The sequence below is a fragment of the Mustelus asterias genome, chromosome 18 (genome assembly GCF_964213995.1).
Source record: "Mustelus asterias chromosome 18, sMusAst1.hap1.1, whole genome shotgun sequence".
NCBI lineage: Eukaryota > Metazoa > Chordata > Chondrichthyes > Carcharhiniformes > Triakidae > Mustelus > Mustelus asterias.
The window spans coordinates 18,655,731-18,727,819 of NC_135818.1; positions in this window are offsets into that span (position 1 = coordinate 18,655,731).

The following is a 72,089-nucleotide window of genomic DNA, read 5'->3' on the forward strand; positions in this document are numbered from 1 at the left end:
CTAACCTTCATGCCAATCTTTACCCCTCTACCAATCCTCATGGCTCTTTGTAGCCCATATGCCAACTAATCCCAACCATAACCGTAACTTAGTGCCAACTTATGCCAACCCATGACCCCCCCATCCATCACTTTTCTTTTACACCCTCCATGCCAACTCATCCAGTATACACCATAGGCAGTCCTCAGCAGTCATGGTGAGATGAAATATAATAAATCTCTAAGTATCTATTACAGACTTCACTAAATTTAAAAAACACTCGCATTCAATACATTTAATTCTCTTCAAGTACTTAATCCCTTGTAAAACAAACATTTCCTTCAAATACTCAATCCCTTATAATTGCAAACATTTGCATTAATACACCAAAAGGGTTGCTTAGCTCTCCAAAGAACTCTGGTAGATTTACACCTTTTCTTGAAATGCCTAAAACCTATGAGCCATGTTTTGCAAATCCCAATAATAGAAATTACTTCTGATTAAAAGCTGCTGCCTTTTTAAGCATTCTGCTGGCTCTATGAACTATGGATATGTGAAATACATCTCACCCCCCTCAGCGCCTCCCCCAACCCTCCCAATGCGTAAATGGTGGGTACCAGTTCGGAGGATGAGACATCCAGATTCCAGACTCCTGTGCTCCTTTCTCTCAGGCAGTGAGTCCATCTTTGCCTGCAAAGATTCAGGCCAGTGTATTCTCTTGAGGTTTCTCATTGATTATAACTCCAAAAAGTTGATTTATACATGGAGTAAAATGACTGGACATTGGAAAAATATTTTTCTTTGATGGACAGTCAAGAATCATCCACTCAGTTAATTAAAATGTTGGAGTAGCTCCAAATTGGATATTCCTTTCCGCCTGATAGCCAGTATTTTCCCACGTTTTGCAGGCAGAAATTGATACTAACAAATCAGTGCTGTATAACTAGAGCTGATTAAAAAGAAAGGCATACTTTTACATAGCACCCTTCACAAATTCAGGATATCCCAAAATATTTTACAGTCAATGAATACATGTAGCATCGATGTTTAGTCATCATCTTAATGTTGGTAGCCTGGCAGTCAGTTTGTACACAGCAAACGATAGGGGAAAGGCACTAAATCACAATGGTCATCTGGCAAGCTGGTGCGGACACGATGGGCCAAATGGTCTCCTTCTGCACCATAACAATTCTGTGATTCTGGGTCTAGAAGAAACTTTCTAATAGGGTGGTGAAGGCAGGGTCAATTGAGGTGTTCAAAATGGAATTGGACTGCTATCTGAAAAAGAAATAATATGCAAGGTTACAGGGATAAGCAGGGAAGTGTCATTAGGTCAATTGCTCTTTCAGAGAGCCAGTACAGACTCGATGGACCAAATGGCCTCCTTCTGTACTTTAAAGATTCTGTGATATTGTGAAGGTCCCACTAATAGTAATATGATAATGACCAGATCATATGTTTTAGCGATGTTGGTTAATGGATAAATATTGGCCAGGACACCAAGAAAACTCTCCTTACTTTTCATCAGATAATACCAGATAAAACTTTTATGGCCAATTGAGAGGACAGAAGGGATCTCAATTTTACATCCCACCTGAAATAGGTCATTTTTGGGATTACCTGTATAGCATCCTCTTAGTGCTGGACCAGGGGCATCAATCTAGATTTGTCACCGGAGAAGAATCTGAACACACAACTGTTGATTCAAACATGAGGGTTCTACCCACTGTGATGTTAATGTACCTTTAAGAGTTATTTTAAAAATTCATGCTCACAGCATGATGTCATTTTTGGGAGGAGAAAAAAACTGTGGGCCAGTCAGGTGACAGGGATTTCAATTGCAGTTTGGAGCTGCAGGTTTGAGTTTTTAGTTTTAGAAGGGACAGCAAGTTAAATAAGTGGTTTCCCTCTCTCCCCTGTTGTTTTGAAAATTCTGTTGGTTAGCTGAAAACAAGATCTTGTTTTCCTGAAGGGTGAAAACCCACTGTTGTTGGAGGCTGGACCAGGTCTCTCTAGTGTTTTGGGAAGCTGTCTTGTCTTCAAATTGTTCTGAGTCTCAAGAGCATTTGACTGCAGAATTCAACTAACGCCCTCAATCCCACTGTCACATGAGCATTTGTCTCCGTGTTTAACTTATGAAAAGGGTCTTGTGTCTATGGGATTGGTTTGTTTGGGGCAGCTGATATATATTCATTAAGGGCTGTACATCATCATGATTATTTGTTTCTTGTTTGACCGTAATTGATAAATGGTCTTGCTAATTTTATTGCTGTACACGTTATCTATATTCTTAAATAAATTATATTTGATAAAAGCTCCCTAGTGGGTCACTTGAATCATACCTGAAGTGAAACATTTCATGCTTATCCTAGCCAAGTTCAAAATGCAAAACTAGGCTTCATAAAACACTTTAGAGTTTCTAACTTAACTCATAACATCACTGAGCCAAATTCTGTTTGATAATTGTATCTTCCTGTCGGGCATTTCATTATATTAAAAGTGCTGTAGGAATACAATTGTTATTGTTATCAGTGCAAGAAAACATCAACTCAATACATTAGGACAGACCTGACGCACACACAAGTCTTCCTGCCTGTGTAATGAGACTGCTTAAATCCAGAGTACCTACTGTTGTATTATCCATTAGCTGCTGTACCATTTACATGGTCTTTCTGTACTGCAGGCAATCATTAAGGTGACACATAAAAAAAGGTTTGCAGCGCACTAAAGCCTAGCGTGCATAGGGAGGTTGGTGAAGAAGTTAATTTATGGGGTGGGATGCAGGATACTGCCCAACCGCCCTTCCACGCTCGTCATTGGCTGCCGGTGGATATTACAGTGCTGCCTATTTCTACGCCATATAGCTTACCCATCCTGCCACAGGGGGTGTTTTCAGCAGGACCAATAAAATAGAAGTATTTGCTAATACATAAAGAAACATGGAGCAGATTCTCTAGCCTTCTCTTGATGGTGGGAGGCGCCCTATCATTGATCGGAGGCGGGATCCTCTGTTCCTGCCACTATCAATGGGATTTCCCACTAAAATCCACCCCACTGCCGGGAAACCCGCAGTGGATGTGTGCCATCACCGGGACTGGAAGATCCCACCGGTGTGAACAGCCAGAAGATCTCACCCATCATCAAGGGAATATGAACGACTATAAAACCAACCCCAAATAGCTACAGATTGAATTCTAAAAAATTGTTTTTGCAAAAATATGCTTTATTCATATAAAATCTGAAAGACACAGTTCAAGACATTTCAAATTGTTATAACAGGAAAGTGCGATGATATTTACATTTTCTCCAGCGATCAAGATGCACTTTGAGGTGCTTCAGATTAGTAATGAGAACATTACAAACATTACATACAATATTTTCATTACAGAGAGTAAAGTTCTTTACAAATTATATACATTGGTCATGTTGCACTCTGTATTGCTTTAATACAGTTACATACAGTTAAAATTAAACACACAGTCCATGGGGTTTTACCTGATTACTAGCCCCTCAGTGTACATTGACTAAAAGTACTTACGCAGTGACCTTTCCCCATTGTGCCTTGGCGCCGGCTGCCCCAAACTTGAGTACGTCCCTCAGCGCGTAGCCCTGGACTTTGGAATATGCCAGTCTGCAACACTCGGTCAGGGACAATTCTTTGCACTGGAAGATCCACAAGTTTCAGGCAGACCAAAGAACGACTTTCACCGAGTTGATGATCTTTCAGAAACAGTTGATGTTTGTCTCGGTGTGCGTCCCTGGGAACAGCCCATAGAACATGGTCTTGCGTCACAGAGCTGTTCAGGGTAAACCTCAATAAATACCATTGCATCTCTCTCCAGACCTTCTTTGCAAAGGCTCATTCCACAAGGAGGTGGACAACAGGTCTCTTCCCCATCATAGTCACCTCAAGGACAACGTGCGGTGGCCCAGAGACTTCGGGCATGCATGAAGGATTTGACAGGGTGGGCCTTTGTCACCACCAGCCAAGCTAAGCCATGACGCTTGTTTGAAAGTTCTGCTGATGAAGCATTCTGCCAAATGACTCTGACAGTCTGCTCAGGGAATCATCTGGCAGGATCCACCATCTCCTTTTGTCTCAAGGCCTCGAGGACGTTACGTGCGGACCAGTGCTTGATGGACTTGTGGTCAATGGTGTCTACTGAATAAAGTTTTCCATGAGGGATGGGGGATACGGCACAGTGCAACTACTTGGAGCGTTCCCCGGCAACGTGGCCAGGCCTATCCTTTAGATAGCTGCGCTTGCCCCAAGACCGGAAAGTCCCGCCCAAGGCCAACAGACTTTTATATGGCCTGTGTCCCACCTGCTACGATTCTCGTACCGAGGATCCACGTACAGCTTTATGCAGCCACACACAAAGGTGGCCATCATAAGGAGGGCGGCTCTGGGTACATTTTTTTTTCCAGAGATTTGTGCTGGTGCCCTATGGACACAATCCATCTTGGATCTCCAGATGAACTTGAATATGACTCGGGTGACTGCTGCGGTGGGGTATGGGCCAGAACTGCGCCACATACACCTACCCTGAGAGTACTTCACATCTGATAACCACAATGAGAGGGAGCATTGCTCCCACATGCTCAGTTTCTGCTTTACCTTGGCGATCTGCTCCTACCAGTTTTTGGCACACACCCCAGCCATTCTGACACATATCCCCACCACCTTCAGGTAATCTGATCTGATGGTGAAGGGGAGTAAAGATCAGCCATCCTATCTCCTAAATAACATGGTCTCGCTCTTGCCATGGTTTGAACTGGTCGCAGATGTCCAGAAGCCTGCGCACCGATATTGGATCTGAGTAGAATACAGTGACATTGTCTATGTACAGGGAGGCTTTCATCTGAGTGCCCACATTGCCTGGGATCATCACTCCTCTTATGCCTGGATTCTACCTAATGGACACAGCAAAAGGTTTCTAGACAACACACAAATAGACCAAAGGAGAAAGGGCAACCCATCCTGATGCCAGGTTTGGTCTGAAAGATTTCTGATTCCCATCCACTGATTGAAATTCTACTGATGTTTGTTAGAGCAGTTGGATCTAATTGTGGATTCCCTCCCCAGACTCCATTTTGGGGAGCACATCCATCACGTCGACGATATTCTGTCAAATGCCTTCTAATGGTCCTGACTGATGAAGCAGGTGTCCACCCTCCTGTTCTAGACATTGGCGATTGCATCCCTGAGTAGAGTGAAACTATCAAAAGTCATCCTGCTGAGTACAGTACAGGTCTGGTCAGGGTGGATCACTGACTCCAGAGCAGACTTGACCTGACTGGCGATGACCTTGGCTAGAATTTTACAATCCACGTTCAACAGTGAAATGGGTCGCCAATTTCTAATTCCTTCCCTTTCCCCTTCTGCTTGTAGATAAGGATGACGATGCCTTTCCTCATGGATTCTGACACACTCCTGACACTCTCTATACTTTAAACAGGTCTGGGCCAATCCAGTATCAGAGAGTCGAATACAACTCATTCGGTAAGCCATCACTTTGGGAGTTTTACTTGTCTCAAGGACTTGGCAGCCTTTGTCAACTCATCCAGAGTTAGCCGTTTGTCCAGGCTCTCCCACTGGCTGTAGTCTTAGACCTCCATGATAAATGACAGAAAGACTGGGAGGCCGGGTTATCTGTTGGCTTCAGGTCATACAGTCCAACATAGAAGGATTTGCTGATCCTCAGAATGTCAGACTGCAATGACTTTACCGAGCCACCTTTTTCCTTCAGGTTGTTGATCAAAGGGGTCTCGCTGTGCACCTTTTGGAAGAAGAAACACAAGCACCCGCTCTACGGAGCGGACTCCGGACTGGAAGATGACCTTGGAGGCAAAAAGTAAGGCTTGCTGGCCCTTCACCTCCAGAAGATCGTCCTTGACATCGACCCCCATCGAATACAGCCAGAACAGATTCGTCATGCTTTTTTGGGGTCTGGGCATTTTCCCCATTTCTCTCTATCTTCTGAACACCTTTAAGGATGAAGAACCTCTTGATGTATCCTTTGTTTGCTTCAAACCAGAACAATGGAGACTCAAAGAGTGATTACACGATTCTCCAACTTTTCTGATCCTTTTTGACTTCCTCAAAATTGTTTGGGGTCAACAGTTTTGCATTTAGCTTCCATTTGCCCCTGCCCAACAGTCGATTTTCCTGTAGGTGACAGTCAGCCAGTCGGAGGCACTGGTCAGAGAAGAACACCAGCTTGACGTCAGTGGATCTGACTATGAAAGCGAGGGACATAAATTAGAAGTCCATCCTGAAGCGGATTGACCTGTCTGGCCGTGACCAGGTATATCTAAGCTGCGCTCCATCTGCAGGGTTGCTGAAGATGTCTTGCAGTTGGCATCTTTTACCGTTTCCATCAGGAGTCTGGACATGGTGTCCAGTTTGCTGTCGAAGTCACTACCCAGAATCACCAGCCTGGAAATGTTTTTTTATTCATTCATGGGACATGGGTGTCGCTGACTGGCCAGCATTTATTGCCCATCCCTAGTTGCCCTTGAGAAGGTGGTGGTGAGCTGCCTTCTTGAAACATTGCAGTCCACATGCTATGAGTTGGCCCACAATGCCGTCAGGGAGGGAATTCCAGGATTTTGACTCAGCGACTGAGAAGGAATGGCGATACATTTCCAAGTCAGGATGGTGAGTGGCTTGGAGGGGAACTTGCAGTGGTGTATTCCCATGTATCTGCTGCCCTTGTCCTTCTAGATGGAAGTGGTCATGGGTTTGGAAGGTGCTATCTAAGGGTCAATGGTGAATTGCTGCAGTGCATCTTGTTGATAGTGCACATTGCTGCTACTGAGCATTGGCAATGAAGGGAGTGGATGTTTGTAGATGTGATGCCAATCAAGTGGCTGCTTCGTCCTGGATGGTGTCAAGTTTCTTGAGTGTTGTTGGAGCTGCACCCATCCTGGCAGGTGGGGAGTATTCCATCACACTCCTGACTTGTGCCTTGTAGATGGTGGACAGGTTTTGGAGAGTCAGGAGGTGAGTTACTAGCCACAGTATTCCTAGCCTCTGACCTGAAGGACAGCCAGATACCCACTCTTTAGCGCCAGGCGTAGACGTTAACCAAACTGAGGGGAGCATTTTATACATGAAATCTGCTACGAGGAAGCGTCCATCCATCACCTCCTTAACTTTGGTGATGGTGAAGTTGCCACCCCCACAGCAAATTACCAGGCCGGAGGAAAGGAAATCGTTTCCTCCTGACCAGATGGATGGCCCATGGGACCACCAGCTCGAGCAGCATCTCTAGCTGCTGAGGTGTGGTATTCCACATACCTGCAGACTTCAACATTGGCCAAGTAAGCATGGATGGCCACACACATGAAGTACCTTTAATGCTTCATATGTTGATAGAAGCAATTTTCAAACCCATTTTTAAAATATAGATTTATCAGTCTCAAAGTCCAGAGTCTATTCGGTTGCAGGTTCAAGTGCTGGATGTGTTCCTGCATACCTGTGGTGTTCATAAACTATTTCAGGGTTGCAAATCAAGAACCAAACTGGCATTTTGAGAGACCTATCAAGGTCAGACCTACAGACAAAGCCCTGGTTGATGACCCAAGCACTTCCAGAGCTGCTCTAGCCAAAGTGACCATCAATAAGTTCATCACTAGGATTAAGACACTTCAACATGTTTGTGCTGCTGCATTTGATTTGATTTATTATCTGTGTGCTTCAGAAAATTATGAAGCTGGTCCGTGAGCATCAAGCTCATGGCGCACTAGCTGGTGCCTGTGGATTGAGGGAGGCATTCTTTTCCTGTATTCTATCATGGGATGTGGGTGCCAATGGTAAGATCAGCATATGTTGCCCATCCCTGATTGCCCTTTTACCAAGGGCGGTTAAGAGTCAACCACATTGCTGTGGATCTGGAGTAACATGTAGGCCAGACCAGATAAGGATGGCAGATTTCCGTCCCTAGTGGAAACTAGTGAACCAGATGAGTTTTGACAACAATTGGTGATGATTATCATTACTTAGACTAGCTTCATATTCCAGATTTTTAAAATTGAATTCAAATTTCACTAGCTACCGTGATGGGATTTGAACCCCATGTCTCCAGAGCATAGGTCTCTGGATTACTAGTCCAGTGGCATTAACACCACACCACTGTCTGTCCATATGTGGTCCTATTTTGTAAGAACCGGGAAAAATTGGACATCATGAATTACAAGCCTGTCTATTTGACATCAGTTTGTAATAGTTACAGTAAACGTCATGTATTTTTAAAGAGGATGTACAGTAAGTATTTAGGGTTCTCAGCATGGCGTCAGGAATCAAATTAACTTGAATGAATTATTTCAGGATGTGGCCAGATGATGATAATGATAGTATTGCTAGTGTTGTGTACCTAGAATCCCAAAAGGTTTTTGGCAAAACACCACATGCAAGAATTAATGATTAAATCATATAAAACAAAAAAAGAATTGTAGTTATGTAATGCTTTTTACAGCCCCAGGATGTCCCAAAGCATTTTAGGTGCCAGTGAGGTGATTTTGAAGTTTAATCACTTTTATAATGTAGAAAACAGAACAGCTCATTTTCACACATCAATGTTTTACAATCATCTATTTTAGGTGTTGGTTGAGGGATAACTATTGGTCAGGACGTAGGGGAACATTCCATTTCTCTTGTTCAAATAGTGTCATGAGGTTTTTACATCCACACAAGATAGGAAACAAGGTTGAATATCTCATCCCAAAAGTCGGAACCGCTGATAGCACAGCACTCCCTCAATACTGCAGTGGGGGTGTCAGACTCTGATTATCTGATCAAGTCTTTGGAGTAGGGTTTATTTCCACAACCTTCCAATTCAGAGACGAGAATGCCACCATGGATGAATGGCTGATACCTTCAACAGCTATTAGATCTCAAAGACACACCTCATTGTAACTTCACCAAACTCTGCCTTGCCTCAACCCATCTGTGCTGAAATCCCCATCCATGCTTGTATTGCCTCTGTATGTGACTATTACAAAGCACTCCTGGCTTGCCTCCCATTTTTCATCTTCCATCAATTTGAGATGAACCAAAACTCTGCTGCCCATGTCCTATCTTGCATCACTCCTGCTTTTGCTGCCTACACTGGCTTCTGGTTAGGTAATGCCTCAATTTTAAAATTTTCCTCCATGGTTTTAACCCTCCTTGGCCTCACCCTTCCCTGTCTCTGTAAATCTTTTCAGCCCTATTATTTTCTATACTCCTTTACTGCTGGTCTCTTGATCTTTCCGATTTTAATCACTCCATCACTGGCATCCATTCCTTCACTGCCAAGGCCCTAAAACTCTGGATTTTTCTCCCTAAACTGTTCCACCTCTCTTTCCTCTCCCTCCACACTCTTTAAAAATGACCTCTTTGGCCAAGTTTTTAGAAATCTGCCCTAATATCTCCATTTATGGCTTAGTGTCAAATTCTGTTTGATAATCTTCCTGCGAAGCCCTGCTGGTTGTTTTATTATATTACAAGTGCTTTAGAAATACAATTAGTTGTTATTGTTATCAATCTAAGAAAAGATCAGCTCAATACATTGGGACAGACCTGATGCACTCACAAGCTTTCCTGCCTGTGTAACTAGACTACTTAAACACAGAGCATCTACTACTGTATTATCCATTAGTTGCCCTGCCATGTGTATGGTCTTTCTTTACTCCAGGCAATCATTAAGGTGAGATTTTAAGAGATTGACCTGAATTACATTTCCCTCCAATCCCAACCAGTAGGCAAAAAAAAACTAGCGAATAGGAAGATTATATGTTCTCCTGAAGTGTCAACTGTGGCTCAGTTGTAGTACCTTTGAGTGTTTTGGGAGACTGTTGTAGTGGCTTTTGGATGAGGTGTTAAACCGAGGCACCATCTGTCCCATCAGGTGAATGTAAAAGATCCCACACCACTTGTGAAGAAATGCAGAGGAATTCTAATATCCTGACCAATATTTAACCTTCAACTGTTGTAAAGTTGTTTGGTGTCTCACTAAAAGGTGTGGCTGTTTGTATGGTTGAACATAACCTGTTTACTAATAACCAACAACTATATACAGTCCTGCATGAGTGCTGTCTCCATGCTGACTCCTTCTGGACTCTACTCCAAACAGTCTATCATCATGTGGCTCCCTACGTCATTATGTGGATGGTACTGTTCCCTGTGCTTTGTCCAACACTCTAATATTACATCAAACCAACATCACCAGAACCAATGATCTGGCCAGTGCTGTTCATGAGACTTTGTTGCATGAAAATTCATAATTTCATATCCTATATTACAACAGTGGCTACAGTTCAAAAGTACCTCATTGGCTGCAAATATTTTTGGAATGTCTTGAGATCATGAAAGCTGCATTATAAATGTAACTTTTTTATTTATTTTTCTTCCTGTGCTTCATGGTTTGGAGACAGTTGAGAACAAATCTAGCCTGGGAAGATTGTGTATTTGTGAGGGAGCCCATCAATGGAGCCACACTTTTAAACAATTTGACAAGGAACATGATAGAGGCTGCCGATAACCACTTGGAACTGGGTTGATACTTGCCAGAGTTGTATCTATGGGGTACCTTTAGGGTTAAGATTTGAATGAGAAGTTTAGAGTGGTAAAAGTTGAATTCCTTATACTTCTTAAAGCACACCACCCTGCATCTAAACTATAATGTTATCCTGTCAAACTGTAGCCTTTCTGGATTGCCGCAGTACAGCCTTGGGATTGGAAGTTCCATTTTGCTCACATTGGAATAGTTTGTGTTGAATTTTACTCCCTGTAAATGCAGACTGTATAAGTAAGGTTCAAGAGTACTTCAATTAAACTTAGAAGCTAGCCCTGTTTTACACCTTGCTACTGATGAATAAGCTTCATTTTTACTTAACAAAGAAATCAAAATCATTTTTCACTAACCTGATGAATTTAATCTTAGAGGTGAAAGTGCTCAGTCTTAACCCACTGTGATACTCAGTCTCAATAATTCGTTTTTAGTAAACTAAGTAGAACTTTAGTACAACTAATTTCCAACTGAATTGATTTGGACTTGCATTCAATTCTTTCAGAGAATTTAGGGCCCTCTCTTGATGCCTGCACCAATTCTATCCCAGCTTTATTATCCTAATACATTTTAAATTGATTTTAAATTAAACCTTCCCAAGTTTTTAACCAGGTCTCTGTAAATTATTTCATTTCATACATGACCTTCAAATCAGCATCTATTTATTCTGATGTTCAATATATCAAGGTAAAACATTTACATTTAATGACCTTTGCTGACAGTTATTAGTTCTTTTTCTTTAAAACTCTGACCTTCTGACGTGTCCTGGCCACTATTCATCTTATAGAGGAATAATACAAACATATTAAGATGGCTGAAGTCAGCAATAAAATAAACAATAGTAATGAATTCAAGTCTGACTGCAGAGGAGAGTGGCTAAAGGTTATTCAGTGTTACTGGGCGAGTAGATAACTGAATCAAGATAGGGAGGGAAACTGAGGGGTGAGGAGGCAGCTGGGAGACAAGGTGAGAGGAGTGGGGAGAGATGAGGAAGCAGATGAGGCAGGCAGTGAGGAGAGTGAAATGGAGGAGGAAGTTAAGAGGCCAGATGGGGTGGGTGGAGAAGAATCAATAATGTGGGGGAGGGGGGGGGAATAGAGAGGCAGATTGGAGGAAATGGAAGAAGAGAACTAGGGAGAGAGGAGAGGGGGGGGGGGGGCAAAGGATAAAAGGAAGTAGAGGAGAGGAGAGAGGAGTTGTGCAGGGAGAGAGGAAGGGAGAGGATGAGGGCATGGGGAAGGGAGAGGAGCGAAGCTTTCATAAGGGGGTTACAGGTGTATAGGTAGATGCTGTTTTAGCAGAAGGATATAGGTGCAGTTTTACTGGTACATCTGATCTATGCTCCATCTCCAGTTAGTTGTGATAGATGGGTACTTGGTACTGTGGAAATGCTTTTGCGAGTTTGTCTCTGTAGGGTCCTAAATTACTGGGTGGTGTCATCCACAAATCTTTATTTATGAAAGTTCCTTCAATACTTCTAACCCCTCAACTGTAGAATCAAATCTTTAGTTCAGTCTTTGGTGTGTCAGCCATCAAGATAAATTGAGCTCTTTTCTTTTTATTCTTCATGAAATGTGAGCAATATTGGCAAGGCCAACATTTTTCCATCCCTAACTGTCCTCGAGGAAGTGATGGTGAGCCACTGCCTTCAACCGCTGCAGTCCATGTTGTGTAGGTATAGCACAGTGCAGTTAGGAAGGGAATTCAATGTTTTTGACACTGTGAAAATGAAGGAACAGTGATGTATTTTCAAGTCAGGATGGTGTGTGGCTTGGAGAGGAACTTGCAGGTGGTGGTGTTCCCATGCATTTGCTACCCTTGTCCTTGTAGATGATACAGGTCATGGATATGAAAGATGGTACTGAAGGAGCCTTGGTGAGTTGCTGTGGTGAATCTTGTAGATAGTACACACAGCTGCTACTGTGCATTGATGGTAGAAGGAGTGATGTGTAAGGTGGTGAGTGCGGTGCCAATCAAGCTGAGTCTTGTCAAGCTTTTTCAGTGTTGTTGGAGCTACACTCATTCAGGCAAGTAGAGAGTATTCCATCACACTCCTGATTTGTGACTTGTGGATAATGGGCCGGCTTTGAGGAGTCAGTCGGTGAGTTATTCACCGCAGGATTCCTAGCCTCTGTCTTCTCTTGTAACCACAATATTTATATGGTAGTCATAAACAGAACCAGCATTTATCCCCCATCCCGAGGGTATTTAAGATTCAACCATATTGCTGTGGATCTGGAGTCACATATTGGCCAGGACGACAGATTTCCTTCCCTAAAAGACATTAGTGCACCAGATGGAATTTTTAACCACAATGGTTTCATAGTCATCATTAGACTTCTAATTCCAGATTTTTTATTGGAATTAACTTTCACCATCTGCCATGGTGGGATTTGAACCTGGGTCTCCAGAGTATTACCTGGGTCTCTGGATTATTAGTCTGGCAACAACAACATTATGCTATATCACTGCCTTTCCCCCTCCTCTCATCTTGCCTCCCCCTCCCAGCTGCCTCCCCAACTTTGTAGTCCTGGGGCTGAGATGATTGGCCTCCAACTACAACCATCTTCCTCTATGCTAGTATGACTCCAGTAAGTGGAGAGATTTCAACTGATTCCCATTAACTCCAATTCCCGGAGCTCCTTGATGCCATGCTTAGTCAAATGCTGCCTTGATGTCAAGGCCAGTCACTCTCACCTCACTTGGACCAAGGCTGTAATGAGGTTGGGAGCCGAATGGTCCTGGTCTAACTCAAACTAGCGACAGTGGCAGTACTAGCACAGATACTGGGGAAAGACAGAGCTGTACAGTTGGGTAGACTTTGAATCCAGTAAAACTGAGGGAAGGAAGTTGTAGCTGCATAGCTGAAGTAAATTGCAACGTAACATGTTATTTAAAAACACACACCTTCTGTAAAAATGTCTGGAAATATCAGAGAATCTAATGCACAGTGGAATTAAAGAAAGTAGCATATCCAGACAACCAGCACCAAATTATTCACTGATTGTAGTAACTGCTCAGTTTTAATGAGCAGAATGTATTTGAGTGGGAAGACGTTGGGGTGAGCTGATGCTGTTGGGTTAAAGGAGAGACATGCAGGAAGGTAGTCTAATGATTTGTATTTAGATAATATATACAAAAGGCTGATCTAAGAGAGAATTGTACAGCCAAGCCCATCTGTTGCACATCAATACTTTAAAATATCTGGATGACTGTGTGAATAACAACAATATAGATGCTATCTTTCTCTTATTCCGGGAGAAGACCCCCTTAAGCACAAATTTGTTGGATTCATAGAATCCATTTAAAGTCTCAAACCTGCCAACTTCTACCTTAGGTCTTTGGCTCTGCCTGGTGTTGTGTTTTCATAATGATAAAAATCATAAGGTATTGTGTAAACATGTGTGTTCATTTATTAAGACAAAGCACATGGGAACATATTAACAAAGGTATAAGGGTGGAAGACGTCAGGAACAGAACTGACTGCTGTGTGCTCTGCTTAAAATCAAAAATGCAACTTAAACAGGATTGCTTTTTCGTGAATGGCATGCTGTTATCCATAAAAGGCATATTACAACATCCCCCTTTCTTTTTCAAGATTCCCCTCCTCTTCCAAAGAAGTACAACAATTTAATATACATGTTCATGTTTGGCTCCTATTGTGTATGGATCTGATGAGTTGCTAAAACATAGAGGTAATCTGCTGGTATGTCCAGATTTTATAATGGTAACCTTGTCTGGTAGTGTCTTTAACTGCTCACAGTGATCTGTGGGATTCCCATTCTTGGATGTTGCTCCTGGTTGCTTTTCGGATCTTTTCGGATCCTAGATGCAAAGGACTCCAAGACGGTTGAGGAACTAGAATGATCTGCTTTGTCCATGGTTACTCCACACTGTTGCATCTTTGTATGTAATGACTATAAGACCTTGGTTCCAAAAGAATCCTTCTCACCTTGACTAGTTGGGTACCATGTACCTTCCGTGGGATCCTGGATGCAAACTTTTTGTCCCAACTTTAAACATTGCAATTCTCTACCCCCATTTTTTTATTTTCACGTTGATCATCTTCTCTTGCAGTTTTAAAGGTTGCTCTCTAGTTACTGAGAGAGGAGAATGAGTAAAAGAGTAAGTAAATTGGTACGCACTGGTCATCCAAACATGAGCACTGCCGGTGATGGAAGAGTTGCAATTAAAGGTATCGCTCATAGATGTAACATTGCAATGTGTAAATCTTGCTTGGTCTGTCTACATTTGAGAATTAGGGATTTCACCGTATGAATCATTCATTTAGCTAGGCTGTTAGATCAAGGGTAATGAGGTTTAAGAGGGAGTGTGATTGATACCCTGTTTGCGCAAAATGTACAAATCAATTGACGGACTTGCATTCTCCTACAACTGTAAGATTGCAGCTCCTTTGAAACTGCCCAGAAATTCAGGATATTTCGATGTTACATTGTGAGCTAAGGTGATAGGTTTTGTTTCTGAGGTTTATCTGCTTTCTGAAGTGGGACTAATTCCATGAATGTCACTAGTGTGAGATCACGGCATGCCAGTAGGCTGCAATCACTGGGCCTTTAATCTCCATAATATAGAATCGCTGTGGCACTCAGGAGGGTTGATTGTTCATGCACTCCAGGACTGTGCAACCTACACATGGAATTAGTGAACCCATTGTAGATTGAGTTTCAGAGCAATAGGTTTTACCATGGCCCTCCATATCTGTGGATACATGTCTTTTAGAATGCTCAGGGTAAGTAGTATCTTGACAGTTGCTCCTGTGTCAATCTTAGCCAATAACAAGTAGCTATTAATTTGCTTAGGGCAGATAATTTGAATCTTTTGGATGGTGCGAAGGCATCTATGTTCTCCATGAGATTCGGTGAAGCATCTTGTAGATGGTACACACTGCTTCCACAGCACATCAATGATGGAAGGAGTGATGTTTAAAGTGATTGAAGGTGTGTCAATCAAGCAGGCTGATTTGTCCTGGATGATGCTGAGTTTCTTGAGTGCTGTTGGTGCTGCTCTCATCTAAGCAAGTGGAGAATATTCCATCACACTACTGCCTTGTGCCCTGTAAATGATGGACAGGCTTTAGGGAGTCAGGAGGTGAGTTACTCTCTGTAGAATTCTCAACCTCAGACCTGCTCTTGTAGCCACAGTATTTATATGGTTGGTCCAGTTCAATTTCTGGTCAATGGTAACTCCCAGAAACCATAGAAACTTTTCATCCTGCACGCATCAGGATTGCTCACAAGAAAAACCAACAATTTATACTGCATGAGGAAAGAGTGCTGATTGTTTGGCAAGGGACTCTGATTTCTCCATTAAAATGTTTATTGGTGGCACAGTGGTTAGCACTGCTGCCTCACAGCGCCAGGGACTCGCGTTCGATTCCCGGCTTGGGTCATCATCTGTGCGGAGTCTGCACATTCTCCCCATGTCTGCATGGGTTTTCTCCAGATGCTCTAGTTTCTTCCCACAGTACGAAAGACGTGCTGGTTAGGTGCATTGGCTATGCTAAATTCTCCCTCAGTGTACTCGAACAGGCGCCAGAGTGTAGCAACTAGGGGATTTTCACAGTAACTTCACTGCGGTATTAATGTAAGCCTAATTGTGACTAATAAATAAAGTTAACTTAAATAAACTTAAATCTCAGCCAATAGACAGTGTCTGACAATGCAATAATCCCTCAATTTTACACCAGAGAATGCCCGCATGGATCATATGCTGTGCTCAAGTCTCTGGAGTGGGGCCAATTATGGAAGTATGCAGCTTCCTTGTGGGAGTTAGTTGCATTGAGTTACTTTGGTATTCCTCCAAGTATCCGAGATGAGATGACGTCATTGTGTGAAACCACAGATTCATTCATATAACCAGGATGCAAGCAACAAGAACAATACATAATTTCTGTGGCAGGAGCTGTCACACCAACTTACAGCCGTAACACTGGATATGTTAGTTAGGTTTTCAAAAGGCAGTGCATTGGGCCGTGAGACCTTGCAGCATAACTGGCTTTTTAAAAGGTTCAGCAGAAGAGTTTCTGTGAGATTCCTCACTGATTTAAGAGTTTAGTGCTGAGGGATGTTTCCCCTTCTCTTGTACTTGTCTCCAGAACATTGTTGGTCTTCGGCTAGCCTCTCCTGATAAGACAGTCAATGTCCTCAGCATTGATCCCAGACCCATGAAGTTCCATGGCAACAGGCTAAACATGTGCTGATTGCTTACCACCCTCCTTCAAGTAATCAATCAGTACACCTCCATATTGGTCACCACTTTGGAAAAACACTGAGGGGGAATGTCATTGGCCAGTACCAAGAGTGGTTTGGTAGCAGCACTACTGACTGATCTAGCTGAGTGCGAAAGAACATATCTGCCAGAAATCATAGAAAGAAGTCTCACAACACCAGGTTAAAGTCCAACAGGTTTATTTGGTAGCACAAGCCACTAGCTTTCAGAGCGCTGCTCCTTCATCAGGTAAGTGGGAGTTCTGTTCACAAACAGGGCATATAAAGACACAAACTCAATTTACAAAATAATGGTTGGAATGCGAGTCTTTACAGGTAATCAAGTCTTAAAGGTACAGACAATGAGTGGAGAGAGGGTTAAGCACAGGTTAAAGAGATGTGTATTGTCTCCAGCCAGGACAAGAGATGTGTATTGTCTCCAGCCAGGACAGTTAGTGAGATTTTGCAAGCCCAGTCAAATTGTGGGGGTTACAGATAGTGTGACATGAACCCAAGATCCTGGTTGAGACCGTCCTCATGTGTGTGGAACTTAGCTATCAGTCTCTGCTCAGCGACTCTGCGTTGTCGTGTCGTGAAGGCTGCCTTGGAGAACGCTTCCCAAAGATCAGAGGCCGAATGCCTGTGACCGCTGAAGTGTTCCCCAACAGGAAGAGAACACTCTTGCCTGGTGATTGTCGAGCGGTGTTCATTCATCCGTTGTCATAGCGTCTGCATGGTCTCCCCAATGTATCATGCCTCGGGACATCCTTTCCTGCAGCGTATCAGGTAGACAACGTTGGCCGAGTTGTAAGTGTATGTACCGTGTACCTGGTGGATGGTGTTCTCACATGAGATGATGGCATCCGCATCGATGATCCGGCATGTCTTGCCAAGATAGAGTCCATATTCTCATCTTGCACTCAGGATGCAGACCAGCTGCGAAACTCTGCCAAGCAGACGAGACAAAGGAACTATGCCATCTACATGCACACCAAGAACAGGAAACTTGAGAAACTCGGCATCACCACCAGCAGCAAACAAGCCTCCCCCAGTACCACAGTAGAAAACAGTACCACTGCAGGGAAGTCCATTGTCAACTTGTCGGACTACACACTTCAACCAGATGAAATCGAAGTTCTCAGCCGAGGGCTCAATTTCTGCCCCACCACCAAAATAGACCCCATCAGTCTCGCAGCAGACACAGAGGAATTCATCAGGCGAATGAGTCTGCGGGAGTTCTTCCACAAACCCCAAGAGACCAACAGCGAACACAATGAGACAGCCAATGAACAGGAACAGCCGACAAAAAGATCCGCAGTGCAGCAACTGAAGAGGAAAAAGTCGAATTGGACTCCTCCGGAAGGCCGCTGCCCTCGACTTGACAGGTATGCCCAAGCTGTCAGGAGGTGCGATAACACTAATCAGCCGCACTCACAAGACAGCCCCAAACATCACCCAAGCACAACGCAACGCCATCCGCGCTCTCAAGACCAACCGCAACATTGTCATCAAACCAGCAGACAAAGGAGGGGCCATCGTCATACTGAACTGAATGGATTACTGCAAAGAAGTGTACGACAACTGAACAACAAGGAACACTACAGACAGTTACCCATAGATCAGACCAAAGAACACACCCGTCAACTCAACACTCTGATCAAGACCTTTGATCGGGACCTTCAGAGCACCCTCCGTGCTCTCATCCCACCTACTCCCCGCATTGGAGATCTCTACTGCCTCCCGAAGATACACAAGGCAAACACACTCGGCCGTCCCATCGTATCGGGCAATGAGACCCTGTGCGAGAACCTCTCCGGCTACGTCGAGGGCATCCTGAAACCCATTGTACAAAGAACCCCCAGCTTTTGTCACGACACTACGGACTTCCTACAGAAACTCAGCACACATGGAGCAGTTGAACCAGGAGCACTCCTCGTCACAATGGATGTCTCAGCACTCTACATCAGCATTCCCCACGACGATGGCATTGCTTCAACTGCCTCAGTACATAACGCCGACAACTGCCAATCTCCAGATACAATTTTACAACTCATCCACTTCATCCTGGACCACAATGTCTTCACCTTCAACAAACAGTTCTTCATCCAGACACACGGAACAGCCTTGGGGACCAAATTCGCACCTCAATATGCCAACATCTTCATGCACAGGTTTGAACAAGACCTCTTCACCACACAGGACCTTCAACCAATGCTATACACTAGATACATCGATGACATTTTCTTCCTTTGGACTCATGATGAATAATCACTGAACCAACTATATGATGACATCAACAAGTTCCATCCCACCATCAGACTCATCGTGGACTATTCTCCAGAATCGGTTGCATTCTTGGACACGCATCTCCATCAAGGACGGTCACCTCAGCACTTCACTGTATCGCAAGCTCACGCATAACCTCACGACGCTCCACTTCTCCAGCTTCTACCCAAAACACGTTAAAGAAGCCATCCCCTACGGACAAGCCCTCCGTCTACACAGGATCTGCTCAGATGAGGGGGATTGCAACAGACACCTCCAGATGCTGAAAGATGCCCTCATAAGAACAGGATATGGCGCTCGACTCATCGATCAATAGTTCCGACGCGCCACAGTAAAAAACCACACCGACCTCCTCAGAAGACAAACACGGGACATGGCAGACAGGGCACCCTTCGTCGTCCAGTACTTCCCTGAAGCGGAGAAGCTACGACATCTTCTCTGGAGCCTTCAACATGTCATTGATGAAGACGAACATCTCGCCAAGGCCATCCCCACACCCCCATTTCTTGCCTTCAAACAACCGCACAACCTCAAACAGACCATTGTCCGCAGCAAACTACCCAGCCTTCAGGAGAACAGTGACCACAACAGCACACAACCCTGTCACAGCAACCTCTGAAACACGTGCCGGATCATCGACACGGATGCCATCATCTCACGTGAGAACACCATTCACCAGGTACACGGTACATACACTTGCAACTCGGCCAACGTTGTCTACCTGATACACTGCAGGAAAGGATGTCCCGAGGCATGGTACATTGCTACGACAACGGATGAATGAACACCGCTCGACAATCACCAGGCAAGAGTGTTCTCTTCTTGTTGGGGAACACTTCAGCAGTCACGGGCATTCGGCCTCTGATCTTCAGGTAAGCGTTCTCCAAGGCGGCCTCTACGACACACGACAACGCAGAGTCGCTGAGCAGAGACTGATAGCCAAGTTCCGCACACATGAGGACGGCGTCAACAGGGATCTTGGGTTCATGTCACACTATCTGTAACCCCCACAACTTGTCTGGGCTTACAAAATCTCACTAACTGTCCTGGCTGGAGACAATACACATCTCTTTAACCTGTGCTTAACCCTTAAGACTTGATTACCTGTAAAGACTCGCATTCCAACCATTATTTTGTAAATTATATGCCCTGTTTGTGAACAGAACTCCCACTTACCTGATGAAGGAGCAGCGCTCCGAAAGCTAGTGGCTTGTGCTACCATATAAACTTGTTGGACTTTAACCTGGTGTTGTGAGACTTATTACTGTGTTTGCCCCAGTCCAATGCCGGCATCTCCACATCATAGAAATCATAGAATCATAGAATCCTACAGTGCAGAAGGAAGCTATTTGGCCCATTGAGTCTACACTCACAATCCCACCCATCCCCATAACCCCATACATTTACCTTAGCTAGTCCCCCTGACACTAACGGGGCAATTTAGTGTGGCCAATCCACCTGACCCGCACATTTTTGGACTGTGGAGGAAACCAGAGCACCCGGAGAAAACCCACGCAGTCATGGGGAGAATATGCAAACTCCACACAGTGACCCAAGCCAGGAATTGAACCCAGGTCCCTGGCACTGTGAGGCAGCAATGCTACCCACTGTGCCTTCGTGCCACTCGTATGGCCTGTAGCACATGTTGTCAAAACCTACACGAATGGCCTTGACCTTGTGTCCACCAATCTATCTGTCACAGATGTTTCTGCCCATGTCAGAATCAGTGGAAGAGATCACTGCACACTCCTTGTGAAGAGCAAGTCCCATCATCATACAAAGGGCACATTCCATTGTGATGTGTGACACTACCACTGTATGAAATGGAATAGGTTGAGAACAGTTCCAGCAGCTCAAAACTGGGCATCCAACTTCCTGCCCCGTTGCATCTTGCGCCATTGAACGCCTGCCTGCATAATTAATGAGGTGAGCAGCCCATTGTTCGGCGTGCTCGCCCTCCAGTGAGAGTCCCTCCGGACTCCCCATCCCGTCACACAAGTTAGGCTAGGAGAACAAAATTCCAGCCATAGTCTTTCATGGAATAATCTTTAACCTTTTATTTGGAAGAAGCAGCAAGTTCCTTTCTTTCAAAGAGACCATCTACTAAGACCCCGCATGGAGAGTGAAGTTGTGACTTGCCCGGCTCTTCGTGACATTAGGTCAGAGATGGATGATGGTACTGCAGAAGATGGTAACCATCCAGAAGAAGGTGATGAGGAAGAAGCTGTCACTGCATTAAGTGATCCGTGAATGATGACGTCCTGGAGGTTTATTTTCCTCCCCAGTTGATAGGCACACCATATGTTGTCTTTTTTGAGGAGTCAACTGTGTTTCTTGTGACTGAGCAGCATTCTGACCTTTGTTTACTGAACCTATTGCCTCATCTATCTCTCATTGTGCGTGAAGAAACTTCCAGAGAGAATGCCTTGCCTGAGTCTATGTTAGAGTCCATGGAGGATCATACTACCAAAGAGGGTTCCCTTCCAGGAGTAAAGGTCAAGGGACATCCGTACTTCAGTCTCAGCTGCAGGTCTTCTTCCCTTCAGAGCTGGATGTCAGCACAGAAGCTGTTGTAAAATCTTTAGCACTTCTGAAGCTGCAGAATCCTGGACAATAATTTGGTCCCCGAGATGATTGTCTCCCGAAAATTCGTCTCATTGCAGAAGATGGAGCTATCTTAGATTCACAGAATCAAAGTAAATCTACAGCACAGAAAGAGGACACTTGGCCCATCGTGTCTGCGCCAGCCTAAAACGAGCCACCAGCCTAATCCCATTTTCCAACTTTTTGTCCATAGGTTACAGAATTTGAGGTGCATATCCAGACACCTTTTAAATGAGTTAAGGATTTCTGCCTCTGCTACCCTTTCAGGCAGTGAGTTCCAGAATACCAGCTAGGAGAAAAAAGATTTCCCTCATTTCCCCTCTAATCATCCTACTAATCGCTTTAAATGTATACTCACTAGCTACTGACCTCTCTGCTGAAGTAAATAGGACCTTCCCATACATTTTGTGCGTCAGGCACAGCTGGGTCTGGATAGTCTGTTTTTAACTCTTATATGGTGGACAAAGAACTGTGAGTCGACTTATTGTTAGTTCAGTAATATTTATTCACACACACAATTGATATTAATCACCCACACAATCAATACTAAGTTATTTACAGAATACTAAAGTTCAAGTTCAGTATGAAGTCTCACAACACCAGGTTAAAGTCCAACGGGTTTATTTGGTATCACAAGCTTTCGGAGCACTGCTCCTTCATCAGGTGAGTCAATACCTGGTGTTGTGAGACTTCTTACTGTGCCCACCCCAGTCCAACTCTGGCATCTCAACATCAAGTTCAATCCTAGACCTTGACTTAACTTTTGCATGACTGGCAAGTACCCAGGCAGATATTGGCCTTTATCTGTGTGTTGGTCTCCATAGTCCTCGGTGTAGTCTGGTCCTTCGGTCTGGTCTGATTGTCTGGTCTTCCTTCCGTCATTGGTGTGCTGGCCCTCTTCATGGTGGTATTTGCTGGTGGTGGTCACCATTGTTGTCATTCGTGGGAGAGAGAGAGATCCTTCTGTTGTGCAGCATCTTTTTTTCCCTCGTTGGTTTCATGCCATTTTTTGATTATTACCAATCAATCGATCAGGGCTTGATCACCCTGATCAATAGGGTCCAAGCAGGAGCTGCCACACCGATCTCTGGGTATATGCCCAACGGCCATGCCTGTAAGTGCTGGAGGCACGTAGGTCACATACCTCCTTCCCTTTCAGGCTCCCTTTTTTCTGGTAAACAACTCTGACCAGAAAGTGTCCACTGTCTTAGAGATGGCCTATTTCCTGTGTATTCTGTAGTCTGGAGCAGCAGCCTCTGTCATATACAGCACAGAAAGAGGACACTTGGCCCATCGTGTCTGTGCCAGCCATAAAACGAGCCACCAGCCTAATCCCATTTTCCAACTTTTTGTCCATAGGTTACAGAATTTGAGGTGCATATCCAGACACCTTTTAAATGAGTTAAGGATTTCTGCCTCTGCTACCCTTTCAGGCAGTGAGTTCCAGAATACCGGGACATTAGGTCAGAGATGGATGATGGTACAGCAGAAGATGGTAACCATCCAGAAGAAGGTGATGAGGAAGAAGCTGTCACTGCATTATTGCTATATTTGATACCAAATATCTCTGTCATTTAAGGCTGCAGTCTGTCTGTTTCTGTACTTGGCCAGATATCTCAGCATGCTTTGTAACTCGCCATCTTAGGTGGCCCATTTGTCCACAGTACATCTCAATCAAATTTCCCCTCAGCCTCCTCTGTTCCAAGGAGAACAACCCCATCCTAACCAATCTTTCCTCATTGCTGCAGTTTTCCAGTCCTTGCAACCTCCTCGTAAATCTCCTGTCCCCTCTCCTCTAGTGTAATTACATTCTTCTGTAGTGAGGCGAACAGAACTGCACATAGTAGTCTTGTCTATATGCCCTCTGCAGATTCTTCCCATTGCCCAGAATGGAGAAACCTCACACAGAGTGAAGTGTAGCTCTCCAAACACTGACTACAGACACTCCTCCCAAAACATCACTGGGACATCATCTCTTCTTTGTCTGAAAGGCTTACAGAAATGTTTTTGGTTCTTCCTTCATAATTTAAGTTCATTGAAATCTCAGATCTTCAGTAGTTTTTCTGTCTTAAACACAACAGTGAATGATACGGTTGTGACAATCTTCTCTGGAGTTGAAGATCATTCCTCTTCTGAAAGTTTTTTCCTGTGTGCTACAAGGAAGCAACAAGTTCCTCACAAGAATCTTGAGTTTATCTAGTCTCAGAGGGTCCAAAGATTGATGTTCTGTAGTCTTCTCTCTTGGATCAGTGTTTTGTTGAAAAGTCACTGTGGTTGATGCAGTTCCGTCATCCTGAATCTTACACTCTGATTTCCAACATGCTGCTAAATTTCTGTCCCATTCTGATGACGACATCCTCCAAGATAAGGAAGACACCTGGCATGTCTCCAAGATGTCTTCCCTAAAGGCTAAGAATACTCTGGGAGATTGAATTCCTCAGGACTGTGACTTGGGGAGAGGAAGAGTCAGAGTTGGAGCTCAGTAGAAGCTGTAAAAAGGGAGTTACAGAAATATAATGTAAATAGTTAAAGATATAGGGAGGGATTTTCCAGACCCTGCCCGCGATATGTTTTCCAGCGGTGGAGGTAGCTCCCCATTGGCCTAATGTCTATGGCATTTTAGGTGGCTCAGCCATCTCGCTGATGGGGAACCCGACCTGTCACATGGGTTGCCTTCAGCTGGACTGGAAGATCCCACCAGCAAGAAGGGCTGGAAAATCCTGCCCATAGTTTCATTGGACAGTATACTGGGGGGAGGTGCAGTACAAAGAGTTAAACAATGGGATACGATAATGTATGATGGAGATGATGATGTATCATTGACATCAGTCAGTCATGTGCTAGACTCAAGAGAAAGCAAGAGAGAGATTGGAACACCATGCCTAGGAGTAACATTCCTACCCTGTAACCTATTTACATGTAGTACCATTTAGCAAATATTTGGCAGATACCAAGTATGACCACAGTCTGTCCAGTAATCAAGTAGCACTTACAGATCCCAAAGATAGAAGGACCAGCTCAGAACACTGTGATCATGAAAGGCTCTGTATAAATTCAAGTTCTTTCATCCAAATTTTATCATTTTCCCTCTCTCTTTTGCCTTTACTGTTCAGCCTTCTTACTATAATAACTTCCTATATAGGGCATTAAAACACGTGATCAGTCACACCCAGTCTTCAATTACTTCACCCACTCTCTCATTCTTTTGAACTTTGGTGGTGCCCAAGTGCGTGAAAGACACTTCATTCAATCTCCTCAAGGAGCAAAGAAGCAGAAAGATAAGCTTCAAGATATTGAAGTATTTTCCACGTGGGGTTCCTGACCGCTGCCATAAGTTATCAGTCTAGGTAGTGAATGTGGGCTAGCTGAAAATGTTCAAATAGAGAGCTGGGTGAGTTGTTGTGATTGGAAGACATCTCACCTTAGTTCAGTGGGTTAGCAGGGGCTTATGATTTCAATTCCATGGTCTCTTGGCACCAAAATGCTTGCTGCCTAAGTTGCAGAGGAGTTTCTCATAAGTTTATTATCCTCCTAAAATAACAGAACTTTTTATTTACTAATGCTTCATCCAAGAGATTGCATGGTCAGAAAAGTGGACGACAGGATGGATCGAATTGTATGAGCTGATATTATTGGGAGTGCATTGGGCCTGGGATCATTACTATATTCCTTTTACACCTACGACTGAGGGGCCAAATTCCGCTCCAACTCCATTTTCAGGTTTGCTGATGACACCACTGTAGTGGGTCGGATTTCAAACAATGACAAGACAGAGTACAGGAAAGGGATAGAGAATCTGGCAAAATGGCGCGACAACAATAACCTTTCCCTCAATGTCAGTAAAATGAAGGAGATAGTCAGAAACTTCAGAAAGCGTAGTGGAAAACATGCTCCTGTCTACATCAATGGTGGTGAAGTGGAAATAGTCAAGAACTTCAAGTTTACCAACAACCTGTCCTGGTCCTTCCATGCTGATGCTATAGTTAAGAAAGCTCACCAATGCCTCTACTTTCTCAAGAGGCTTAGGAAATTTGGCATGTCCGCTAAACTCTCATCAGTTTTTCAGATGCACCATAGAAAGCATCCTTTCCGGATGTATCACAGTTTGGTATGGCTCCTGCTCTGACCAAGACTACAAAGGGTTATGAACATAGCCCAGTCCATCAGGCAAAATTGCTTCCCGTTGCCTTGGAAAAGCAGCCAACATAATCAAAGGCCCCACACACCTCGGACATTCTCTCTTCCACCTCCTTCCATCGGGAAAAAGATACAAAAGTCTGAGATCACATACCAACCGATTCAAGAACAGTTTCTTCCCTGCTGCCATCAGACTTTTGAATGGACCTACCATATACTAAACTGATCTTTCTCTACACCCTAGCTGTAATTGTAACACTATATTCTGCGCCCTCTCCTTTCTTTCTTCCCTATGTACTCTCTGAACAGTATGTTTTGTTTGTACAGCACAGAAGAGACAATACTTTTCACTGTATCCCAATACATGTGACATTAATAAATCAAATCATTTTGAGTCCTATGATTATATGTGTGATAGGACCAGCCGAAGAGCTTCTTGTATCAAGGTGGAGCCACATGCATCTGGTTGCATTCGAGCTTTTTTTTTTAACCTAATGCCGGGGCAATTTGCATCCTACTCCCTCTGTACTGCTGTCTCTCTGTTATTCTAATAAAGAGCAATTAGCTCTAATCAATATAACTCAATATAGAAATGCCTTTTGGAGTTTTTCATTACCCTGCCCATTTAGCTAATGAATAGCACACGGACCTAATTATGACTCTGCTTGATGTTGATGTTTACCTCACAAAATCAGTCTGCTTATGCTCGTCAACCGAGTAAATCTCTGGCAACCAGCCAAAGCCATTGACAATTGTGCAAAGCAAGCCAGCTATAGTTAGATTCCATTGCTTGTGAGTGAGTGTGACCTTGGCGAATTTAGACAAGTGGAACAATTCGATGAACCTTCCAAGCAAATCACTGAGTCTCAAATCTAATCAACTGCAGTGTTACTTAAAAAGAAAATACCTTAGCATCTTCTATCGAAAATCTAATCTTACTGTTGTACAACCATGACCTTCACTCCAGAGGGGAGCATTACAATGCACGGCTATATCCATCTGTAAAGGTTGTAATTTCCGATTAAACCTGATTAGAAGTTAGACATTCCTAGCGAGTCTGACAACTTGACCTTTCAGAGGTACAAGACAGATTGATCATTTCATAATCCCCCACCCTCCCCCCCCACCCCTGCCCCACCCCCTTCCCCCCAACCCCCCCCACCCCCCCCCTTCCCCCCAACCCCCCCCCACCCCCCCCTTCCCCCCAACCCCCCCCACCCCCCCTTCCCCCCAACCCCCCCCTTCCCCCCAACCCCCCCCTTCCCCCCAATCCCCCCCTACCCCTTCCCCCCAACCCCCCCACCCCCCCCTTCCCCCCCACCCCCCCCTTCCCCCCAATCCCCCCCTTCCCCCCAACCCCCCCCCTTCCCCCCCACCCTCCCCCCCACCCCCTTCCCCCCAACCCCCCCCCACCCCCCCCAACCCACCCCCACCCCCACCCCCCCCACCCCCCCCCACCACCCCCCCCCCACCCCCACCACCCCCCCCCCACCCCCCCACCACCCCACCCCCCCCACCCCCCCCCCACCCCCCCCCCACCCCCACCCCCACCCCCCCCCCACCCCCACCCTAAAAAGAATTGATGCACAGTGCCCAGTTCTCCTCCATTCCATTCCAATTCTCTTCCCGTACCTATGGCAGATTTTCATCTGTTTCCATTGTTACTAATTCCCAGAACAAGTTGCTCGTCTGCTGCCAGAGGCTAATAGCTTGAGAAGCGCCACTCCGCATCAAGCATGGCTGACCAGGAGTCTCTCCCACTCCTACCATTAGACATTGGCGTGTTGGAAGGATTTTGCAGATTGACATTCTGTGATGTGTGAACTATGTTAGGAGTGTTGGTTTTTGCACAAATACAGAAGAAGAGGTTTGCACACATAGATTCAAACTAACACACAATAGGTTTTATTGAAAGAGATGTTCTCTGCACTGCAGAATACAAAAACTGAAAGTAAAACAGCAGGCTCTGCAACATTCTAATGACATCACCATCAAATTATGTGATCAGCTCTTAAAGTAACCTGCAACCCTTTTAAATATATAACACTCATCCCCCTTTACTTCTGTGGTCATGACAAATTATTATAATGCTATACACAGGATCAATAATACTCTGGACACAGTACTGTCAATAAGAAAGTCGATCAGGAGGACATCTATTCCTCTTTGGTTTGGGTTTGTATACAATGTTCTGGAATCTGGCTGTCCTTGGCCCTAGAAATATGATTTGGAACACCAGTAGACACTTCTTCTCTTGGAACTAATTCTACATCATTCTCACGTGGTATAGTAGCTAAGACACAATCAGCAGGCAATTTTGATTCAACTAAGTCTTCCATAGTAGTATTCACAAGACTAGAGACTAAAGAAGTTAGTACTTCTGGAGATGATTCTGAGGAATCATTTCAAGATGACAACAATTGGTCAGAATGGCATTGCCAAACTAGTCCATCTTCGCTTTGAACCATGTAAGAAATTGGATCTGTTTTTACTAAAACTATACGTTTCTCACTCGTGGCATAATTACATGCTAACATTCGGGCCAGGATTCTCCCATCCTGCTGTGCTAATTCTTTAGGGGGAGGCGGCGGGAGAGGGGGTGGTCGGGCTGGGCCCAGGAATGGTCAGGGGCCAGCGATCGGGCTGTGGGGAGGCAGAGAGCTGGCACTGTGGAGATCGCGGGGCAGACCAGTAATTGAGCTGGTCAGCAATCAGGAGGCCAGTGTGGGACCACTGCACATGCGCTGATCTCAGCACTGACAGATCAGCGCATGCGCAGTGGCCTGCTCACCGAGCTGATTTCAGCCTTTCCAGCGGGGATACGCCCTACCCCGTAGTTTTTCATGACATTCACGCTGGTGGCCTCTGAAGTGCACAGAGTGTGGGAGATTCTTCTTTGAACTTCCACACTGAAAAAACATGAATTATTCTAGTTTTCATGCGAATTCAGAACTTAGAATTCTTTGGGTAGAATTCCAGCCTCGATCTCCTTCAAATGAGTATTGTTTTGCCCTATCTTCTCATCTAGCAACTTGAGATTGTTGCTGATGCTCTACTATCTCTAAAGTTTCTGAAGGTAATAACAAATTAAACATAGTTCTCAACTTTCTCTTTAAGAATAGTAATGCAAGTGAACTTTAGGTTGTCACATGAGTCGTGTTTTTATAGCGTGCCAAAAAGCTACTCATGTGACATGATAACGAACCTTGCTCTTTTGAAGCTTTTAAAGAATGTTTCCAGGATTTTACGAATCTTTCAGCTAATCCATTGGTTGAAGGTTGATATGGTGTGGGTGTTATATGCTGAATACCATTTACTTTGAGATAATCCTCAAACTCTTGTGAAGGAAACTGTGAACCATTATCACTAACAATCTGTTCTGGTTTACCAAATCTTGCAAAAATATTGTCAAATTTTTCAATGGTTTTCAGTTGTAGTAGATCTCATGGTAACAACTTCTGGTCATTTTGAGTAAGTTCTCTTGGTTGTTAGTAACAGCAGACACATAGAAGTAGGAATAAATTGTTTAGCCCTCTGAATTTGTGCCACCATTCAATTATTTGACCTATAAGTCCATATCCTTATTTCCTCTTTCCCAACAAAGATCTACCCATCTCAGTTTTAAAATTTTTAATTGATGCACACCCCTCCTCAGCTTTGACAGTATTTTGGGGAGAGGAACATCAATGGGTGGCACAGTGGCGCAGTGGTTAGCACTGCTGTCTCCTAGCGCCAGGGACCCAGGTTCAATTCCAGCCTCGGGTTACTGTCTGTGTGGAGTTTGCACTTTCTCCCTGTGTCTGCGTGGGTTTCTTCCAGGTGTCCGGCTTCCTCCCACAGTCCAAAGATGTCCGGGTTAGGTTGATTGGCCAAACTAAATTAATCCTAGTGTCAGAGAGATTAGCAGGCTAAATGAAGGTTACGGGAATAGGGCCTGAGTGGGATTGTGGTTGGTACAGACTCAATGGGCTGAATGGCCTCCTTTTGTACTGTAGGGATTTTATGATTCTATGAATGTTGCAAGTAAGATTATGGATTTAAAGCAGAGTTGAGGAGAAACTACTTTTCCCAAAGGGTTGTGAATCTATGGAATTCGCTACCACAAAGTGCATTGGATGCTGAGACAGTGAGTAAAATTGAGGAGTTAGACAGATTTTTAATTGGTAATGGGCTGAAAGGTTATGGGGAGAAAGCAGGAAAATGGGGATGAGGAGCATCCTTGATCAACCTTGATCGAATGGCGGAGTGGACTCAATGGGCCGAAATGCCTAATTCTGCTCCTATATCTTATGAACCTCAAACCTATGGCTCAGTCCCAGTATCATAAGTGTATTCCCCTTGACACCAGTCTGAGAATCTCCATTTGCTCCACCAGCTAATCTGGGGCCTGGAGGCGATTAGAAATCTAACGTTGAAAAAGAAAAGAATAAAGCCGGATTTACAATTATATAGCACTTTCGTGATCCTAGGATATAAAAGATCAAAGAACAAAGAAAATTACAACACAGGAACAGGCCTTTCAGCCCTCCAAGCCTGCACCGGCCATGCTACCCGACTGAACTAAAACCCCCTAGCCTTCCGGGGACCATATCCCTCTATTCCCATCCTATTCATGTATTTGTCCAGACGCCTCTTAAAAGTTACTATCGTATCTGCTTCCACTACCTCCCCCGGCAGCGAGTTCCAGGCACCCACCACCCTCTGTGTAAAAAATCTTGCCTCGTACATCTCCTTTAAACCTTGTCCCTTGCACCTTCAACCTATGCCCCCTAGTAATTGCCTCTTCCACCCTGGGAAAAAGCTTCTGACTATCCACTTTGTCCATGCCTTGTCCATAATCTTGTCGCCCCTCAACCCCTGTCATTCCAGTGAGAACAAACCAAGTTTTTCCAACCTCTCCTCATAGTTTATGCCCTCCATACTAGGCAGCATCCTGGTAAATCTTTTCTGTACCCTCTCCAAAGCCTCCATATCCTTCTGGTAGTGTGACGACCAGATTTGAACACTATATTCCAAGTGCGGCCTAACTAAGGTTCTATAAAGCTGCAACATGACTTGCCAATGTTTAAACTCAATGCCCCGGCCAATGAAGGAAAACATGCCATATGCCTTCTTGACTACCTTCTCCATCTACATTGCCACTTTCAGTGACCTGTGTACCTGTACACCCAGATCCCTCTGCCTATCAATACTCTTAAGGGCTCTGCCATTTACTGTATATTTCCTATCTGTATTAGACCTTCCAAAATGCATTACCTCACATTTATCCAGATTAAACTCCATCTGCCATCTCTCCGCCCAAGTCTCCAACCGATCTACATCCTGCTGTGTCCTCAGATTTTGTGTTGTCCGCAAACTTACTAATCAAATCAGTTACATTATTCTCCAAATCATTTATATATATATTACGAACAGCAAAGGTCCCACCACTGATCCCCGAGGAACGCCACTCATCACTGCCCTCCATTCAGAAACGGACCCTTCCACTGCTACCCTCTGTCTTCTATGACCGAGCCAATTCTGTATCCATCTTGCCAGCTCACCTCTGATCCCATGGCGACTTCACCTTCTGCACCAATCTGCCTTGAGGGACCTTGTCAAGGGCCTTACCGAAGTCCATGTAGACAACATCCACTGCCCTACCCTCATCAATCATCTTTGTCACTTCCTCGAAAAATTCGATCAAGTTAGTGTGACACAACCTCCCCTTCACAAAATCATGTTGCTGCTTGCTAATGCGTCTACCTATTTCCAAGTAGAAGTAAATCCTGTCTCGAAGAATCCTTTCCAATAATTTCCCTACCATTGATGTAAGGCTCACCGACCTGTAATTACCTGGATTATTCTTGCTACCCTTCTAAACAAAGGAACAACATTGGCTATTCTCCAGTCCTCTGGGACCTCCCCTTTATGATGTGGAGATGCCGGCGTTGGACTGGGGTAAACACAGTAAGAAGTTTAACAACACCAGGTTAAGTCCAACAGGTTATTTGGTAGCAAAAGCCACAAGCTTTCGGAGCCTTAAGCTCCTTCTTCAGGTGAGTGGGAATTCTGTTCACAAACAGGGCATATAAAGACACTGTGAGGATACAAAGATTTCTCTCAAGGCCCCAGCAATTTCCTCCCTTGCCTCTCACAGTATTCTGGGGTATATCCCATCAGGCCCTGGGGACCTGTCTACCTTAATGTTTCTCAAGAACCCCAATACTTCCTCCTTTTTGATCTCAACATGACTCAAATTATCTACACACCCTTTCCCAGACTCATCATCCACCAAGTCCTTCTCTTTGGTGAATTCTGACGCAAAGTACTTATTTAATACCTCGCCTATTTCCTCTGGCTCCATGCATAGATTCCCTCCCTTGTCCTTGAGTAGGCCAACCCTCTCCCTGGCTACACTCTTCCTTAATCCTGCTGGCCAATACTTTTTCATGACCCCTTTTAGCCCTCCTTACTCCTTGCTTAAGTTTCTTTCTACTTTCCTTGTATTCCACACTTGCTTCAAATGTTCCCAGCCTCCTTGCTTTGACGAATGCTTCCTTTTTCTCTTTGACTAGGCTCACAATATCTCTCGTTATCCAAGGTTCCCGAAACTTACCATACTTATCCTTCATTCTTACTGGAATGTGCCGGTCCTGAATTCCTAGCAACTTACACTTGAAAGCCTCCCACATGCCAGATGTTGATTTGCCCTCAAACACCTGCCCCCAATCTACATTCTTCAGTCCCTGCCTAATATTGTTGTAATTAGCCTTCCCCCAATTTAGCACCTTAACTTGAGGATTACACTTATCTTTATCTATCAGTACCTTAAAGCTTACTGAATTGTGGTCACTGTTCCCGAACTGCTCCCCTACTGAAACGTCGACCAACTGGCCAGGCTCATTCCCCAATACCAGGTCCAGTATGGCCCCTTCCCTAGCTGGACTAGCTACATACTGTTTCAAGAAGCCCTCCTGGATGCTCCTTACAAACTCTGCCCCATCCATGCCCCTAGCACTAAGTGAATCCCAGTCAATATAGGGGAAGTTAAAATCTCCCACCACAACAAACCTGTTACTTTTACACCTTGCCAAAATCTGCCTACACATCTGTTCCTCTATCTCCACTGGCTGTTGGGAGGCCTACAGTAAACCCCCAACATTGTGACTACACCCTTCCTATTCCTGAGCTCTATCCATATTGCCTCGCTGTATGAGCCCTCTGAGGTGCTCTCCTGCAGTACAGCTGTGATATTCTCCTTAACCAGCAGTGCAATTCCCCCACCCCTTTTACATCCCTCTCCCCTGCCTGAAACATCTGTATCCTGGAACGTTAAGCTGCCAATCCTGTCCTTCCCTTAACCAAGTCTCTGTAATGGCAACAACATCATAGTTACAAGTACTAATCCAAGCTTTAAGTTCATCTGCCTTACCTATTACACTTCTCACTTTGAAACAAATGCACTTCAGTCCCCCCAGACACTCTCTGATTAGCAATCATAACCTGCCTGCTCTTCCTCTGAGTCTTACTTGCCCTACTCTCTAGTTCCCCTTCAGTTAATTCATCTTTGCTTTGGCTTCCAACCCCCTGCCAAACTAGTTTAAATCCTCTCATGTGACACTAGTAAACCTCCCAGCCAGAATATTTAGATGCAACCCATCCTTCTTGTACAGGTCCCACCTGCCCCGGAAGAGATCCCAATGATCCAGATATCCGAAACCCTCCCTATACCAGTTGTTTAGCTACTTGTTGAGCTGTACTATCTTTCTATTTCTCGCCAGACTGGCAAGTGTTGAAATCCTGAGATTACAACATTAGAGGTCCTGCTTTTTAACTTTCTACCTAACTCTCTAAACTGCTGCTGCAGGATCTCATCACTCTTCCTCCCTATGTCGTTAGTACTAATATGTACCACGACCTCTGGCTGTTCACCCTCTCTCTTCAGAATGCTTTCTGACCATTCAGAGACATTTTGGACCCTGGAACCAGGGAGGCAACATACCATCCTGGAGCCTCTTTCACGTCCACAGAAGCACCCATCTGCACCTCTAACCATAGAGTCTCCCATAACTATTGCTCTAGTACCCTTTGTCCCTCCCTGCTTAACAACAGAGCCAGCCATGGTGCCACTGTTCAGGCTGCTGCTGCTGCTATTATCCCCTGATAGGCCATTCCCCCCCAACAGTATCCAAAACGGTATACTTGTTATAGAGGGGGACTACCACAGGGGATTCCTGCACTGACTGCCTGCCCCTTCTAACGGTCATCCATCTATCTATCTGCACCTTGGGTGTGACCACGTCTCTAAAGCTTTCCGCCACCTCATGCTCCTAAGTATCCAACTGCTGCTCCAACCTATCCATGTGGTCTGTAAGGAGCTGCAATTGGGTGCACTTCCTGCAGATGTAGTCATGCAAGACACTGGAAATATCACAGATCTCCCACATCTCAAGTGCAGAACTTAACCCTACTTACTGACATTTCTAGCACCAATTAAATTATTTAAGAAAATTTATAAAACCCTTACCTTCACTTTTACCTTTGTGGCCTTTTTTTTGGTTAGAGGAGGAAGGGGGGGGGGGAGGGGACACTAATGTAGTGTTTCAGGTTTACCGCTTCTTGACACCAGATCTTCCGTTTCCCACTTCTTAGAAGATGTTGCTGGGCCGACTTCTCCCAGAATGCACCAGTGAAGTCCCTCAGCCGCCTCTACTGGATGCTCTAACTCCTGTTTATCAGATCAATCTATACAGCAAATTATGCACTTTTTGAAACGCAGTTACTTTTTTTTTTATACTTTTCCAATTCAATCGAATCAAATCCAATTCAGAGTCTCAACAAGTTGAGACATTTCAGATCCAGGCTGACAAGACAGGGCGAGCGACCAAACCACCCTGTCCTGGGCCTGATCTAATGAGCCAAGCTGATTGGAGAAGGGGGAGGTTCCTCCTCCAAGACTTGAGCTCATTTGCATCTTAGCCAAAAGGCCGAGATGCTGCTTTTAAAAATTGCTTCATATGAAACATATGAAGCCTCAGCTTAACCTAATGACCTCGACCAGTTACTGCTGTAGGAAACACAACAGCTGAGCTGCGCTCAGTGAGGTCTCACAAACAGCAATGTGATAAACAATTTAGATAATCTGTTTTAGTGATGCTGGTTAAAGGGTAAATATCGAACAGGACATCAGGGATTATACCTCTGGTCCCTGGTCCTCCCTAACTTATTTAGTTGAAACAAACTATCTGTACAGACACAATCTTCCCCTTTCATCCTCTTGTTCGCCTCGATCAAATCAAGCCAAGATATAAACTGCTCCAAAGCAAACAGATTCAGCTGTTTGATCCTCTCTCAGTAACCAAAATGCTTTAAACTGAGAGTTAATCTTTAGAGTCTCCTCTGGGCCCCTTTCAAAAGCTCCTGAATACATGATGGACATTTTTATCTCAAATTGCATGTTGGGAAGCTGTCCATTGGGAGTAACACTGCTTTTCCACACCACTAATTCACTGTCTATTGATGTCAATGGTGAGCAAAATTCAAGGGAGTCAGGGTAAAATTGGCCCCTTGGATTCTGGCCTCCAATCCTATTTATATTTCTTAATCACTAGTTTGTTTCTTTGGTGGATAATTCCTAAATCAGATCTGTTGGTACCAGTTCTTGGAATAAATGTAGATTAATGGAAACATGGATTTAAACTTGAGAGGTCAAATAATGAAGACCAACAGTCTTCAAGACCACAAACCTGGATATCCCTATCACTGATGACTAGCCCATTCCCAACCAAGGCCTTATCTGTCAGTTGTTGAAGACATCACAACATGATTCATTGTGTAGGGTATCTGGGTCATAATTCTGACTTTAACCAACACCACTGAAACAGGTTCACTATCTGGTTATCTTATTATTGTTCATAAAATCTTGTTTTTTACAAAATGATGCCTGCATTTATCCACAGAAGTTACTTCATTTCAGATGTTCCCAAAGTACCTCCTGGTATTATCGAGACATGGTAAAGTGGGACATAAACTCAAGCCTATCTTTACTTCAGCAGACATCTGACTTCAATTCCAACTGTTTACAAAAAGCTGAGGAACTCCATTGGCAGCATTCTCATTTCCAACTCAAAAGGTTGTAGATTCAAGTACCACTTCAGGGATTTGAATACAGAATCCAGGCTGACATTCTAATACAGCACTGAAGCAGTGCCGCAATGTCATCTTTTGGATCAGATGCTGAACCAAGGCCCCATTTACCTTTTCAGGTGGATGTATAGGATTCTATGAAGAAGTGGAATTCTCCTGGGTGGCACGGTGGCAAGTACTGCTACCTCACAGCGCCAGGAACCCTAGTTCAATTCCAGCCTCGGGTCACCGTCTGTGTGAAGTTTGCATGTTCTCCCCGTGTCTCCTCCGGGTACTCCGGTTTCCTTCCACAGTCCAAAGATGTGCTGGTTAGGTTGATTGGCCATGCTAAATTGACCCTGGTGTCAGGGAATTAGTAGGGTAAATGCGTAGGATTGTGGGAATAGGGCTTGGGTGGGATTGTGGTTGGTACAAATTAGATGGGCTGAATAGCCTCCTTCTGTACTGTAGGGATTCTATGATCCTGACTGCACTAGTCAATATTTACCCCTCAGCTAACACCACCTAACAAAATAAAAAATTATCTGATTATTAACAGTGCTATTTGTGGGTTCTTGCTGTGTGCAAATTAACTGTTGCCTTTCATTCATTACAACAGTGATTACGCTTCAGAAGTAGTTAATTGGTTGTGAACTGTTTTGGGATGTCTTGAGATTATGAACAGTGATGTACAAGTCTCTATAAGTTCTTCCCTTTTTGGTGATACCATACACACAAAGAGCAAAGCAATTCTACTTGTCAGAGCACCACAGTACAGATGGACAGCTGAGTTAAGGGTGGAGGTAAACTATCGAACGGAAAAGTGAGGGTGCAGTGGACTCAAACTGAGTGGTGCCTTAATGAACAAATCAATCTACAATTGTGCAGACTAACAGAAAATATTGTCAGCGGGAATTGGGGAACGAAAATGTGGTTGCAGTCATTGAAAGCAGGCACTGTAATAAACAAGTGCTAATGTGAAATTAACAGGGGGCATGGCCATAATGAAGAGTAATTAAACCAATGGTAATGACAAGTGAGGTTTTAATGCATTTATCTGCTGACAGAACATTGCTGAAGGGCTTGTATATAGCTTAACGTGAGATGAGGGGGAAATTAAGGCTTGTAGAATTTATTAACCCTTTAAGATCTGTTAGCACAGTTACATTTGTGCCAATGATTTGCTTAGAATCTTTTGTGGGAGAAACTGAACTCTGTAGTGTCTGCTTTTGAAGTGCTAATTGGTCTCCTATAGGTTAATATCAGGTGCTAGGATCCTGGAAGCAAAAGCCAAAATACTGGAAAATCTCAGCAGGTCTGGCAGCATCTGTAAGGAGGGAAAAGAGCTGACGTGACCCTTTGTCAAAGCTAAAAGGCATAGAAAGTGGGAGATATTTATACTGCAGGGTGAGGAAATGAAAGATGAGTTGACAGATGAAGATGTTGGGGACGGGGGGGGGGGCGGAGGAAATGGATGGGATAGAGATTTAGAAAAGGGGAAGCAAAGGGGGAGAAAAGGTAAGGGAAGGGGGAATAAGTAGGGGGAAAGAGTGGGGAGTGGGGGGGGAAGAAAAATGAAGAAAGACAATAAAGAAATAAAAGGCAGAGAACAGTTAAAAATTAAATAAAATAGAATGAAAACAAAGGGGTCGAGGTGGGATAGAGCTAATCATCTGAAGTTGTTGAATTCGATGTTGAACCCGGAAGGCTGTAAAGTGCCGAGCCGGAAGATGAGATGCTGTTCTTCCGGTTTGCGTTGAGCTTCACTGGAACATTGCAGCAGGCCAAGGACAGACATGTGGGCATGGGAGCAGGATCGTGTGTTAAAATGGCAAGCAACCAGAAGGTCAGGGTGCTGATTGTGCACAGACCAAAGGTGCTCAGCAAAGCGATCACCCAGTCTACGCTTGGTCTCTCCGATATAGAGGAGACCACATTGGGAGCAGCGAATGCAATGGACCAAATTTAAAGAGGTGCAAGTCAAATGCTGCTTAACCTGGAATTAGTGTTTTGGACCTTTGGTGATAAGCATAGAAGAGGTAAAGGGGCAGGTGTTACACCTTCTGCGATTGCACGGGAAGGTGCTATCGGTGACGGGAGAGGTGTTGGGTATTATGAAGGAGTCGACTAGGTTATCCCGGAGGGAACAGTCTCTGCAGAATGCTGACAGAGCGAGTGAAGGGAAGATGCGTTTGGTGGTGGCATCATGCTGGAGTTGGCGAAAATGGCAGAGGATTATGCTTTGCATGCAGAGGCTGGCGGGGTGAAATGTGAATCCTGCTAGGATCCAATCCAATTCTGTTCCAAGTAAGCAACTGTCTTCCTATAAACTTAAATACCACTTTAAATACAGTTAGCAAACCCAGACATATTTGCTTTAAATTAGTGTGGAATGTGCTGAAGCTACGGAGAGAGATGGCTTCTTCTTTAAACAGCTCCAGTCAGAAACTCACTTTAAAAAATAAAGAGAAGCAGATTCTCTGCTACAAGCCTAGCTCCTCCCATTTACCTGGTATCACATGACTCTGTATACCTAGTCTGAAATCCCAGGAGAGCCTCTTGTACAAACACCAGCCCATTAACTCTACAAAGTAATACATTCCTAGCTAAAATTAATTATCCTGCTTTTTCAGTATCAGAGCTGCATTCCCCTCCCCCCCCCCCCAGACAAACCTATTCTCTGTAGAAAAAACTGAATCTTAGATCATTCTACAGAAACAAATCTCAATAGCATAATGTCATCTCACTAGATATATCTGATGAGAAGTGCAACATATCCCAGGCTTGGTATAGTAGTAGGAGTGTATACAGTTAATGACAACCAGCAAAAGGCAGGACAGGTAGATAAGCATGTTAATAAATGTGCAACATAGATTTGATGCTAGTTCTGCCATTTTAGAATGCAACACTCTTGCCAATACCTTCTCTTAAACCCCCATGTTCAGCCATGTTTCATTCCAAAAGAAAGGCTTAAACAGGCCATCCACACCTGGAAGCAATCTATTTCAGCACCAGCCAGTCCTCTCCCTGTTAATTACTAAAAGTTTACACAAGTATAGAAAAGCTCCAAAAATACATAGAATAATGCCAACAGTTGGAGAAATAATGCAACAGCTAACCTGTAAGTAGATATCGATCCCATTAAGTAGTGCTGCTGTGGGGCTCTTTCATATTGTTGGACACATATTGTGCTGCAGGAGAGGCCGCACAGAGCAGGACAAGTTAGCAGAAGAGGGAGGAGGGATAGTTGTGCTCTCAGCAGGAGGCCATATCTGCCCTATGTTTTTAGAGAACAATTCTCTTGCTTCAACTTCAGCAAAGAACAGTGCATTAGTTGACTTTGTTGAAACCATCCAACTGCTACAGCTACAACTGCAACCTCGAATCACAGAATCACAGAATTGTTACAGTGCAGAAGGAGGCCATTGTGTCTGCATTGCCTCTCCAAACAAGTATTATGACTTAGTGCCATTCCCCTGCCTGTTCCCTGCACCCATGCATGTTGTTTCTATTCCAGTAATCATCTAATGCCCTCTTGAATGCCTTGATTGAACCTGCCTCCATCACTCTCCTCAGCAGTGCATATACTGCACACAAGTTGTGTGAAAAAGTTTTTTTCTCACATCACATTTGCTTCTTTTGCAAATCATTTAAAATCTGTAATAACAGAAAATGCTGAGTAAACTCAGCAAATCTGGCAGCATCTGTGGAGTTAACATTTCAAATCCACATGACTTCTTTAGAACAGGAGAGGGGTAGGACTGTAATGGATTATATAGTTTGGGGAGTGGTGGAAGAGGTGGGCAGAATAGAAGGTCAGGGATAGTTTGGAGCTAAGGTGAGATAGACAAAGATGTCATGGATACAAGACAAAATGAGTGTTAATAGTGGCATTAAGAACTGAAGAAGTGCTAATAGTGACTTAAAGTTAACTCTGTTTCCCTTTCCACAGATGCTGTTGGACCTGCTCCATTTATCCAGCATTTTTTGTTTTTATTTCAAATTTCCAGCATCCATAACATTTTGCTTTTAACTTTAAATCTGTGCCCTCTCAGTCTTGATCCTCTTATGGGTGGGAACAGTTTCTCCCTATCTACTCTGTCCAGCTCCCTCATGAACATCTCTATCAAATCTCCTTTCAGCCTTCTCTCCAAGGAGAACTGTCCCAACATCTCCAATCTATCCTCACAACTGAAGTTTCTCATCCCTGGAACCATTCTTGTAAACCTCTTCTGCAATCTCTCCAATATGTTCACATCCTCCCTATCGTGTAGCACCCAGAATTATACACAATATTCCAGCTGGTGTCTAACTAGTATCTTGTATAAGTTCAGCATAACCTCTTTGCTCATAACCAGAGAAAGGACCACACTGTCCTCGCTGTCAATGTGACTGTGGCTCTCATTTCCACAGCTCAGGATACCCCAAAGTACTTTACAACAAAAAGTTGTTTGGTAGTACTGAACTTTAGTATAACTGAAAAAAGAGACAGCTATTGAAGTTTTCTCCCGTATTTCATCAGAGCACTTTGTAAGAATACAAATAGTGTATGAGGCTGATGGAGCAGTAATTGGCTGGGTTGGATTTGTCTTCTTTCTTATATACAGGACATACCTGGGCAATTTTCCACATTGCTGGGTAGATTCCTGTGTTGTAGCTGTACTGGAACATCTTGGCTAATGTCATGGCAAGATCTGAAGTTCAAATCTTAAGGACTATTGGTGGAATACTGTTAGGGCTCATAGCCTTTGCAGTATCCAGAGCCTTCACCCATTTCTTGATATCACCTGGAGAAAATCGAATTGGCTGGAGACTGACATCAGTCTAGCCAATTTGATTCATACTGCATGAGAAGAGAGTGCTGATTGGTTGGAAAATAGACTCTGTTTGGTAGATGTGTTGCCGTGGTGAAGTGCACCTTTTTCAACCAAACAAAAGTTTGTGGCACAGCCATTCCCTGGTTCATTCCCCATGGCAATGCCTTGGCCAATTAGAGTCAACCTGCCTGGTTTAAGTTTGAGCAAAAGCTTGGCATTTAACTGTCTCCTGGTGCATTCTCGAGGGTAACACCTGTACCAATCATTGCACATACACTACAGATGCAAAGATGTCAACTTAAAATTAGGTAATGAGAGCTTAGGTGTAAAGTAAAGGTATTTAACAGGGAGGCAGGAGAGCCATTGAAAGGAACAGCAGCCTAATGGGGAAGAAGTAAGGAAACACTGTTTCATCCTGCACATCCAGCCGTGAATGGTGGTTGACAATTAATCAACTCACTGGAGGAGGCGGCTCCACAAATATCCCCAACCTCAATGATGGAGGAGCCCAGTACATCTGTACAAAAGATAAGGCTGAAGAATTTGCAATAATCTTCAGCCAGTAGTCCCAAAGGGATGATCAATCTCAGTCTCCTCTGCAGGTCCCCAGCATCACTGATGTCCGTCTCCAGCCAATTCGATTTTCTCCAGGTGATATCAAGAAATGGGTGAAGGCACTGGATACTGCAAAGGCTATGAGCCCTAACGGTATTCTACCAATAGTCCTTAAGATTTGAACTTCAGATCTTGCCGCGACATTAGCCAAGATGTTCCAGTACAGCTACAACACAGGAATCTACCTAGCAATGTGGAAAATTGCCCAGGTATGTCCTGTACATAAGAAACAGGACAAATCCAACTCAGCCAATTACTGCCCCATCAGTCTACTCGATTATCAGCAAAGCGATGGAAGGGGTCATCAACAGTGCTGTCAAGCGGCACTTACTCAGCAATAATCTGCTCAGAGATGCTCAGTTTGGGTTCCACCAGGGTCATTCAGCTCCTGACCACATTACAACTTTGGTTTAAACATGGACAAAAGAGCTGAATGCCAGAGCTGAGCTGAGAATGCCCTTGACATCAAGGCAGCATTTGACCGAGTGTGACATCAAGGAACCCAAGCAAACCTGGAGTCATTGAGAATCAGGGTGAAAACTCTTCACTGTTTGGAGTCATACCTGGCACAAAGAAAGATGGTTGTGGTGATTGGAGGTCAATCATCTCAGCTCCTGGACATCACTGCAGGAGTTCCTCAGGGTAGGGTCCTAGACCCAATCAACTTCAGCTGCTTCATCCAAGATCTTCCTTCCATCATAAGGTCAGAAGTGGAGTTATTCGCTGATGATTGCACAATATTCAGCACCATTTGCAACTCCCCAGATCCTGAAACTGTTCATGTTCAAATGTAGCAAGACTTGGACAATATCCAGGCTTGGGCTGACAAGTAGCAAGTAACATTCACACCACTCAAGTGCCAGGCAATGGCCACCTCCAACAAAAGATGATTCAACCATCACCCCTTGACATTCAATGGCATTATCATCACCAAGTCCCCACTATCAACATCCTGGAGGTTACCATCGACCAGAAACTAAACCGGACTAACCAAATAAATAGTGTAGCTACTAGAGCAGGTCAAAGGCTAAGAATCCTGCGGCAAGTAAGTCACTTGTTAACCACCCCCCCCCCAACCTCCAAGGCCTGACCAACATATACAAAATATAAGTCAGGAGCGTAATGGAATACTCTCCACTTGCCTGGGTGAGTGCAACCCCACAAAACTCAACACCATCCAGGTCAAAGCAACCCACTTGATTGCTACACCTTCCACAAACATTCAATCCCTCCACCACTGGTGAATAGTGGCAGCCATGAGTGCCATCTACAAAATACAATGCAGGACCTCACCATGGTTCCTTAGGCAGCACCTTTCAAAATCACAACCACTGCTATCTAGAAGGACAAGAGCAGCAGATACCTGGAACCACCACCACCTGTAGATTCCCCTCCAAGTTGCTCACCATCATGAGCTGGAAATATATTGTGCCATTCCTTCACTGTTACTAGGTCAAAATCCTAGAATTCCCTCCCTAACACTGTGGGTGTTCCCAAACTTCAGGGGCTGCAGTGGTTTAAGCAGGTAGCTCATCACCACCTTCTGATGGGTAACTAGAGATGGGCAATTAGTGCTGACCTAGCCAGCGATGCCCATATCCTTTAAATGAATGTTAAAAAAGCTGACACTAAATTTGGCATTTTAAAAGTCAGGAGACTATGGGAGAGTGGGAGGTCCAGGACGTTAAGGATTGTCGCATCTCTCTGGCCTTGGAAAAAAGTGAGTTAGAGCAGGAAATTGTGTGAAGAGATTTGATTTCAACTCAGTAAGGATAGAGGGGGAAGGGAAAGTATTTATTCTAAAGGCTAGGACGAACAAGAATGAATTCCAAGGAGCAAATTAGTAACAAGTTCGGAAGAGAAACAACTGAAGCTGTGTTGATGGGGACAGGGGTGATGAGAGAGAAAAAAGAAACATGTATAGAGAGGTATTCAGCTCCAAGTCAGAGGGGATGACAGAGACAGACAGAGAGAGAGATAAAAATGGGGTGAGCAAGAGGATGTGAGAGAATGAATGATTAATGTGTGGGAGGGGTGATAGAAAGAGACTGTGGAGCTACAGATGAGAGGATGAGAAACATGGAGGTGAGGGAAGGGCAGGAGAAATGAGATAGAGAAGGGGATGATAAAAGACAAAGGTGTTAGAGAGTGACAAAGAGAGGGCTGAGAGAGGAGTAAGAGTGAGAAAGAGAAGGGCAAGAAAGAAGGGTGAGAGATAGAGTTGAGAGAGAGTAGGGAAGGGTGAGGGAGTTGAGAGATGGAGGAGAAAGAGGAGGAGAGAATAGGAAGGGTAATGAGAAAGTGTTGAGAGAAGAGTGATAGAAGAGGGGAGAGAAAAGGGAGAGGGAAGGAAAAGAGAGGAGTAAGGAGAAGGGAAAATGGGAGGTCCAAGATTGGAGAGAGGGGCTAGAGTGATTGGTGTGAGAGGTGTCAGAGAAGAAGGAAATGAGATGGGATGAGATAGAGGTGAAGGGCAGGGTGAAAAACAAGGGGTGAAACAGAGGAGGGATGGGGAGAGATAAGAGAGGATGAATGGGGTTAAAGGGGTAAAAGACAGAGACTAAGGAGAGTGCATGCAAGCGGCAAGAAATAAATGAATATAGAAAATGATGGAGAGAAGAATGCAAGGAGGTGAGGGGAGAGAAACAAACAAGGGACAAGAGGAAAGAAAGAGGAGAGGAGTGAGAGAGAATAAGAGAGGCAGGAGGCAGATAAAGGAGAAAGTCACGAAACAGACAGTGGGGATGAGAGACAGAAGGAAGCAAGGAAGTAAGAGAGAGAGAGGAACAAGAGAGAGCCAGGAGGAGAGAAAGAGGAGAGGGGTGAGAGTAATGAGAGGAGAGAAGAAAATGTGGTGAGAGCGGAATGGTGAGAGGGAAGAAAGAGAGCTGTGAAGGAGAAAACTGAGAGGGGGGAATGTGGAGAGATGTGGAAGGGATTGTTATAATTCAGGTCAGAAACTCCAAAGTGTTTTATGAAGTCTGCCTTAATCATAGGTTTTGTAATTTAAATTTATTTTTGACTAGGGTGAGCATGAGATGCTTCACTTCAAGTACGAGTCAACTGACCCACTAAGGAGCTTTTATCGAGCAAAGTTTGTTTAAGAATCCAGTTAACATGCATAGTAAGAAAATAAGCAATAACTTTTACCAATTACAAACAAAAAGAATCAATCATGATATTGTATAACCCTTAACAAGCATACAAAATGTTCCAATCAAACAAACTTTCCTACACAAAAGAAAATATGAATGCTCACGTGATGCTAGAACTTAGACTTTTGGGTGGAGGATTGAAACTTTGACTTCCTAGTCTTGTAACTTCTAGCAGCCCTCTTGATATACACACTGACTAGCTTGAAGTCGGAACAGCTTCCCAAAACACCGGGGAGAGAGAGAGAGATTCTAGGAAGCCAATCACCAACAGCAGATTTTCTTTCACTCCAGGAAAGCAAAAAGCCTTGCTTCCAGCAGAATTTCTAATACCAAGGAGAGAGAGAAAAACACTGCTTTTCAGTCTGATGTTCACCCCCTTCTAAACTAAAACCGAAAATGAACCCTTTGATTTTTCTGGGGAGAAACCACCTGACTTTGACTTGTCAATCAATCTTCCCTCTCACAATGCAGGGTCATAAAAGATCCCAGGAAGTACCTGAGGCCCAGAGTAAAAATAAACAAACCCAATTTAAGTCATTGAAGCAGCAATAAAATGACTTCTAACCAGCCTGGCAACAATAAAAAAAACCCCAAAGCTGTTTAACTGCAGAGAACATGATTTTAAAAAATACATTTCTTAAAGGTACACTAACATCACAGGCTTGAGAGGGTAAAAGAATCAAGAACAAGAGAGCATAGATTTGAAGTCGCCACACTACCAGAAGGACGTGGAGGCTTTAGAGAGAGTGCAGAGGAGGTTTACCAGGATGTTGCCTGGTATGGAAGGGCTTAGTTATGAGGAGAGATTGGGTAAACTGGAGGCTGAGACCAGCTAACTCAGCTTCGGCCTAGATTCCAGTATAGCTCAGTACTTGTGTACTTAACCCCACTGAACCACAGGTGACTGGAAAGACGGAGGATGAGGGGTGACCTAATGGAGGCGTATAAAATTATGAAAGGCATAGATAGGGTGAATGGTGGGAAGGTTTTTCCCAGGTCGATGGTGATGTTCACGAGGGGTCATAGGTTCAAGGTGAGGGGGGGGAGGTTTAACACAGATATCAGAAGGACGTATTTTACACAGAGGGTGGTGGGGGCCTGGAATGCGCTGCCGGGCAAGGTGGTGGAGGCGGACACACTGGGAACGTTTAAAACTTATCTAGACAGCCACATGAACGGAGTGGAAATGGAGGGATACAAAAGAATGGTCTAGTTTGGACCAGGGAGCGGCGTGGGCTTGGAGGACCGAAGAGCCTGTTCCTGTGCTGTATTGTTCTTTGTTCTTTGAAGAGATTTGCAGAAGGAACAAAAGTGATCAAAATAAAATATTTTTCACACGAGTGGTTGGGGTCTGAAATGCATGAGGTGTGGTGGGGGCAGGTTGAATTGAGGCATTCAAGAGGGCATTAGATGATTACTTAAATACAATGTGTAGGGATATGGAGATAAGGCTGGAGATTGGCACTAAGTCATTATGCTCAATTGGAGAGTCAGTGCAAACACAATGGGCCAAATGGTCTCCTTCTGCACCATAACAACAATATTGTAAATATTGTAAAGAGGAAGGGGATGAGGGAGTATAAACAAAGAGAGGCTGAGACCAGCTAAGTCAGCTTCGGCCTAGATTCCAGTATAGCTCAGTACTTGTGTACTTAACCCCACTGAACCACAGGTGACCAGCATCAGTATCTGAGTGCACCAGACAATTGCGCACAATGTAAACCATTGCAGAAACAGAGCTATCCTCAAACAAGTCAATGTGGCAATAAATGAGAGAAGCCAAACTTTTCTGTGGCTCCTGCTTTGCGTGAGTTCTATGGTTTGTGGACATTTAATGAGTTCACGTGTACAGTGGCAATCAATAACCCACTTGAGAAAATGGTTTTCCTTGTTCAAATTGATTGGCATGATGCCAAAGTAAATATGCATACAGTGTTTCAAAATGTAGCAGAGAGAATAATTATTTACTCAAATAAATTGCCTTTGCCACAGCGCATAGAAATAAATCACCTCTCCCTGCTCCCATTCTCATCTGTTTGCTCAGGATATCGAAAATCTAATGCAATTTAGGTCTGCAAAAGTTCAGTCTGCATACTGGAAACATCCCACTGAGTATTGCCTGCTGTGGACATTGCAATTAAAAAGCATCCGATAAAACTTTCCTTCCTGAGAACTGTACACGTTTTGGTGCTTGAGGACAGAATAATTCAGACATCTGAACCATTTACTTTACCCATGCTCTTCACTGACACCCAATCCACCAATGTCTCGATGTCAAAATTCTTATTCTTCCTTTCAAATCCCTTCATGGTCTTGTCCCTCCCTATCACTGTTATCTCTCCAGCCCTACAATTGAGATCTTGGTACTCCTCTAATTCTGACATTTTCAGCATCCCCAATTTTAATCTCTCTACTATTGGCAGCCATGCCTCGGCCCTGAACTGTGGAATTTCACTCCTTAAACCTCTCCAATTCTCTTTTCCTCCTTTAAGATGCTCCTTAAAACCCATCTCTATGATCATTCTTTTCATCTTCTATGTCCTTATGTGACTCAGTATCCATTAAGCAACTTGGGATGTGTGGGGCACGAAATAAATGCAAATTATTGTTCTTGTCTTCTGCTTATCTTTCACTACCGCTGTTTGACTAACTGCTATTTTCCACTCGGGATGCTCAGCTACATTATTAAAGCTCCCAAATCTGATTCTCGGTCAATGCTGAGCTGGTTGGTTTCAGCCTGAAAGTGAACTGGCTCCCAATCCTCATGCATCTTGTGCACGGTACACACCACGACCAGGCTGACTCCTTTCGCATCTGGAACAGGATTAAACAAGGTTGTGTGACCATCCCTACCTTGTTCACCATTTACCTGGCTGTCATCATCCACCTCATCCGAGATTATCTACCACCGGATGTCAGCATCCAATATCATCTGGACAGGAAGCTTTACAACTGTGGTTGCTTCCAGGCAAAAATAAAACTGACCACCATGGACATCTACGACTTTCGTGGCTCACTCTGTACAGAAGATGCAAAGGATGCTTGACCTCTTAGACACCTCCTAAAAGGGGCTTTGCCTATTTTTAACATTGCCTTTCCAAGGATCTTTGCCTCAGTGAAGAGCTTTGCATGTTCCTATGAACCCGAGAGCAATGCCATCCAGAGATCACGTTCCGGGTAGGGCCTCCCATGGTGGTACGGTCGAGAGAGAGGTTCCAGACAGAAAATGATCCAAAAAGTCCTCAATGGCAGAGGGGGCACAGGAGGGCTGTATCCCCAATGGTTGCGAAGGCAGAAGAGACTGCAACGGCGAAGTGGCCCCAGTTGTTGTGGTCTGCCATGCCATGGAATCTGGCCATTAACCGCCAAGACTTTGTGGAACCTGGCTGCGCACCAGAGCCCCCACACTAAACAACATTATGCACAGGCCTCTCAGGGAAAAGCATGGGCTCCTCAGTAACCTGAAGACTCACCAAGCCTGATGGTCATCCAGACAAATCGGACTCGATTTGGAGGGACCACTGAGGACCCACTGTGACCACTGTGCACTAGTGGTAGAGGAATGAAGTTTTAAAGTGGTGTATTGGATACTGATCAAATGGGCTGCATTGTCCTGGATGATGTTCCTTTTCGTGAATCTTGCTGGAGCTGCACTCGTGTGGAGAGTTTTCTACCAAACTCAAGACTTGTGGCATGTACATGTTGGAAAGACTTTGGGTATTCACAAAGTGAGTTGCTCACCACAGGATTCCCAGCCTCTGATCTGTTTTTCTAACCATAGTATTTATGCCAATTTAAATGTCATTGACCTGAAACTTCAATTCTGTTTCTCTCACGACAGATGATGTCTGACCTGCTGAGTGTTTCCAGTATTTTGTGTTTTTATTTGTGTGACTGGTCCAGTTAGATTTCTGCTCCAGAAAGCCAGTTGATGAAAGAGAGAATGGGAACCAATATTTACAGTTTGTATTTATTTACAGAGTTGCATATTGCAAGCATTGCCCTCCTAACCCAATGACCATAGTTTTATTTTATTTCTAATTAAAGGGGGCTCAAGTGAATGCCCAGCTAATGTTCACTACCTGCATGCAATTAAACACAGTTAATGATCTCTTTGTCAATGAGACCAAACATGAAGGATTGACAAACAGTACATATCTCTGTTAATAGTGACTGACTGCAACAGGACACAGACAGGCTGGCAGAATGGGCAGACAAGTGACAGATGGAATGTAATAAAGAGAAATATGAGGTGATGCCTTATGGCAGGAATGATAGTGAGAGGCAATATAGACTTAATGACATAGTTCTGTGCCATTCACAGGTTCTGTTTGAACCCAACAGGACCTGAGTGAAAAGTTACTGGTGAATAGTTGCTGCTGGAAGGCACAGTCCCTGACTACTTCCACCATTTTGCTGGAGTCGACACTGGCAATCAGAGGAGAATTGGATGGATCGGATTTGTCCTGCTTTTCTGAGGACAGGGCATACCTGGACCATTTTCCACATTGTTGGACAGATGCCAGTGTTGTAGTTATACTGGAACAACAAGGCAAGGGGCATACCAGTTCTGGAACACAAATCATAAGCACTACAATCCATAAGACCATAAGACATAGGAGCGGAAGTAAGGCCATTCGGCCCATCGAGTCCACTCCACCATTCAATCATGGTAGATTTCAACTCCATTTACCCGCGCTCTCCCCATAGCCCTTAATTCCTCGAGAAATCAAGAATTTATCAATTTCTGTCTTGAAGACGCTCAACGTCTCGGCCTCCACAGCCCTCTGTGGCAATGAATTCCACAGACCTACCACTCTCTGGCTGAAGAAATTTCTCCTCATCTCTGTTCTAAAGTGACTCCCTTTTATTCTAAGGCTGTGCCCCCGCGTCCTAGTCTCCCCTGCTAATGGAAACAACTTCCCTACGTCCATCCTATCTAAGCCGTTCATTATCTTGTAAGTTTCTATTAGATCTCCCCTCAACCTCCTAAACTCCAATGAATATAATCCCACGATCCTCAGACGTTCATCGTATGTCAGGCCTACCATTCCTGGGATCATCCGTGTGAATCTCCGCTGGACCCGCTCCAGTGCCAGTATGTCCTTCCTGAGGTGTGGGGCCCAAAATTGCTCACAGTACTCCAAATGGGGCTTAACCAGTGCTTTATAAAGCCTCAGAAGTACATCCCTGCTTTTGTATTCCAAGCCTCTTGAGATAAATGACAACATTACATTTGCTTTCTTAATTACGGACTCAACCTGCAAGTTTACCTTTAGAGAATCCTGGACTAGGACTCCCAAGTCCCTTTGCACTTTAGCATTATGAATTTTGTCACCGTTTAGAAAATAGTCCATGCCTCTATTCTTTTTTCCAAAGTGCAAGACCTCGCACTTGCCCACGTTGAATTTCATCAGCCACTTCTTGGACCACTCTCCTAAACTGTCTAAATCTTTCTGCAGCCTCCCCACCTCCTCAATACTACCTGCCCCTCCACCTATCTTTGTATCATCGGCAAACTTGGCCAGAATGCCCCCAGTCCCGTCATCTAGATCGTTAATATATAAAGAGAACAGCTGTGGCCCCAACACTGAACCCTGCGGGACACCACTTGTCACCGGTTGCCATTCTGAGAAAGAACCTTTTATCCCAACTCTCTGCCTTCTGTCTGACAGCCAATCGTCAATCCATGTTAGTACCTTGCCTCGAATACCATGGGCCCTTATTTTACTCAGCAGTCTCCCGTGAGGCACCTTCTCAAAGGCCTTTTGGAAGTCAAGATAGATAACATCCATTGGCTCTCCTTGGTCTAACCTATTTGTTATCTCTTCAAAGAACTCTAACAGGTTTGTCAGGCACGACCTCCCCTTACTAAATCCATGCTGACTTGTCCTAATCCGACCCTGCACTTCCAAGAATTTAGAAATCTCATCTTTAACGATGGATTCTAGAATTTTGCCAACAACTGAGGTTAGGCTAATTGGCCTATAATTTTCCATCTTTTTTCTTGTTCCCTTCTTGAACAGTGGGGTTACAACAGCGATTTTCCAATCCTCTGGGACTTTCCCTGACTCCAGTGACTTTTGAAAGATCATAACTAACGCCTCCACTATTTCTTCAGCTATCTCCTTTAGAACTCTAGGATGTAGCCCATCTGGGCCCGGAGATTTATCAATTTTCAGACCTTTTAGTTTCTCTAGCACTTTCTCCTTTGTGATGGCAACCATATTCAACTCTGCCCCCTGACTTTCCTGAATTGTTGGGATATTACTCATGTCTTCTACTGTGAAGACTGACGCAAAGTACTTATTAAGTTCCTCAGCTATTTCCTTGTCTCCCATCACTAGATTACCAGCGTCATTTTGGAGCGGCCCAATGTCTACTTTTGCCTCCCGTTTGTTTTTAATGTATTTAAAGAAACTTTTACTATCATTCCTAATGTTACTGGCTAGCCTACCTTCATATTTGATCCTCTCCTTCCTTATTTCTCTCTTTGTTATCCTCTGTTTGTTTTTATAGCCTTCCCAATCTTCTGACTTCCCACTACTCTTTGCCACATTATAGGCTCTCTCTTTTGCCTTGATGCATTCCCTGACTTCCTTTGTCAGCCATGGCTGCCTAATCCCCCCTCTGATAACCTTTCTTTTGTTTGGGATGAACCTCTGCACTGTGTCCTCAATTACTCCCAGAAACTCCTGCCATTGCTGTTCTACTGTCTTTCCCACTAGGCTCTGCTTCCAGTCGATTTTTGTCAGTTCCTCCCTCATGCGCCTGTAATTACCTTTATTTAACTGTAGAACCTTCACATCTGATTCTGCCTTCCTTCTTTCAAATTGCAGACTGAATTCTACCATATTATGATCACTGCTTCCTAAGTGTTCCCTTACTTTAAGATCTTTTATCATGTCTGGCTCATTACATAACACTAAGTCCAGAATAGCCTGTTCCCTCGTGGGCTCCATCACAAGCTGTTCCAAAAAGCCATCCTGTAAACATTCAATGAATTCCCTTTCTTTGGGTCCACTGGCAACGTTATTTACCCAGTCCACCTGCATGTTGAAATCCCCCATGATCACTGTGACCTTGCCTTTCTGACATGCCCTTTCTATTTCGTGGTGCATTTTGTGCCCCTGGTCCTGACCACTGTCAGGAGGCCTGTACATAACTCCCATTATGGTTTTTTTGCCTTTGTGGTTCCTCAACTCTACCCACACAGACTCCACATCGTCTGACCCTATGTCGTTTAGTGCTATTGATTTAATTTCATTTCTAATTAACAAGGCAACCCCGCCCCCTCTACCCACCTCTCTGTCTTTTCGATAGGTTGTGAATCCCTGGATGTTTAACTGCCAGTCCTGAACCCCCTGCAACCACGTCTCTGTGATGCCTACCACATCATACCTGCCAGTCACAATCTGGGCCACAAGCTCATCTACCTTGTTCCGGACACTGCGGGCATTTAAATATAGCACCTTTAATTCCCTATTGACCGTCCCTTTTTGTTTTCGTAGTGTGGTGGACCTTGGTTTACTGAGCCTTTCCAGACACTGTGTCATATTTTGTGAGATGGGGACTATCGTAACCTCTCCTGAGCGCTGTCTTTTCGTGATTTTTTGTAATCCTAAGCAGCTACGCTTCCCACTGATTCCTTCACCTCTTGGTTCCCTGACTTTCCCTTCCCCCCCAATCTCTAGTTTAAAGTCCTATTGACCACCCTATTTACTCTCTTTGCCAGAACACTGATCCCAGCTCGGTCCAGGTGGAGACCATCACAACGGTATAGGTCCCCCCTGCCCCAAAACTGATGCCAGTGTCCCATGAAAAAGAACCCCTCTTTCCCACACCACTCTTTCAGCCACGTGTTAACTTCCCTTATTCTTGCCTCCCTATGCCAATTTGCACGTGGCTCGGGCAGTAATCCGGAGATTATGACCCTTGAGGACCTGTTTTTTAATTTGAATCCTAGCTCTTTATAATCTCTAAACAGGTCCTCTTTCCTAGACTTGTCTATGTTGTTGGTACCAACATGGACCACAACAACTGGATCCTCCCCCTCCCTCTCCAGTATCCTTTCAAGCCGGTCAGAGATGTCCCGCACCCTAGCACCGGGCAGGCAACATACCATGCGGGACACTCTATCCTACTCACAAAGGATACTATCTATCCCCCTGATAATAGAATCCCCTACAACTACAACTTGCCTATTTACTTCCTCCCCTTGAATGGCCTGCTGAACCATGGTGCCTTGGTCAGCTGACTCATCCTTCCTGCAGCCCTGTTTGCCATCCACACAGGGAGCAAGTGCCTCGTACCTGTTGGACAGGGTCAAGGGCTGAGGCTCCTGAGTTTCTGACTGCTGGTTCCCTTTACCTGCCTGACTTGCAGTCACACCCTGCTGTCCCTGGCCACTGGCAGGATTTAAACTATTTACTCTGTCAGGTGTGACTGCCTCCAGAAACACAGTGTCCAGGTAAGTCACCCCCTCCCGGATGTGCCTCAGTGTTTGAAGCTCAGACTCCAGCTCATCAACTCTGAGCCGGAATTTTTCAAGCAGCCAACACTTACTGCAGATGTGGTCGCTGTAGCTCGTAATGGGATCTGCCAGCTCCCACATCAAGCAGCTCAAGCACATCACCTGACCAGCCATCTCTAATTAATTAATTAGTTTAATTTAAGTTTACGAGTTTAGCTGTGTTTTTTTTAAATTTGGGGCAGATTTGCTATCAACCAATCAGATCACAGCTTCCCTCTGACGTCACTTTTGAAGAAAGAAAAAGTGGAAAACAGGAAGTTACCGTTAGGTTTTTATACTCACCCAGAGACTGCTCCTCCTCCTCCGAAAAGCTCCCGAAACTAGGCCTCGATCCCCGGGTTAACGTGAGTTTTTATACTCACCCAGAGACTGCTCCTCCTCCTCCGAACAGCTCCCGAAACTAGGCCTCGATCCCCGGGTTAACGTGAGTTTTTATACTCACCCAGAGACTGCTCCTCCTCCTCCGAACAGCTCCCGAAACTAGGCCTCGATCCCCGGGTTAACGTGAGTTTTTATACTCACCCAGAGACTGCTCCTCCTCCTCTGAACAGCTCCCGAAACTAGGCCTCGATCCCCGGGTTAACGTGAGTTTTTATACTCACCCAGAGACTGCTCCTCCTCCTCCGAACAGCTCCCGAAACTAGGCCTCGATCCCCGGGTTAACGTGAGTTTTTATACTCACCCAGAGACTGCTCCTCCTCCTCCGAACAGCTCCCGAAACTAGGCCTCGATCCCCGGGTTAACGTGAGTTTTTATACTCACCCAGAGACTGCTCCTCCTCCTCCGAAAAGCTCCCGAAACTAGGCCTCGATCCCCGGGTTACCGTTAGGTTTTTATACTCACCCAGAGACTGCTCCTCCTCCTCTGAACAGCTCCCGAAACTAGGCCTCGATCCCCGGGTTAACGTGAGTTTTTATACTCACCCAGAGACTGCTCCTCCTCCTCCGAACGGCTCCCAAAACTAGGCCTCGATCCCCGGGTTAACGTGAGTTTTTATACTCACCCAGAGACTGCTCCTCCTCCTCCGAACAGCTCCCGAAACTAGGCCTCGATCCCCGGGTTACCGTTAGGTTTTTATACTCACCCAGAGACTGCTCCTCCTCCTCCGAACAGCTCCCGAAACTAGGCCTCGATCCCCGGGTTAACGTGAGTTTTTATACTCACCCAGAGACTGCTCCTCCTTCTCCGAACAGCTCCCGAAACTAGGCCTCGATCCCCGGGTTACCGTTAGGTTTTTATACTCACCCAGAGACTGCTCCTCCTCCTCCGAACAGCTCCCGAAACTAGGCCTCGATCCCCGGGTTAACGTGAGTTTTTATACTCACCCAGAGACTGCTCCTCCTCCTCTGAACAGCTCCCGAAACTAGGCCTCGATCCCCAGGTTAACATGAGTTTTTATACTCACCCAGAGACTGCTCCTCCTCCTCCGAACAGCTCCCGGAACTAGGCCTCGATCCCCGGGTTACCGTTAGGTTTTTATACTCACCCAGAGACTGCTCCTCCTCCTCCGAACAGCCCCCAAAACTAGGCCTCGATCCCCGGGTTACCGTTAGGTTTTTATACTCACCCAGAGACTGCTCCTCCTCCTCCGAACAGCTCCCGAAACTAGGCCTCGATCCCCGGGTTAACGTGAGTTTTTATACTCACCCAGAGACTGCTCCTCCTCCTCCGAACAGCTCCCGAAACTAGGCCTCGATCCCCGGGTTAACGTGAGTTTTTATACTCACCCAGAGACTGCTCCTCCTCCTCCGAACAGCTCCCGAAACTAGGCCTCGATCCCCGGGTTAACGTGAGTTTTTATACTCACCCAGAGACTGCTCCTCCTCCTCTGAACAGCTCCCGAAACTAGGCCTCGATCCCTAGTGATTGCAAATGCATCAGCCTCATTTTTTGTATTCTCTATGTTTACTGGGAGTCTCTATCAAGACTAGCAGTGAATAATAGGTGTGATCGAGATGCATCTGTGAAAGGGTTCACTGGTGTAGAGTCAAACCATAATGAATGAGAGGAGATAACACATTTGAGAAGGTGCAGCTATCATTCCTTCTACTGCCTCAGATGTAAGCTTCATATTAACTGCACAATGAGTCCTTGTCATATTGTACAATATTATGAGAGCTGAATAACAAAAGACAACATTGAAGGGTTAAAGATGACGCAGTGTCCATTCGTTTTAATTTGGTTATCCATTGAACAGGAAAGGCACTCAATAAATCTAAATTATATTCAGCAAGGAAACAACTGATTAAACACTGGCTGTAATTGCTTCTGAATAATCTGATATATGTCGAATTTTAAAGAGAGTCTGGCTCCATGTAATTAGACAGGACCAACTCATGAGGCAGTAAAGAGTAGTTATCAAAAAATTAGTCTCGCTCCTTTGAGGCAACAACACAGTTCAGTTACTGGGATAGCTCAAAGAGTTTGGGTCAACTGCACAGATGTGCTCAAGAGAGTTTTCTTGTGATCAAACAGAAAAGATAATTAAAGACTCTCAACTCAGACTTAGACTCATTTAGACTTAGACTTAGTATTTCCCACGTCTGTTGGTGCATGAGGTAGACAAAGCACTCCATGCTCCCCCTTGACCACAGCCAGTCTTCCCGTGTCACTCTGGTGTGCAGTGACCAGCTGGAGATCTCTACTGACAGTCTGGCACCATTTCATCTTGGGTCATCCTCTTCTTCTGTGTCCACTGCATGACTTGAAGGGCAGGCCACAATGATGGAAGTCAGGCCACATGGCCAAGTCATTTGAACCAATGGATGAAACTGGAGACTGCTCTGAACATTTTCTTCCCTCCTCTGCCTCGAATCCTTAAAGACCAGACACCTCAGATAAATATATCTCAACTCAGCCACAAGAAAGAAAAAAGTATGACCAGAATTTTCCCGTTCCACCCGCCATGGGAATCATAGCAGGCAGGGGGCGGACCATGGATAGGTCCATTGACCTTGGGCAAGATTTTCCGGTTTTAGGGCGAGCACAGTGGGAAAATTCTGCCCCATGCCTCTAATTAAACAGTACTGACCTGAGAAGCGTGAAGATCTGATGTGTGATACAAGGAAAATAATGTAGGTGCTGGAAATCTGAGCTAAATAGAAAATACTAAAGACATACATTAGATCAGATTGCATTAGGTAGCTGGGAGCGGCGCAGGGATCAAAAGCACACAAGAACAGAAAAATTGACATTTCAGGTGTGGACCTTTCATTACAACAACAATTCCTTACAATTATACAGTAGTTTAAGATAGTAAAACATCCCAAGGTATATCCCAGCTGTGTGACAGTTTGACAACAAGTCACCCAAAGAGAAATAAGGAGTGAACGGCCAGAAAATTCCAGCCTCTGTTTCCTGTTAGTTAGCAGTCCTCTATCCATGTTAATAGATCACCCCCAAAACCATGAGCTCCTATTTTGTGTAGGAACCTTTTATGTGGCACCTTATCGAATGTCTTTTAGGAATCCAAGAACTGGTTCCCCATTATTGACCCTGCTCTTTACATCCTCAAAGAATTCAAATAAATTTCCCATAGTTTCTCTTTCATTAAATCATGTTGTCTCTGCTTGGTTGTACTATGATTGTCCAAGTATTTTGCGACTACTTTCAACATTTCACAATGTTAGACTAATCAGCCTATAGTTTCCTGCTTTCTTTATCCCTCTTGAATAAAGCTGGTTTGTGGTTTTCCAATTTGTTAGGACCTTTCCAATGTGTAGGGAAATTTAGAACATTACAACTAATACAGCCACTATCTCTGCAGCCATTTCTTTTTAAACCATAGGACACAGGTCATTAGTTTCAGGGACTTTTCAGCCTTTAGTCCCATTTGTTTTCCTGCTGCTTTTTCTCAGTGCTAGTGATTGTTTTAAGTTTCTCCTTCCCTTTAGTCCTTTCATTTTTTACTATTATTGGGATGCTTTTATTTTCTTCTACCGTGAAGACGGATACAAAGTATTTGGTCAAAGTCTCTGCTATTTCCTTGTTTCCTGTGTTGTTAATTCACCAGTTTCATCCTCTAAGGGAGCAGTGTTTACTTTAACTCTCTTCCTTTTTAAATTGTTACGGAAGCAATCTGTTTTTATATTTTGTGCCAGTTACTCTTGTATCTACATTCTCCCTCTTTATTACATTTTAGCCACCCTTAGGTAGTTTATAAAATTTTCCAAACTTCTTGGCCACAGCTCATCTTCACAGCATTGTATGCATTTTCTTCCAATTTGATACCATCCTTTACTTCCTTAGTTAGCCACTGACAGTGCATACTTCTCAGAGTTTTTCTTTCTCAATTGAATATATCTTTTTTGAGAATTATGAAATATCTCCTTAAATCTCTGCCACTGCTCATCTACTGTCTTTTAACCGATTTTCCCAGTCCACTTTAGCCAATTACGTCTTCCTTCGTAATTTAATTATAGTATTTAAGTAAAAGACACGAGTTTCAGACCCAAGTTTGGCACCCTCAAACTGAATATGAAATTCTGACACATGCCTACAGGATAGACAGAATAATCAGAAATAAATTTAGCTCTTGCCAGGCATATGTGAGCCTGATTGTGGTTTTATACAAGATCTCTGAATGTCACAAGACACAGATGGTCACCACACCAAACATTAGCTTGGACCAAAACTAGTGACCATAAATCTAAGATAGTCACCAGTAAACCTTATTTGGAATTTAGCAGAAACTACTACAAGAAAGGTTGAACTGAGACTCTTTTTTTAACCGGAAAAGAGAAGTGACTGTGATCTAACAGGGAACTTTAAAATTATGAACAGTTTTGATAGAATGAATGTTGAGAAGTTGTTTCCATTTGTGGGGGAGACCAGAACTGTAAGAATGAATCCAAAGGGAGTTCAGGATGAACTTCTTAACCTAAGGTGGTTAGAGTGTGGAACTTGCTATCATTAGTAGTTGAAGAGAATAGCATAAAAATAGTTAAGGGGAAGATAGATAACTGCATGAATGAGGACTAGAAGGAAATACTGATAGAGTGAGATGAGGTTGAGTGAAAGGCAGCTTGTCTTGCACACACCAGTTGGGTCAAATGGCTCGTTTCTGTGTTATAATTTCAATGAAATTGACTTTAACAATTTTCTGCAAAGTTTCATGATCTAGTCATGGCCTCAGGCAAAAGCTTGAATGTGTTAAGTGCGCATGGTGAAAATTTAGCCTTTACTCAGGCTGTCTGGTCCAGTTGTAAGACAGGTGAATGGGTAGAAAAGAGATTCATAGAATCATGGAATCATAGAAATCATTTTCCAGCTATTATTCCATAGCCTGATAGGTTATGGCATTTCAAGTGTTTTTAACTGCGGTGAGGATTTCTGCTTCTAGCATCTTTACAGGCAATCACCATCCTCTGCCTGAAAGGTTCTTATTAACCACCTTGCAATATTTACTTTAAAACTATGCCCCATGATACTAACTACTTTCCAAAGGAAAATAGATCCTACCCATTGAATTCTGTCTGGGCCCATCTTAATTTTGCACACCTCAGTTAACTCTCTCCTCGGCAATCCTTCTGAAGAAAATAACCCCAGCCAATACAATCATGGCTAAAAATTGCTAACCCTGGCAATCTTCTCATAATCTTCTCATTGTACTGCCTCTATTCATAACATTCAGGGATATGGGACAAGTGTTGGAGATTGACTTTAGTGGCAGTTATAGTGATAGTTATTGTCGAGTGCAGACTTGATGGGCTGAAGGGCCTTTTCTGCATTGTATGATTCTAGTACAATCACATCCTTCCTGTATTTTGGTGACCAGAGCTATATACCTTCTCTGGCTGTATCATAACTAGTGCTTTATTTACTTCCAGTAGAAGCACCCTGCCCTTATATTCCTGGCTTTGGCTAATAAAGAAAATTATCCCAGATGACTTCTTCGCTCTTTTATCTCCCTATCCTACTTTAGGGGTCTGTAGACATGCACTCAAGGTCCCTCTGATCTTCTACACCTCTTAGTATCATAGAAACATAAAAGATAGGAGCAGGAGGAGGCCATTTGGCCCTTCAAGACTGCTCTGCCATTCATAACGAGCATGGCTGATCATCCAACCCAATAGCCTAATCCTGCTTTCTACCCTAACCTTTGATCTCATTCACCCCAAGTGCTATATCTAGTCGCCTCTTGAATACATTCAATGTTTTGGAATTAACTACTTCCTGTAGCTCAACACAGGCTCACCACTCTTTGGGTGAAGAAATGTCTCCTCATCTCCGTGCTAAATGGTCTACCCTGAATCCTCAGACTGTGACCCCTGGTTCTGAACTCCCCCACCATCAGGAACATCCTCCTTGCATCTTCCCCGGCCAGTCCTGTTAGAATTTTATAAGTCTCTTTGAGATCCCCCCTCATTTGTCTGATCTCCAACGAAAACAATCCTAACCTAGTCAATCTCTCCTCATACATCAGTCCCGCCATCCCTGCAATGAAGGCCAACATACCATTTGCCTTCTTTACCGCTTGCTGCACCTGCATGCTTACCTTCAGTGACTGGTGCACAAGGACACCCAGGTCGCGCTGCACACTCCCCTCTCCCAATTTACAGCCATTCAGGTAATAATCTGCCTTCTTGTTTTTGTTTTGAAAGTGAATAACCTCACATTTATCCAAATTATACTGTTTCTGCCATTGATTAGCCCACTCACCCAACCTGTCCAGATCATTCTGAAGGATCTCTGCATCCTTGTCACAGTTTGCACTCCCACCCAACTTGATATCATCTGCAAACTTTGAGATATTACATTTTGTTCCTTCATCCAAATCATTAATGTATATTGTGAATAGCTGGGGTCCCAGCACCGATCCCTGTGGCACCCCACTAGTTACTGCCTGCCAATTTGAAAAGCACCCATTAATTCCTACTCCTCATTTCCTCTCTCTGCCAACCAGTTTTCTATCCATCTCAATACACTTCCCCCAATCCCATGCGCTTTAATCTTGCACGATAGTCTCTTATGCGGTTCTTTGGCAAACGCTTTCTGAAAGTCCAAATATACCATATCGCCTGTCTCCCCCTTATCAACTCTACTAGTCACATCTTCAAAGAATTCCAACAGATTTGTCAAACATGATTTTCCCTTCATAAATCCATGCTGACTCTGCCACTGCTTTCTAAATGCTGTGCTATAAAGTCCTTGATGATGGATTCGAGAATTTTCCCCACTACCGATGTTAAGTTTACTGGTCTATAATTCCCTGTTTTCTCTCTACCTTCCTTTTTGAATATTGGAGTGACATTAGCTACTCTCCAATCTGCAGGGACTGCTCCAGAGTCTCTAGAATCCTGGAAGATGACCACCAATGCATCCACTATTTCTAGAGCCACTTCCTTAAGTACTCTGGGATGTAGATTATCAGGCCCTGGAGATTTATCCGCCTTCAATCCCATCAATTTTCCCAGCACCATTTCTCTACTAATATGGATCTCCCTCAGTTCTTCCCTCTCACTAAATCTTGCATTCTCCAACATTTCTGGCATCTGATTTGTGTCCTCTTTTGTGAAGGCAGAACCAAAGCATGTATTCATTGCTCAGCCATTTCTTTGTCCCCCTATTATACATTCCCCTGTTTCTGTCTGTAGCATATCTATAGGAACTCTATGTTCCCTGCAAGCTTACTTTCGTACTGTATTTTCCCCTTCTTAATCAATCCTTTGGTCCTTCTTTGCTGAATTCTAAACTACTCCCAATCCTCAGACCTATTATTTTTCTTGGCCAATCTGTATGTTTCTTCCTTGGATCGGATACTCTCTAAGTTCCTTTGTAAGCCATGGATTGGCCCTCTTACCCATTTTGCTTTTGCGCCAGACAGGAATAAACAGTTGCTGCAGTTCCCCCCATGCGTTCCTTGAATGTTTGCCATTGCCTATCCACTGTCATCCCTTTAAATAACTCTCCCCAATCTATCAAGGCCAACTCACGATTCATTTCTTCATAGTTTCCTTTATTAAGATTCAGCACCCTAGTCTCCGAATCAACTACTTCATTCTCTACCTTGACAAAAAATTCTATTATGTTGTGGTCGCTCATCCCCAAGGGGTCTCGTACAGCTAGATTGGCAATAATTCTCTTCTCATTACACAGTACCCAGTCTAAGATGGCCTGCTCTCTAGTTGGTTCCTCCACATATTGTCAAGAAAACCATCCCGTATACACTCCAAGAATTCCTCCTCTACGGCATTGTGGCTAATTTGATTTGTCCAATCTATGTGCAAATTAAAATCACCCATGATCACTGATATTCCCTGATCACATGCATCTCGAATTTCATGTTTAATGCCATTCCCAACATCACCACTGCAGTTTGAGGGTCTACATATGGACACCCAGTAATGTTTTTTGCCCCTTGGTATTTCTCAACTCTACCCATACAGACTCTATTGTTCTGAGCTAATATTCTTTCTCACTATTTTGTTAATTTCCTTTTTAGCCAGCAGAGCCACTCTACCACTTTTTCCATTGTGCCCATCCTTCCTAAATATTGAATACCTTGGGACATTCAATTCCCATCCCTGGGCATCCTGCAGCCATGTCTCCGTAATCCCAATTATATCGTACCTGTTTACATCTACCTGTGCGATTAGTTCCTCGACTTTATTGCAAATGCTCTGCGCATTAATGAACAAAACCTTTAAGCTTGTCTTTTTAACCTTGTTTGTCTCGCTCCCAATACTTTTCTCTGTAGCCCTGTTTGAATTTTGTCCTTGGTTTCTCTGCCTATCACTTTTCTGCCTTTTGTTTTTGTCCTTGCTCCCTCTTTCTCTGACTCCTTTTATAGGTTCCCATCCCCCCAGCATATTAGTTTAAACCCTCCCAAAATGCTCCAGCAAACAATCCCCCTAGGACATCAGTCCCAGTCCTGCCCAGTTGTAACCCGTCCAATTTGTACAGGTCTCACTTCCCCCAGAATCGGTCCCAATACCCCAGGAATTTGAAACCCTCCTCCTGATACCACTTCTTCAGCCACCTGTTTATCCGATATATCCTATCATTTCTACTCTGACAAGCACGTGGCACCAGTAGTAATCCTGAGATCACTACCTTTGAGAACAAAGAATAAAGAACAAAGAACAATACAGCACAGGAACAGGCCCTTCGGCCCTCCAAGCCTGCGCCGCTCATGTGCCCACTCGACCATTCTTTTGTATCCCTCTATTCCCAGTCTGTTCATGTGGCTATCTAGATAAGTCTTAAACGATCCGAGCGTGTCCGCCTCAATCACCTTGCTTGGCAGTGCATTCCAGGCCCCCACCACCCTCTGTGTAAAATACATCCCCCTGACATCTGTGTTGAACCTTGCCCCCCTCACCTTGAACCCGTGACCCCTTCTGTTCGTCACCTCCGACCTGGGAAAAAGCTTCCCACTGTTCACCCTATCTATGCCCTTCATAATTTTATACACCTCTATTAGGTCGCCCCTCATCCTCCGTCTTTCCAGGGAGAACAACCCCAGTTTACCCTCATAACTAAGACCTCCATACCAGGCAACATCCTGGTAAACCTTCTCTGTACTGTCTCCAAAGCCTCCACGTCCTTCTGCTAGTATGGCAACCAGAACTGGACGCAGTATTCCAAATGTGGCCTAACCATCGTTCTATACAGCTGCAACATCATATGCCAACTTTTATATTCTATGCCCCGTCCAATAAAGGCAAGCATGCCATATGCCTTCTTCACAACCCACTCCACCTGTGCTGCCACACCTTTAAGGATCTGTGAACTTGTACACCCAGGTCCCTCTGTGTGTCTATACTCCTGATGATTCTGCCATTTATTGAATAGCTCCCCCTTACATTAGATCTACCGAAATGCATCACTTCGCATTTATCTGGATTAAATTCCATCTACCATTTCTCCGCCCAATGTTCCAGCCTATCTATATCCTGCTGTATTCTCTGACAAAGGTTCGATTTCTTAACTTTCTTCTGAGCTCCCTGTATTCTGCTTTTAGGACCTCTTCCTTTTTTTATCTATGTCGCTTGTACCAATGTGTACCACGACCACTGGCTGTTTACCCTCCCCCTCCAGAATGTCCCGTACCCACTCCGAGACATCCTTGACTCTAGCATCACGTGGGCAACATACCATCCTGGAGTCTCGTTTGCGGCCACAGAAACGCCTGTCTATTCCCCTCATAATTGAATCCTCTATAACCATTGCAATGGCACACTTCGTAACCTCTCCCCTCTGCAGCAGAACCAACCATGTGCAATGAGTTTGGCTGCTGCTGCTTTTCCCGGAGAGGTCACTCCCCTCAACAGTATCCAAAACAGTATATCTGTTTTGCAGGGGATTGGCCACAGGAGATTCCTGCACTACCTGCCTATCTCTCTTGCTCTGTCTGGTGGTCCCTTCCTGCCTGCGGAATCTGAGCCTGCGGTGTGACCACCTCTCTATATGTGCTAATCCACGATACTCTCTGACTCGCGGATGCTCCACAGTGTCTCCAGTTGCCGCTCCAGCTCTAAACCTCAAGCTTCCAGGAGCTGTAGCTGGAGACACTTCCTGCACACATGCTGACCCAGGGGACTGGAACTGTCCCCAGCCTGCCACATGGAGCAAGAGGAGCAAACCACAGCTTGGAGCTCTCCTGTCATGTATTACCCCTTTAAATTAAACATTTGAAAGATGTTTTGTTACAGATTATATCCAATTTTCTCGGGCCCTTCTTTCCTGCTCCTCGTTACTACCGAATATAACCTTTACAAACTATAACCTACAGAAATTACACAGAAACACTATTGTAGTGTACAACAACAACAACAAAAACTACAATGCCAAGAGAAAAAAAGAAAAGAAAAAACTACTTACCAGTCACCAGCCAATCACTTACCTGCCGGCTGTGATGGCACTGTTTGATTTCCTTCTACCTCGCACTTGTCCTCAAGTCTCCCTCACAGGTCGTCCTCTCCACTCCTCCCGAAGATGAACACCTCTTTCCCCACACCACTGAATTCCCACTCAGCTCCAAATTCCCCATACCCTCACTCTGGCTGAAATTCACTCCAGCTGCAGTCTCTCTCCCACCGGCGTGCGCTTGCTAAAACCACTATCTTTGTTTGTCCTTGCCCAAATGCATAACCCCACACTTCTCTGGATTGAATTCTATCTGATATCCTCCTGCATTCAACATGCTTTCTTCCTCACTATCAACCTCATTACCACTCTGATCAATTTTTCATCATGCCCTCTACATTTAAGTCTAAATCATTGAAATATATCATGAAAAGCAAGGGACTTAGTACTGCACCCTGTGAAAACCCACTGGAAAAAGCCTATCAATTGCAAAAACACCCATTGAAGAAAACCCATTGCTTCCTGTCACTGAGCCAATTTTAGATTCATTTGTCACTTCACCCGGACACCAGCAGCTTCTTATTTTCTGACAAATCATATGGAACCTTGTCAAAAGCCATTCTAAAATACATTGAATGCACCGCCCTCATCAGCCCTCCTTGTTATCTCTACAAAAATCTCAAAACAAATAAGTCAGATATAACCATCCCTTAACAATCCACGCTGACTGTCCTTGATTAATCTGTGCCTTTCTAAATTGTGATTTAGACTGTCCCTTTGATTTGTTTTCCAATAATCTACCCATCACTGAGGTTAGGGTGACTGGATTACTTGGACCATCGCTTTCTCCCTTTTGAAACAATGGTTTAAAATTAGCAGTCCCCAGCATCATGCTTGTAGCCAGAGAGGATTGGAAAATGATGGTCAAAGCCTGTGCTATTTCCCCCTTTGTTTCACTGAATAACATTCATTAAACTATCTCTTAAAAAGACAAAGTTGCCCACTATCAGACATCAAGTTTGGTGTCTTCATCATGAGGTGCAAGTTGCCATCATCCGTTCCAACCATTCTGCAGAAAATGTTGAGTTGTAGCAAACTCACCTGAAGGATTAATAGTCTACCTCCAAAGGCTGCCAACTTCAGCCTGGACATAGTTCACTGTGACCTTATTCAGAAAAGCACTTTGGTCTTATTCACAGGCCCAATCCAGGTTAGGCACATTGTGTATGACATGTTTAAATTGTTTTCCTTTAAAGGTCAGACCTGCTGGGCATGTAAAGGAATTTGTCAAGCTCGTGAATGTAAATTTGGAACTGTGGGCTGGCTTTCTGGTAAAAATAGGTTGCACCAGGGAGGGCCCATTTGAACTACCCCGTCATCAGGAGCTCTGGAGGAAGAAAAGGAATCAGATTCATGGTCTCCTGCAAATTCTTAAATTTTCTTTTTCCCCAATCATTGATAGTTGTGGCATCAACCGCCTAGATCCTAGCCATGGAATTCCCTCCATAAATCTCTCTTCCAACATGATCCCTGTAAAAATCTACCCCTTTGACAGAGGCTTTTGGTCATTTGTCCTAATATAATTTCATGCCAAATTTTGCCTGATAACATTTCTGTTAAGCACATTATAAAATTTTACAATGTTGAAGTTCATATACAAAATGCAAGTTGTTCTTAGAGTGCAATATGCTTCTCATTCCACTCAGAAAGATCTCCTTTCATTTGTTGCCCACCTAGGGAGGTGTCAAACCCACTGTTATTGATTGTTTAAAGACCTTTAGCTTCTTTAAGAAGTTTGTGGTTCCAAAATGGCAACCCTGACAGTGGGTGTTGAGGACCATGTGGGGCATACTTGTAATCCAATGGTAAACTACACAGGTCAACAAGGTGTTCTTACATGTTGACCAGACATCCTGACTCACTAATATTGCCTGGGAAGTGCAGATCTGTCTGGTTTACCATTGGATTACTGGGGCACAGGGATTCATCTTATTCAGCTGCAGATAACCCGACTAAGCAATGCCCTACTGAATGGCAGCAGAAAGCTTGAACAACACCAGGTTAAAGTCCAACAGGTTTATTTGGTAGCAAATACCATTAGCTTTCGGAGCGCTGCTCCTTCGTCAGAAGGAGTGGAAATGTGCTCCATCTGACTCATCATCTGGAAATGATCTCCATTTCCACTCCATCTGATAAAAGAGCAGCGCTCCGAAAGCTAATGGTATTTGCTACCAAATAAACCTGTTGGACTTTAACCTGGTGTTGTTAAAACTCTTACTGTGTTCACCCCAGTCCAACGCCGGCAACTACACAGCAGAAAGCTTACCAGTGTTCTCTGCTGCCAGCTTGTAAATTATTAGCTAGTAATATATTATACGTTACTGACACACCAGTGCAGTACTGAGGGAACACTGGCTTGTCAGTGGCACTTGTCTTTTGACTGAAATGTTAAACCAATACCGCATCTGCCCTTTAAGGCAGTGTCAATGGTCTCATGTCATTCAGAGAAAAGAGGGAGATTTTTCTCCAGCGTTTTGGTCAATAATTATCCTTCAATCATTTCTCAAAACAGATTACCTGACCATATTGCAATGCAGTTTATGGGAGCTTCTTTACACAAATTGTCTGCCCATTCCCATTACAACAGTGACTGCACTTCAAATGTACTTCATTGGCTACAAAATGTTTTGGAACATCCTGAGGTTGTATATATGCAATGCAAGTTCTTCCTTTACTTTAGACCAACTTCAAAACAATACATACGCCAACGCTTGGAGTGTGTGCGGTCTGTGTCTGGATTCAATGGTTCTAGGAATGTCGGCTGTTCCCTATAGTAAAAGACTGTTTGAGAATTGGGCAGACAGAAACGCTACAGGTTTCTCAATAGCTTGAACTGGAAACTCTTAAACATGGTGATGTGTCTTCAAATGGCTCAGTCAACTCGCCGACCTTTCAAAAAAAAAAAGAGCATTTAACTCAGTTGTATTAAATCATGTCAATTAGCAGATAATCTCTTGCGTGAGAGTGACCTTTTAAGAGGATTGCATGCTGCTTCTATATATGCAAGCTGGTTCTCTTTATTTCTTAGTCATCATAAACTTGGATGTCATCATAATGGAAAAAGTTTAAAGCATAATTTAATGATCACCCTACTATAGCTAGATATTTTAGAATCACAGAAGAAAGAATTCATAGCATCTAACAGCGGAACAGGTGGCCATTTGGCCTATCATGTCTGTACTGGCTTTATCAAAGAGCTATCCAATTAATTCCACTCTCTTGCTCTTTTCTCCTGGCTCTGCTAATTTTGCCTTTTCAAATATATATATATAATATATATATATAATCCTTTTCAAAGTCACTATTGAACCTGTTTCTGCTACCCTCTCAGGCAGTACATTCCACATTGTAACAACTCACGACATTTAAAGAATTACCTTCGCCTCCCCATCATTCTTTTGCCAATTACATTAAATTTGAGACCTCTCATTACTGGCTCTTCTTGCCAGTTGAAGCAATTTTTCCATATCCTTATGTCGTTTGAAGACAAGCTTTGTCTGACAACATTCCTGTGAAGCATCTTGTAAAATTTTACAATGTTAAAGGCTCTATAACAGTGCAACACTCTATCAAATCGGAGTATCGAGTATAAAAGTTGGAGTGTTATGGTAAGGTTATATAAGGCATTGGTGAGGCCGAATTTGGAGTATTGTGTACAGTTTTGGTCACCTAGTTACAGGAAGGATATAAATAAGATTGAAAGAGTGCAGAGAAGGTTCACAAGGATGTTGCCGGGACTTGAGAAGCTGAGTTACAGAGAGAGATTGAATAGGTTGGGACTTTATTCCCTGGAGCGTAGAAGATTGAGGGGAGATTTGATAGAGGTGTATAAGATTTTGATGGGTATAGATAGAGTGAATGCAAGCAGGCTTTTTCCGCTGAGGCTAGGGGAGAAAAAAACCAGAGGGCATGGGTTAAGGGTGAAAGGAGAAAAGTTTAAAGGGAATATTAGGGGGGGCTTCTTCACGCAGAGAGTGGTGGGAGTGTGGAATGAGCTGCCGGATAAAGTGGTAAATGCGGGGTCACTTTTAACATTTAAGAAAAACTTGGACGGGTTCATGGATGAGAGGGGTGTGGAGGGATATGGTCCAAGTGCAGGTCAGTGGGACTAGGCATAAAATGGTTCGGCACAGACAAGAAGGGCCAAAAGGCCTGTTTCTGAGCTGTAATTTTCTATGGTTCTATGGTTCTATCAAAACCCTTGACAATTTTGAATCGCCCCTTAACCTCTCTGCCATGCGGAGAACAATCTGAGCTTCTCTAGTTTCTCCACCTGATCCCTTGTCCCTGGAACTATTCTGATAAAGGTCCGCTGCACTATTCTCTTTAAGGCCTTGTCATCCTTCCTAAAGTATGGTGTCTGGAATTGGACACAGTGCTCCAGCTGAGGCCTAACCTGTACTCTATGTTACTACTTGTAAAGCCAAAGATCCCATGTGCTTTTTAAATGGCCTGATCAAATTGCCCGAAGTAAGCTCAGGACATATCTATTCATTGCTTCCGTGAAATCATCATAGAAATCATAGAAACCCTACAGCACAGAAAGAGGCCATTCGGCCCATCGAGTCTGCACCGACCACAATCCCACCCAGGCCCTACCCCCATATCCACCCACTAATCCCTCTAACCTACGCATCTTAGGACACTAAGGGCAATTTTAGCTTGGCCAATCAACCTAACCTGCACATCTTTGGACTGTGGGAGGAAACCGGAGCACCCGAAGGAAACCCACGCAGACACGAGGAAAATGTACAAACTCCACACAGACAGTGACCCAAGCCGGGAATCAAACCCAGGTCCCTGGAGCTGTGAAGCAGCAGTGCTAACCACTGTGCTACCGTGCCACCCCGCTTCTAAGCAGGAAATATCCTGCTTCTTCCCTTTGAGCTTCAGACAGACATTATTTCTGGTCCCCTATGTTCAATTCGACTTACTGCAAAAGCAAAATACTGCAGATACTGAAAATCTGTAATAAAAAATAAACAATGCTGCAAGTGCTCAGCAGGTCAGGCAGCAACTGTGGAGAGAGAAACCAAGTTTCAGGCCGAGGTGACCTTTCTTCAGAACTGAAGATGGAAAGAAATGTAAAAACAGAAAATGCTGGAAAATCTCAGCAAGTCTGACAGCATTTGTGGCGAGAGAATAGACCCAATATTACTTCGTCTGAGCCATCCAGACTCGAAACATTGGCTCTATTCTCTCTCCACGGTTGCTGTCAGACCTGCTGAGGTTTTCCAGCATTTTCTGTTTTTGTTTCAGATTCCAGAATCAGCAGTATTTTGCTTTTATTTATTGTTAGAAATGTAATCAGTTTTGAACCAGTGAAAAGGAGAGACAGAAAGAACAGAAGGGAAGGTCAGTGAAAGAGTGGGGGGGGATCAGCCTCTGGCATTTTTGCCAGTGCCGGCATGATGTGACTACCAAATACATCTTCCCCTGTGCTTCCGTGTTCAGCATTCCAAAGAGGCATTTCCTTAGTCACCCCCAACACCTCCTCCCCTTTCCTACGGCATCTTTTCATGCAAGCGCAGGAGATGCAACAACTGTCATTCTACCTCCTCCCTTCTCACCATCCAAAAGCCCAAACACACTTCCAAGTGAAACATCAATTACTTCTACTTGTATACTATATTCACCACTCACGATGCGATCTCCTCTACATTGGGCAGATCAAACAGTGACTGGGTGACCACTTTGTGGAGCACCTCAATTCTGAAGCATGTATGACCACAAGTTTCCAGTATTTAAATTCCCCCACAATGTTCCACTGGCCTTTCTGCCCATGGCCTGCTGCAGTGTTCCAATGGAGGTCAACACAACCTCCAGGGACAGCATCTCAATATTCAACTCAGCACTCTACAGCCCTCTGGACTTCTAATGATGCATTCTCACAGACTTCATCAGAAACACAAAGGTTATTTATTAATTTTTAAAAATGTACAGAGGCCAGCACTCCCTATGACTGCCCTAGAGCAGCCCACCAGCTGCCCCAGTCCCTACATGTCTGCTACATGCCTTCTAGGGGGACGATTCTCCCATTCCAACCCGCTAATTTTTTGGTGGGTCGGGTTGGGAGACGGGTGCGTGTACCGATTTGCGCATGCATTCCTGATGCATGCACGTCTCCCACCGCCAGAGAGCAGGCACGGTCGGGACCACGCTGGAAACCGGCGGGAAGACCAGGTAAGTACTTCAAATCTATTTTAAATTAAATTTAAAGGTGATTATTGGGCCCGGGACTCAATTCTTTGGGCCCGATAGCATCTCCCACCCCGCCACTACACATTCACTCTGGCGGGATTTAGAGCAGCTCAACTTTCAGGGAACTAGCAGGAGGCTAGGAGTGAAGGGGGGACAATCAGGGTTTCCTCAGGGGTTGGGTGGCAGGGGTGTGGTGACCCCTGGGCATGAGCAAACTGGCAGTGCCAGCCTGTGCCCCCTGGCACTGCCCAAGGGGCAAAATGCCCACACCCAGCCTGGTGGGCATCGGGCAGTGCCAAGGGGGCAGGGCCTATTGCGGGTGGGGCCGAGGGGTGATCCATGGGGGTGGGGGTGTCTTGCTGCCACTCTGCATGCCGACTGGTCGGGGCTGGAGGGAAGCCAGCGATCGGGGCAGGCCTGCCGTGGAGGGGGGGTATTGCTGGAGATCGGGACGCTCCAGGATTTTGGGGGCGGGGGGGGGGGCGGTTGTCGGGGCTGGCCTGGGAATGCTTGTGTGGGCCACGATCAGGCTGTGGGAGGTTTGGAGGAGCAGCACTGTGAGGGTCCTGGGCTCGCCAGCAATTGCGCTGGCCAGCAAACAAGAGGCTGACAGATCGGGACCACTGCGCATGCTCAGAGTTCCGGAAGTGTCGGACTCTGGCACAAATAGGCCCCCCGGCCCCCCCCACCAAGCTTTTAATTATGTTCACGATTGTGACCTCTGCGGTGCACAGAGTGTGGGAGATTCGAGTCTGAACTCCCACTGAAAAAACAATCATGAATTACACCATTTTTCCCGCCAATTCAACACTTTGAATTTTTTTCGGAGAATCGTCCCTTAGATGTCTTTTACCTAAGACAAGACTCCACTCCTTGGGGTGATTACCCACTTTCAGTTCCAATTGATCCCTCAAGCCAGATTACCCTCTTCTTAAAGGGTCAATCACAACAGGACTCAACATCTCTTGTCGTTGTACGAACTGTAGACTTGCTATCAATCTCCATGGTGCATTGCGATCCTTGGATCATTATCTCAACAAACAGAATTATCCCTCCCGTAAACATTGTTGACCAGAATAGTTATGCAGACCTCTCACCTTCTTTAATCTAACGGTAGGCCTAATGGCAATCGGACCTCAATGTCATAGAGCTAATGCAGCAATATCTGGAGGAAATGTGAAGAAAAACTGTGTGTGCATTTCCTATCAGTCATTTTGAAACCTTAGGAAGCCTTGTAACAGATGTAAGATGGACAGTATGTTGCCCAATTCTTGGCCAATGTTTTCCATGAGACTGCTTCAACATGAAAAGACTTGCATTTATATATTTTTTTCAGTCATGGGGTGCGGGCGTTGTTGGCAAGACCAGCATTACTTTGCCCATCCCTAATTGCCCTCAAACTAAGTGGCTTTCTAAGCCATTACAGAGGGCAATTAAGAGTCAACCACATTACTGTGGGTCACCATTCCTGAGATGAGCTTTATATTCCAGATTTTATTCATTAAATTTAAATTCCACCAGCTGCCATGGTGGGATTAAACCCATGTCCCCCAGAGCATTAGCCTGGGCCACTAGATTACTGGTCCAGTGACATTTTCGTAGCATCTTTCACAACCTTAGATGTTCCAAAGTGTTTTACAGCCAATTAAGTAATTCTAAAGCGTAGTCATTGCTGTAATTTAGGAAATACAATAATCAAGCTGCACACAGTCAGCTTCCACAAACAACAATATCACAATCTGTTTCAGTGATGTGATGAGAGATAAATATGTTTGCAAGCAGCACAGCAGAAAGAACTGTCCTGCATTTCCTTAAATGTTGCGAGATCTTTTATACCTACCTGGGAGGGCAGACAGAGCCTCAGTTAATGTCTTCAGAAGAAGGTACTTCCAGCAGTGTAGCATTCCTTTGGTACTGCACCAGAGTGTCAGCCAAGATTTTATGTTCAGGCCTCTGGCAGTCAGGACTTAGTGTCTCATCCTAAAGATGGCATTTTTTTTGACAGT